The sequence below is a fragment of the Drosophila pseudoobscura genome, chromosome 2 (assembly GCF_009870125.1).
Source record: "Drosophila pseudoobscura strain MV-25-SWS-2005 chromosome 2, UCI_Dpse_MV25, whole genome shotgun sequence".
NCBI lineage: Eukaryota > Metazoa > Arthropoda > Insecta > Diptera > Drosophilidae > Drosophila > Drosophila pseudoobscura.
In genome coordinates, this window is record NC_046679.1 from 31,352,888 (window position 1) to 31,424,640 (window position 71,753).

The following is a 71,753-nucleotide window of genomic DNA, read 5'->3' on the forward strand; positions in this document are numbered from 1 at the left end:
TTAATTTTGGCTCAAGGCATACGAGTGGGTGCGGTATACGATATATCTCTGTTCTGCTCTAATAAAATTAATTTAATTCTTGGGAGAAATGTGGAATTATAATTTATTTATATTTTACTTCGGGTTTCAATCTTTATTATACCATATTCCGTCAATTTTACCATAGTTATATGATCTTAAAATCTATTCCATTTTGTACTTTATGAATTTATCAAGTTTCTATACTTTGATTCCCTTTTTTAAGTTCCTTTCTCTGTAATTCTCATACATTTCCTTCCCCTTACAAAGTTCATTCCCCTTTCATCCCCCTTTTTTTTTTCTTATGACACTTTGATCCTTTGATTTTTCTACACTTTTTCATTGACACTTCTTGATGCCTTTCGACACAACACAGCACACAGCGCACCTACCTATCCACCCCAATATTAATCCTTGTCTTCAACTGTTCCCCAAGCAATCCATATCACTTGGAATCCCCCCCATATCATACCGAAACACCCCCCATTTTGTCATCTTTCAGACATCTGCTGGGAATTATGTAATTATACAATTATATTTACATTAAAAATCTGTTGCATTTTGGTAATTTGTAACACAAAAACACAGCCCAAGAAGAATCCAAAGAAACACATGTTTTTATAGAACGGAACTTGTGGCATACCAGAAAAATGAACTCTCGAAACGACGACCTCTAGAACAATTTTTATTCTGTAATTTCGTTTGTTTTGTTGAAATTTTTCCCTGCCACAAGTTGACAAAGAAACGGTTTTTTTTTTGGACAAAACAAACATTAGTTTCAAATGAATTGAGTGAACATAGAAAGACCTGAACGGAACTCAGAATCGAGAATAGATCGGCCTGGTCTCACCAGGTCTCTCTGTGGAGTGGAGAGTGGCATTTGTTATGTCAATTCTTTGCGACAGCCATCAATCGCTGGACTGACGGGCCTGTCAACGCTGCTCCTCGAGAGACAGAGAGCCCTCGATGACTGCCTGGGGACCTCCCTGAAAAGATTCCACCTTTTCCCACATGGACATCCATATATCTTAAGTGCTGTTTCCCTGGAAAACAGCGCTGAAAATTGATTTCTGCGGTTGCAAAAATGCATTAGTTCCATGTGGCATGCCTAATTGTATGTGTGCCCCGTTCTAACAAGACTAACTGTACTAGCTTATTGCCACTGCCACTGCCACCGCCACTGCTGGCCACTGCAACTGCGGGGCATAACTGTTGAGCGATTCACTCAATCATCTATCAAACCGTAGCATCGCACAGTTCTGCCAAAACGCCGCAGGTGGAAGGAACAACGACTGGCACAGCTACCTGCCGTGCGTCTGGGGCACTTGCCACTCAATCAGCAACAGACTGGAAAATTTGTGTTTGTGGATTTTCTGGCTACATTTTCGCGCTCTGCCAAATGCCTTTTGTTGTTCTTCTGGCTTTCCCCGGGATATAAAAATATTTTTCTTATTTTAATTTGAAAAAAAAACGAAAATTTTCATTCGTTTTTCTTACGTTTTTTCGAACAACTGTTGTCCTTTCGTGATCCCTATCCTGCCCCCATATTGATCCTTCTTTCAACACATGTTGTCCATTTAGTTTTTTTGTTTTATTTTGTTTTCCATTTCCCGATGACAATTTTTGTTCTAGTTTTTCCTTTTTCTTTCGCTCAGATTGTTATCATAATGACTCTATAGACCTTCTGTTGTTTGGGGATACAAAAAAAATACAATATTTCATTTAATTTCGGAATACTTTCGTATTCGTATTTCAACAACTGTTCCTTTTGTTTGCGAGTATTTTCCACTTGGCAACGGAAAAACTCAAGTGTTTCAGTTTTTCCTTGGGTTTTCTTTGGGCTTGGGATTATCTTGAAGGTTTAATACAATAATTTGTTTCTAATTTGTGGTTTTTAACGGAACCGGCACACACAGGTACTGGAAATTCTTCGAGTGGTTTCTGCTAGACATATGGTAGGGATCGAAATGGTATTATGTCTTTATTCAGATGGAACTAAGTTTTGAGGGGCGAAATTTTAGCAGGTTAATACTGGAAATCCTGGCAGACCAAGCCTAAAAGGATGTACATTTCGAATGAGGGATAATGGCATGATCTCTAGGAGAAAATTTGACAGTTTAATCCTGTAAGATCATACCTGTTAAGGCCCTTACTCCATTAAAAGTAAAGAAAATACTTTTAGGGAAATTTCCTGTTTCGAAATGTCTTCTTTTTTTTATCTTTTGGCGGCGCCTTCCATCCTGTTGGCAGCAATTAAACCTGACACTGAAATACATTTTTATATGGGGCCAGAAAGCTTCCATTGTTTAGACAGTGTGGGCCCACACACATGGAACCCCATGTACCCGTGCCCCACCAAAAACCAAGGTGTCCACCAGTGGCGTCATCCATTGACACAGGGAGCGGCAGTCGCCACCCAAGGGAAACGCTCCCTCAGACGTTGCCCCAAAAGGTGGGAGGGGGGGGGTGGGTCTTGCTACCTTCCCTCTCTTTCACTCCTTTACGCATTCATTCATTGCATTTCATTTAGGTTTTTGTTACTGTTTTCATTTGGCTTTCAAAAACTTTTGCCGTCCCCCGCCCACCCATTCGAATGCTGTCGGTCGCACTCCCAGTTCCCATTCCAATGGATGTCCCTCTGGAACGCCAACAACTCGACGCACTTTTCCAGTGCGTTTTGACAAACGACTGACATTCATCAGTGTCAGAGCGGCTCTTCCCCTTTGGAACACACACACACACTCTATCTCTCTCTGACTCTCTTCCAATTCCAGGGGCTCCAACAAATCAAAGGCGCATTCCGAACGAACGACAAATGCCGCTCTCTGACGAGTGCGAGAGAGTGTCTGTCGGCTGTGTCGGTTCTGTCTGTCTGTCAGAGCATCTGGAGCGCATTAATCGACACATATTGTACGAGTTGATCAGGCGGCGGAGGGACCACAAGAGAAAGGGAGCCCCGCACAGGCGAAGGGGGAGCCCCGCACAGGAGAAGAGGGAGCCCCGCACAGGCAAAGAGGGAGGCATATACCAAAAAAGAGAGGAAGCGCACATAGGAGAGTGAGAGACTGAGGGGAGGCACTGCAAGTACTAAAAAAACCAACGCACATCCTGTACAAAACGCTTTGAAGCCGCCTCCATACCAAAAAAAAACACCCAAAACAAAAAATTATAAAACATAGGCCGCATGCTGCCACACAAGCAACTTTTATTATAAACAAACGGGGGCAGTCCCCCTCCTTCCCCCACCGCCTCTCTGTCGCACCGCCCATGTCTTGGAGCGGCAGTAAATTTTTGCATGACAAATTGCCGATAAGATCAGCCGGCAAGCAGCCAGCGACAACGGAGCATCACTTCCAAAAGAGCAAAAAAGCACAAGCAAAAAAAAAAGAAGAGAAGACAGGAAAGCTCCAAGCAAGGGGTCGAGCTTTTGATACCCTGGCAGATGCTGAAAAGAAACGACACAAGACGAGACGGTTAGAGGTTCGGTATGGCTGTCGGCAATCGGAAACCCTCCACCTTCACTGCCTGGCAAACACCTGAGAAAAGCGAGACACCTCACCTTTTAAAGGTATTAAAACTCTCAGCGAGTGTGACGAACGATAAGTGCAAGAGCTGCTCCCTTCACTTGCTCTCTCTTTGCGCCTCTCTCTCTCTCGCAGTATTTCCGTCTTTGCTTCGTGACGTCGTGTGCTGTGTGGGGGCTTTTGATGCCGCTGCAGTTGTTGTTTTTGTTCAATGCAAACAATTCCGCACAGTGGGCATCAGAAGATCAAAAAATAAATATAAAACAAGTTTCAAAATGCGGAAAAGCCTTTATCGCACCTTTATCCCACTGTACTGTGTGCCTGCACCTATGTTTATCTGATGCTGCAGCGCTACGTAACCGTTTATGCCTTTGGGCAGGCCCATGCAAAGAAGGGAACGAAACCCAGAGACAAGTCAAGACAAGTCAGGCCAAGCCAAGCGAGTCGCGAATCGCAATTCCTTTTAACGATCGCTCATTTAACGCGTTTTGTTGGGGCATCGTCGTGGCTTTTGATGAAGACATTTTCCGCAACCCCCCGCCCTCACCAACACTCCTTCCTCCTTGCTCGTGGTGCACTTGCCCTGCCCGGGCTATCACTATACTACGGGCAAATTGAGACATTAAGTTTTGATCGCTTCATCCCGCACTTCAGCTTCGTGTGTTAAATTTTGCTACTCCGCTCTCGGTCTTGTGCTTCGTGTGAGTGTGCCTGGCTGTTGGCCTTCGTGAGTGTGTGCGAAGCTTTGCCTGGCTGCTGCGCTTCGTGTGATTCGTTTTGATCGCTTCATCCTCGGTGTTTTCTCTCACTCTTTCGTTTGCGTATCGTTTGTTGGGTTTTGATCGCCGTTTCTCACTTCTTCCTTTGGGTTTCGTCTGATTAAGCTTGACTCGTGATGATCTTCGTGTGGTCAGAAAATTTCATGCCATCAAAAGGGAAGATCAAGAGGAGGAGGAGGAGGAGTGAATAAAGCAGAGATGGTGCAGGGCAGGAAGCCGTCTTTGAGGAGTGATATTTCTAAAACTCGTACGTTTAATGCCGAGGCTTTTTTGAGAGTCGGCGAATAGTGTGAATGGCAAAAAAGAGTATAATCGATGGAAGGGCAGCCAAAGATCCTCCAAGCTTAATTGAGCGAAAAAAAAACAACCGATACGAAGGGGAATTTAATTAAGGCCGTTTGTGTGCAACTTCCAGCTGCATCTTATCAGTGGCAGTTGCATCATCATCTACTCCTCATCATCAGCAGCAGCCTCGGCTTTTGGTCATCAATATGCTATCAATGTTTACGCATACATTTAAAATGAATATTAAGTTACGTTACAGACTGCACACCCCCCCCCCCTCCTACCCAAACACTACCCGCAGATCTGTCTCTCTCTCTCTTTGGGATAGACATTAACAAATGATATTTGATTATGAGACAAATTGTGTGATGCGCCGACAGTTGCTCCCTCCCTCTCTTATCAGTCATCCTCGTGGCTCATGCTCTCAGCCTCCTCCTGGGGATCATCAGACGCTCTCTCTCTTGCTCTCCCTCTCTCTGTTCTGTTTGCTTTTAATTAGGCAGCGTGAAGAACAGAACGAGAGGGATGCCACGTTAACGAGAATTTATGGGAAATTATTTTTTGTTGTTAATTTTTAATATTTCTCTGATAGCAAGCGCCTCTTCCCCTGCCCCCTGCCTCCCACTCTCCCTCTATCTATTATTTGTTCCTTTTGTTTGTTATCGCATTAGGGCGTTGATGGGGGGGCGTACTGTATTGTTGGGCTTTGCAATTAAGTCAATTAACGGTTGCCTGGGTCAAATTCTACTTGCAACTTGCAACATTGTGCTGCTGCTGCTGTTGCGGTTGCAGTTCTTCATTTTGTGTGGGTTTTTGTGGCAATTGAATTGATATTAATGCCGGATTCATGGCGCGATAAATCACAAAATTAAATGTAATGCGCACTGAAACGATAATAAAAAGAGTTCAGACTGAAAAAGAGATCTGTGATCATCTTTTGGGTCATATTTTAAAAGGTTTTATAGGTGTAATGAACTTCAGAGCAGTATATTTCGTAAGGTATAGACGATGCTGAAGTTTTCTTAGAATTTCAGCAAAATTCTTCACAGAAAACTTGAGTTATGGATAGGTGGGTACAGTTTTTAAAGGTTTTTATAGGTTAAACTTTCCATATTTTAATCGATTTCATTAGAAAATACTTGGGATGAAAATTTTAATAAGATTTGATGATTCAAATATGAGTTATAGAAAGATTGGTAGCGAGATATCATATCATATGAGAGGAAATTGCTTACAAACAAATTTGATTCAATTTGTGGGGTATGGATACATTAGAAAATGAGTTAGGAATAGGTTTTCTAAGACCTAGAATGGCATACGATCACCTATACGTAAATATAGAGTAATTGAAATGATTTCGTTGAGGTCCTTATTTCCATGGAATTCCCTCTACTCATTCCTTCAACCTTGAATCCCCTACCAAAAGATATACGATTCAATCTGTTCCACGCATCAAAACCCCAGAGAATGGTGTGACTAACGCAAATTTTTTGGCTAACCGTTGAACCATATGGAACCCTGGCCGCTTCTACAAAGAGACTCAGACCTTGTCACCTTCTCCTGGACCAGAAGGAAGATCTAACCGAAATCGTAACCAACCAAAAAAAAAAGAAGAGAGAAATCTATCCAGCTGTCAGCAACGCCATATGATATCATACTGAAGAAACCGTCGATAATTTGTTTATGCTCGGTCATACCAGTGATGAGGAAAGAAGCCCCCGAGAACCATCCGAGAACCCAGCAGGTTCCCGACACTGCCACTACTACCATAGTGTTTGTTCAAGGTTAAGCGTTTAGCACTGCCTCAAGGTCGTAAATGTGCAATGGCCAAATACAAATTGGCAACTAACTGGGCCTCATAGAAGACCATGGGTAGAGACCCTAGGACAAGACAATCTCAAACTGTGTCTAGAGGTCGCGGATGGATTTACGATCTTTGCTACGTCATAAACCATTTTGTTGTTGCACGTCTTCGAGGCCAAGCAGCATCTAGTACAATGACAAAAGACCATAAAAATCAATTACGACACGTTTGTCTCTCAACTTTGACATGACCATAGAGACAGACCATGGTAGGTTGTGTTGGTTTCCCTTCAGCATCATTTCATTTTCATCTGCGACTCTCCGACTATCCGACTCTTCGACTCTTCTGACTCTGACACTGAGGATTTTATGACAACTCATCATAGCGTGACATGGTGTGTTGCTAGAGAAGAACCAACCAGCCTCGAGATCTCTGGGCATAAAGTCCGTCTATAATTAGCCATTAAAGCGTGCATTGTGGATAGCATGGTATGGTAGGTTCTATAGAAGATCTTGTGTGATTAGAGCGGATTGTAAATGAAGAAATCGAACTGTTTCTGTTTCTGTATCTGTGACTGCAGCGAAGTAATGAAATTTTAAAGTCATTTTCCGGAGAACATTTTCTCCATGTCATGTGCCTCAATGAGGGTAGTGTGGTGGGGATACCATGTTGCGGCCTCGTGTTGCGTGTTGAGGATTGCATTTTGAAGGAATTCTTCACGCTACCATTATCTTGGGCAAGTCTACAGCTCAATTGGTGATAGTTTTGTCCGTAGTTTTAGCCATGCTTGATTAAGTTACCAAAAACTCTGTTTGAGGCTGTGGGCTGTCCTTTTGGTCAATGTCCTGGCGAGAGGAGGGATAGCGACTCTAATATCCTGCTAATGACTCTGGTCGACCGTCGATAATGGAGTGTGAACATTTTCTCAGGTACAAGGACACATTTTCTGCATAGATATTTTCCCTTAAAATTCCCGAAAATCCCTAGTGTTTCCCGCTGTTTCGGGCCAAGTGGTTCTCTGGTTTTTGGTCGTCGCTCATTAATTCGTTGCGGTAACAAGGTCGCAACGGCCAACCCCACACCCTCCTCTCGAGAACTTTATTTCGTAAATCTTTTGCCATAAAAGATATATTTAAACATTTACGGATATCAAACTAAATCCTAGGGATTCCCTGGGTCTATAGGGAACCAAATGTTTATAGCTCTGGGGGTCGATCCGCAGGTCCTCAGCTGCTGGTCTGCCCTCCCAAAGGGGTGTAATTATGGACCATAAAAAGAGATAGAGAGAGAGGGACTGGCACTGGCATGCTTTTGGCCTCTATAGCGTCAACATTTTCAAAATATTCAGGGCACTCGGGGAACGAACAGACCATGGAGATGCTAGTGGTGCACTGGCAGAAGATTTCAAAGGTTTAAATAAATATGTAAAATAATAAATAAACACAAATATAGTAGGGACAAGCCACCTACGCACTCCCATCCCTCGTGCGACGACCCTCGGCTCACTCACTGAGTTTGTTCGCCCCTATATTCTGGTTACTTTTCATCTATAAGTTGAGTTTTTTTGCTTGATTTTTGGTAAAAATAATGTTTTTCTGATCTCAAAATTTTCAAAAACCATGCGAATAAAAGACCTTAAAATCTTAAGTTTTTAACTAGGTTCTGATGGTCTTTCTTTTTCCTAATTGCCTTTTTATGATAATTTTGTTAGATTCTGCTAAATTTTAGCCCATAACTATCCTCTGAAACTATTGTATTTGTTGTGATTTCCTTGGAATAAAGTTCTATCCTCCCCAAGATCTCTTTTAACCTCTTCTTTTAGTCTTTAGAGCTCTCCATAGTCATCTATGAGTATTTCTGCCAATTTTTCGCTTCTTACATTCAATTTCCATTTCCTTTGCCCCACCGTTTCTCCCAGTGTATTTTGGTAGTCCTTCTAGCTATACTCCTGTGTCGCTTGTCCCTCTGTTCATGGCTGCTTTAATCAAATTATGGTGTGCTCCTGGTGTGGCGCCACTACTCTGTCCCTCCCTTGCCAGCGGCATTTTCCACACACATTTTTCGCCAGTGCGGACATCAATTTTAGTTATTTTCGTTGGCGCAGATTTTGCATTTCACACGGGCATCCCAGTTTAAGGTTGCGGTTTTCCCAGAAGTCTACGCGAAAATCTCCCCCAGCCAGACTCTGATTTTTGGAACCGCCAGAGAGATCTAAGATTCCGCCGGCCGACGGTCGAGATAGTTTCATGTAACAATCGTTTATTTGTTTCGCAGTCAAGCATAAACATTTGTGCGACAAACAAACAATCAAACAATCGGACCGACCACGGAATCGGCAACAATTTTCAAAGTTTTTGGCCTTTGAAGTTGGTCCCGAAAAACCCGGGGACCCTGAGGTATTTCTGGCGAAAATCTTAACCTCAAGGGAAGCCGCTTGGATCATCGTTTTAATTGTGCCAATTGCACAATGAAGTTATCTGTCCTGTTTTGTCCCCTTTGTGCATTGGCCTGTGAAAAGTGTCCTTTGAGGTTTAGTTCTTTTTTTTGGGTGCTATACCTGTTTCCACACCTTTTTTGTGTCCCTGCTGTTTGGTCTCTGATAAACGCCGCTTTCTGTGGCTCAATCGAAGACGTTGTCGTTGTCATCGTTGGCTGTCGGTGCCTGTGTGTTTGACCCTAGAAACTGAGACGTAGACACTGGACTGGCGGTAGGTTAAAGGATTACCTATGGCCCCTCCCCTGCCTCCAAGTCAGCAGTTTTTTTTCTGTATCATTTGTCAGGGGCCCTAAGCAGACGTTCGGCCCTGTGGTGACACCATAATTTCTCGGCTAACTCTGAATTGTGGCCTTAATTGTTTGGTCTGAATGACTGACTGAAAGACCTGACTCGTGGAAATAGTAAAGGTTGTAGCACCAAATCAATGCGAGTCGCTTGCGACGATTGTTTATTGACCTTTTGAGCCAAGCCGACGACAGACAGCAAAGCCGATCAAGAGACGTTCGAAAACTGCCGTTTAATGGGGCAGTCCACAAAGGATTAGAAGCGGCGGAAAAGCAGGAGTAGAAGGAGCGGAGCCCCTAGTCACAGTCAAAAGATAAGATGTGGCCTAATGAGTAGCATTTGTTAATGGAAACTTCTTTATTATGCGACAGACCGACTGACACGAAGAAAATGTGATAATCAGTTGGGATTCCGGGTTTCACAAACAATTAGTCGAATGATTTCAGGTGGCAAATCAATCGCATATAATTTAGGGATTAGTTTAAGGAACAGAACTCCAAGAAACAGATGGCTGAAAGGTGATTCATTGGCAGAGTCGGATTATTTTCGTTGAATTAAAGGAATGGAATGGAACTGGCATTCACACTTTGAGGGGTGCTCAAAAAGGAATATTAGACAATGTAAAAAAATAGTAATAATAATAAAGTAATACGCCAAAAAAATAATAAATAAGTAAATAAAACTTAATTATAAAATAAAATATAAAAAATAATTATAGTAACCATAAAATTAAATTAAATTGAAAAAAAAAGTAAATAAATAAAACTAAACTAAAGAAACTAAAGCTAAACTAAAATATAAAATAAAATACAAATAAATAAAACTTAATTATAACATAAAATATGAAAAATAATTATAAAAACTGAAAAACAAAAAAAATTAATTTAATAAACTAAAATATAAAATAATATTCATGAATTCCTTGAAAACAATTTATCGGGTAAAAAAACTGAATCGCTTATAAAGTAGTAATGCAAATCCGTTGAAATATTAACAGATCGGTTAGGAAATAAATATGAATCGGCTAAAAAAGAATTTTAAATAGTATAACTATTTTTAAATAAAATAATTATAATGTGAAAATGGGTAGAGTCCCATTTTCCGATGGAATCGGTAGAATTTTGATATGTTTTTGACTAACAGTAAGGACTAAAAAAATAATAAAATCCGGAATCGGTGGCAAATCATATTTAAAATGGCTATAAATGATATAAACATCAACATATATTTCAAGGATATATCAAAGATATTTATTTACTTATTTATTTATTTATTTTCATGTTGTATCCTATATCATCTATGGATATACTTCCCCCCAAGAACATTTGAAACCAATTAACCCTCCCATTACGTAAATGCGATTCCTTTGTGCATTCAAAGGAAGACTTTCTCTTTCATATTTCTTTGAGTCCCAGTCCCCTCCACCCGAGTTAAGTGGCAACACTTTCTGCGATACTTTCTCAATTTGACACTTTGCAACTTTATTTGCAACACACCCCAACCACCCACCCCCTCTCTACTAGCCTTCCCCTCTGTGCAGACTGTAATGTAAAGTGCCGGTTGGGGGGGGTGGGGGGAAATGTTCGAAATTTAATTAAACTACGCTACTTGAAGTGTGTTTGCTCTTGCCACGCTGCTGTCAACCGTTGCCCTCTCCCCCCACCCCCCGCGCTAGCCTGCCACGACCAGCAGCAGCTGTCAGCCCCGCCATGAGGCAGAGCCAGAGCCAGAGCCGAAGCCACCTTCTGCAGCAGCATTGCCAATTTTTGCATGCGTCACTCAAAGAGCAGCGGCAGGCAGCAGGCAGGCAGGCAGCAGCAACCAACAACTCAACTCTTTTTCGGTGCGCCTGTGCCACGCCTCCGCCACACTGCTCTATGCGTCGGCTTTCCTTTCGGCTGTCAGTCCGCCCGGCAGCCAATTTGCCGCGCTTTTGTTGTCCAATGCGACAGAAGTGGCAATTTCTAATTAAATTATTCCATTTTTTCCCCATTTTTATTTGTCTATTTGCGAAAGAAAGACATTTAAGAGGGGGGAAGTGGGGTGGGGGCAAGTGGCATGACGCTACGGGTGGTCCATGTCCATGGGGCATTTCCACTTGCATTTTTCGGCAGACAGTCCGCCCCTTCATTTGTTTACCAATTTTCTTACTTTTTCTTTGGGGTTTTTCTGTGTTTGTGTTGCTTGAAATTTTGATGAAATTTCATTGGAAATTATTTATGCAGGAAAATGCATTTTTTGTGGATTTTTCAATTGAAGGCAATATTTTAAATATTTTTTAAGAAAAAAAATAGAAAACAAAACATTGAGCCTTGATTTTGGTTTTAATATTTTTTTTTTAGTTTAAGTTAAATTATAATTTAATACAAAAATAAAACGTATAAATTATTTAACATTTTTTGCTAAAATGTATTAATTTATTTAAAAATGTATTATATTAATTCATATTAAATTAAATTGTAATTTAATACAAAATAAAACATAAATTATTAAGAAATATTTGGCTTTATTTAAAAATGTATTATTATTTTTGTTTAATTTATTAATTTGCTTAAAACAAACAGAAATAAATATACTTTTAAAACATTTTAAACAAAAAATATTGGGCCTTGCTTTGGGATTCATTTTTGGTTTTTAAAATATAAATTAAATTTAAATGTCATTTAATAATAAATAAAACATATTTGTTATCGAGAACTTGTTGGCTAAAAACTCATATTTTATTTAAAAATGTATTAATTTATTCAAAAAAAATATATATATATTTTTAAAGCATTTTAAAGAAAATATATAGAAAACAAAGCCTTGAGACTTGTTTTTGGTTAAATTTTTAGTTTTTTTATTTAAAATTAAATTAAATTAAAATGACATTTTACAATAATAATAATAATTACAACTTGATAAAAAAAATAAGTATAATATTTTATTTAAATATGTATATCTAAATAAACATTTTTATATCATTCCCAATGAAACCTTCAACAAATACTCCATAATCCCTTTAAAACCCAAACAAATAAAAGTAAAACCAAGCAAAGAAGCGATCAGAAGACACCATACAAAAAACTCAAAAAAGCCGTGTAAAAACCGCAACAAAAATCAAAGAAAAAATGCCATTTGAAGCATAGAGTACAATGCCAGAACTCTATCATTATATCCTAATTAGATTGAAATATCTAACAATTTCCAAACCGCAAGAAACCTTTCTTATCGCATTTTTCCAATGCCAAAAGCACACAAAAGGGGAATAAAAGTGCAGCAAAAAAAGTGAGGAAAATTAAATTGAGAAAACGGGGGAGAAAAAAATTCTATAAGGCAGGACGCAGGGGGCTTGGCAGCAGCAAAATAAAATTGCAGACGCAGTTGGAAATTGAACAACAAAAATGCATTTAGAAAATATGAAAAGAAACGAGAGAGAGAGGGAAAACCCAAACAGAAATGGCAGATAGACAGAGGGAAAACTCTGCAACAGAGGGGGGAGCAACAGAGAGTGAGTACTGAAAGGGGGGTGTGGAGGGTGGGGAGTTGTCAGGGCGAAAGGCCCAAAAAGTATCTTTTTCTGTACTCTCTTCCTGCTCTGCTGTGTTGCTGGTTGGCTGTTGTCTCGCCTTGGTGCGAATATTTCCGCTTCCGGATTTGCCAAATATGTTTGCCTCGGTCCCTGCCACACTCCCTGCCCCGTCCCCACTCCCCTCTGGTACGGTACTCCAGCAAACACTCGCACTTTCCAAAAACTTCCTTCAGCTGCAAAACTTTTGCCATGGCACTGGCCATGCATTGCACATAAATGAAAGGTTTTTTCTGTTGTATGTCCTGGGTTCTGGGTTCTGGGTCCTGGGTCCTGGGTCCTGGGTCCTTGTAAAATGTGTTGCCAAAGTGTCTTGCAAAATGGTCAGGTCCAGCAGGGGTAGAGGCGGGGGCAGGAGAGATACAGATACATTTGGTAGTGAGTGAAATCAAAGCTTTTGGCAGGCATTCTTTTTTGGTAGAGAGAGAAGGCAAACGAAGGAAGGCTCTCAAATGGGAGTTTATGAAAGTGAGAACATCTAAACGGAGATTGGGTTTTTTGGGGTGTAAGGGTTTTTTTCTAATGAGGAGTGGGGTTTGAGGAGCAGTTGTGCTTTTCTTTGTTATGGAATCAGTCTAAGTTAAAGAATTTAAAACAAAATAAAAGCCAAAGGGAATGCAAGGAAATATACCTTGTAGAGGGCTAAAAATATGCTTTAAGGGACTAAAATCATTTCTAAATCAGGCCTAAAAGTCCTTCCTTTCGTATATAGTATAAAAAATGGTATAAAAACGGTGGAAAATTACCTAAAGGGAGTCCCCAAATATCAAAGAAATCTCCTCTTCATCTAATCCAGAGGCGCCACAAATTGCTCTCTAAATCAAACAAGTGACTCCGGGCCGTAGTCCTGCATCTCCCGGCGGAAAAGTGCACCAACCAATTGATGGACAAAGTTTTTCCTGCTGATGTCATCACATATTTCTTTTGTGTCCTTTAATAAACAGCAACAATACTTCAGAATGACACCTTTCTACGGCCTCGCCTGTACTCTCTTTTACTCCTTCCATATCGGCTCATCCCATCGATATATCTTCTTTCACCCTGCCTGTCTTTAGGGCTTTCTCCCTGCCTCTCTTTATGGCTTTCGCCCTGCCTCTCTTTTTCCGAGTGCACTTCAATTACCAGAGCCTGCTCCACCTTATAAATCTTTTCCTGACGTTCAAAGTCAAGTTCTGACACTCCACTACTCCCCAGAAGTGCCCCCCTACTTGTGGGGGACTGGTATCTCCCGCCCATTGGAGGCTTAATCGTTTAATTGCCTGGCATAATTACGAAATGCAGCTCATCATCAGATTTCAGCTCGATTTCTTCGGCCACCTTTCCATAGCAGACAGGCCGCCTTTCCTCCTCTTTGTACTTCCTTTTTCTTCGTACTTCCCTTTTCTTATTTTTCTCCCCTTTTTTGTTAAGCTCCAAAGTTGCTCGGGTTGCAAATTGACCCCCCCAATTGACCTGCCACCCCCCGCAAAAAAAGAGCGAAGGAAAAGAACGAGAAAAGCCATTGAGCTAAATTGTCCTGCCGCCTCGGGGCTGTATCAAAAAGAAGGCTACTGTTCATAACTCACAGAGGTCCTGGGTGGTTACTGATGGGGCAGATGGGGCAGATGGGTAGCTTATCTAACTGCAGCAACTATAATTTGCTTTCAATTGATTTTGTTGCCATTTTTTCTCCTTTTTCTCCATTGATTTTCTTTCGTTTTTCCTTTGGACATATTCATAAATCGTTTTCCTTGGCAGGGGGGGTGGGGTTGGGGTGGTGTCACCCTCTGACACTTGTTACAGCCAAAAAGAACCCTTCGATGTTCCGATGTCCGAGGACAAATGTGCATTAACGCCTTTGACCTGCATTTTTGGGGGAGGTTTTTCTCTCTGGCGGGGGAGTGATTGAATTTTTGGTAGTTTTTGCGGCCTTAGACTTGTGTATCCGTAGTGCCTTGTAATGCACAGCTGACAGCTGCTTTTTCTTCATTAGCCAAGTCCACCCTCCTTCGGACAGGATCTGGAACTGCCTCTGGATTCTGGTGTTCCTGGGGTTCCGGGGTTCTGTTTGGGGGCGCCTTTTGTTATTTTTGTTGGTGGGTGATTTTGAGGCGACCTTTTAAATTAGTTTACATGGCTGCTTGTAATGGGTTTTCCACTCTGTTCCATTCATCCGTCCATCCATCGATGGGTGGCAACGCTGTTGCTTTCTGAAATTTCATATGTTGCAGCCACAGGCGGTCTCTGGTGGCAGCGTCGGCAGTGGGTGATTGAGGGCCAATGAACTGTAACTAGTTTTGTGGGCAAAGTGGACAACAGGGGCAGAGAGGAGGGGAGAATGTTTTGGCCGTTCAATAATTTGGCCTAGGCCTCCGTATACATTTCATGGCCCTGCAGCTACAGATATTCATGGAAGCGAGAGCTCAACTTCCATCGAAAGTTTCGTTTTGTGCAAAATGAAACAATAGATCTCGGTGTTTATACAAGACTAATTGGAGGGTCTCTGGGGAGGTTAAAGTTCTAACATTGAAGATGTTCTCAAGGCTAAAGGTGTTTTAGTTCAGAAATTAAAGGTTTATCTCAAGGATTAGTCATTGTAGTTGTATATCAATATTTAAGATTGAATTAAATACATCCTGGCTCCCACTGCAATGAGATTCTAGATTTATTCTTAAATTATTTTTGATTTCTTCTAGGTTTTTTAGACGTTTTTATAATTATTTCAGATTTTTTGAGCAAGAAGCACAAGCGTAAAGTGAAAAAGAGAATGACCGAGAGTGCAAGAGCAAAATACAGGCATGTCTGTGAACGGGACTTGGACCCAAATACACCCATATTTAAATTAAATATATTTTTTTGTAAACAAATCTAATTAGAGATTGGATAGGTGTCACTTTGGTAATTCTTTTAAGAGTACAGCCAATATTTAATCTACAAAAATAATACTTTAAAACAAATATTAAATTTTTAGATATACATATATTTAGTTGAAATATGAAAAATATATAATAAATAAATATAAAAATATTTAATTTAAATATGCAACATATTCATTTTGTATTATTTTTTTATATATATTAATATTTTATAACAAAAAACTTTATTGGAAAAAATCGAAAATGAGGACGAAATATATTTATTTTTAAAAGGGAATATTATAGAAAAAAATACAATCGAAAAATAATATAGGAAATAAAAAGAAAAAAAATCCACAGATTATATTTTTGTTTGTTTTAGTCCCCTATTTTTCATCCCCGACCAAAGCGTAATACATCTCCAAATAGATCACTTTTAAACACAAAAACACTTTCTGGATTTCTTTTGCAGGCCATAAATACCAACTACTTACAGGACATAAAATACAGGATCCTGACCCCCAGGAACAATTTATGGGCTGCAACGATAGCAGGCACTCAAAGGGGGGCCATGGGGTTGGGGTTGGAGTTGGGATAGGGGGTGGGAGCATGTAATTATCAGCGGCATTAACACCTTTAATTACGGGACGAACGCCAAAACCAACTGCAGCGTGGAATGTGGGCCAAAATGCGAGGCCCCAGCGGGAGAGACAGAGAGAGATACAGAGATGTGTCCAAGAGCAGGCCGAGTGGGGGCGGCTCTGAATGTGGGGCAAGCAGAATATGCAAATGAGACCCTGGAACACACACTGTGGCAGCCATTAAGGTCGCAGATCAGAGCAAACAATAAGAACGGGAGAGCAGGGGTGGCAGGGTGAGGAAAGGTGTAGTCCCTGTGGGGTATGGATATTAGAATAATGCAACAAAAGGCATACGATATCAAGGATATGCGCATGCAAATGAAAATTCACAAGAAAAACCTTCAGCAGCAGCAGCAGCGGAAAAGTAGCTTCGGAAAAGTCATTGGCAAATATGCTGGAGAGACAGAGATAGAGAGAGATTTTTTGGTCAGGAAGTGCGCCTTCTCCTGCAGGACTGCAGGACACATAGAAATGTCAGCTGGTTGGGGGTGCTGATTTATGAGCCACATCCCATATATATATATGCATCTGTATCTATGTGTAACTACATTTATATAGGTGAGATCCTGGCCATATCCTGTGTGTGTGCTGGCTGTTTGTGATACCTCCGGTATGCGTACAGTGCCTGTGCAGAGGTATGCTCTTATGTGGCAGGGGTATGCGGCGATATGGGGCACATTTTTCGATTCTAGGCACAGCAGTGCAGACATTTCCATCGGAGAATATCTGTATCTTAAAGTTTGTGGGCGATGACAAGCTACTCTTACTCTTACTAGGGTACATTTAGACACATAACAATCTCCTTTGCTGAGTACCTCTCGGTCGTTATACACCACTCGGCAATCATCTTAGTTGTTTTTCTCTCCCTCTCACTCTCTTTGGCTTTTGTGTGACTTTGCATATTCCACTTTGGCTTGTAAAATTTATTAGAAATGGTTTGAAAAACTGTAAAGTCATGTGCCGAAGGATATGCAGGACACACTTGCACACCTAAATCTCGCCCTCCCCTTCAACCCCAGCCCCTACTATCTGTAACTCTGGCTCGCTTTCGCTCTGCTCTGTTCTGTTCTGTTCTGTTCTACTCATGCATATGCAAATTGCAATGGTTGGTGGCTGGCCCCCGATGTGTGACCCAGTTTGATTGTGGGCGTGTGTCCATCCACACCCCGTGTGTCTAAGCCGCCCCCTCCTAAAGCCCTTTCCTTGCCACACAATTCCTGCCGCCTGCCGCCTGCCGCCTGCGTTTTGTTCCTCTCTCTCTCTCTGTGTGTGTGTGTATTTTTCCCCATTTTGTAGCTGGAGCTCTGTTGTTGCCACTTGCCCCATTGTCGATTGTTTTTGCTTGTTGATGCTTTTGCATGACAAACAAAAATTATAATTGCACTTGAAATTGGCACAGGGGGATGGAGGGGGGTTTTGGGGGTGTGCTATACGTACGTATTTGTTGTGTCAAGTGTTATCTCACACGAGAATTGTGCGAAATCATTGAGATTATTTAAGAGCCTACATGCCGTCCCTGCAAACAGAACATTGAAGAACCTTGAACTATATAGATTAGGGATACTACTTTAACAAGGTCAGAAAGTCAGATAAGATATAAAGATACAGATGGGAGAAACTTGTACGAGAAACGATGACGATAAGATACAGTTTCCCACTTATATAGATACATAGCATAAGCACAGAGGAATATTTGTGGGTGAGTAATGAAGAAATCGTTTTTGGTGACCCCGACAAAAACCTTTCTCAGGGTCCACAATTTGAAGGCTCTTAGCTCTTGGATTTTTTTTCTGTGTATAAAAATAGCATCTTTCAGATACATTTTAAAGCTTAAATAAACTTATTATTATATGTTTAGAATTTCAGATTAAATTGACAGCCAAAAGGTTTATCCAAGAGATTTTATCTATGGATGAAAATAGTATCTTTCATGTATATTTGAAAGCTTATATATACCAAGTATTATATTTTAGAGATTTTAGATTATATTGAGAGCCAAAAGGTCTATCCATGAGATTTGATCTATGGATAAAAATAGTATCTTTTGAAGCTAAAATAAACCAAGTATTATTTGTTAAAGCTTGGTATTTTTCCAGGATTCCAGCAGCTTATTAATAGAGGAATTTAGAAAGTGCTCAAGTTTATTTTTCGTTTATTAAAGGAACTCTAAAAGAGGACTTAAAATATTTAAATAAAATATAAAATAATTAAATAAAATGTACATAAGTTCAGAGCTATTTTTTGCAACATTTTCCCCATCTTTCTCTTTAAAAAAAATGGGGGAATATTTAAAGAGATTGTGGAGACATCCTCCCTCTATAACATACACAGTTCTTAAGACCTGCTACTTCTCAAAGAAAAAACCATTCAACTTCTCTATAGTTCCAGCATATTTTTCCTGTATTTTTCAAGCTAAAAATCGAGTACAAAATATTCTAGAATATTTTTTCAGAAACGCAAACCAACCCATAACAAATTTCCATTGAAATTGGTTTCATTTAGAAGTATTTTTCACAAAATTTGATAGAAAAAATAATATTTTTCTTAGCACTAATGAAGTTTTATACATGAAATGTCAAATAAATTGAGGCAGAACCTTCCACCCCGCCCTCGTCGAACAGCTGATAAATAAGCCAAAAATATGTGCAGATACAGATACGGATACAAAACGTGTGCCCGAGTCAGATAGATGTATTGTCCAGCCTCCCCCGATTGCAATTTTCTGTGCAATCATCGTTCGATGCCAAAGAATTCACCTCGAACCAGGAATCTATAAGTATTTATGCAGATGGTTTCAGGGCAACATATCTTTGGCTTACACGCTCATACACACAAATGGGAATATTTAAATCTTTGTATCTGCAAGCGTGTGCGTACGTGTTTTTGTATTTCGGGTTTTTGTGTCAAACATATTTTCTCCTCTCTCTCTCTCTCTCTCTCTGGACCGTATCACTTTGACAAACATGCGGATTATCCTCGGAATTATTAATTATTATATCTGCAAACACGAGCTTGGTCAGCTGTCCCCCGAGCTATGAGTGTGTGCGAGTGTGTGTCTGTATCTGTGTGGGGGGTGCTAAGCAAAAAAGGCACTTTGTTGAGGGACCTGAAAACTGGAGGGATGACTAATTGGTAAGCCAAGTGAGAGATTTGTTAACTGAAATGTTTTTCGTGTGCGAATTTCCAGTAGGATTTCCAGTAGGATTGTTGGCTGGAAAAGATACTTACATACTTTTTATACCCGATACTCAAAATGAGTATTGGGGTATATTAGATTTGTGGTAAAAGTGGATGTGTGTAACGTCCAGAAGGAATCGTTTCCGACCCCATAAAGTATATATATTCTTGATCAGCATCAATAGCCGAGTCGAATGAGCCATGTCTGTCTGTCCGTCTGTCCGTCCGTCCGTCTGTCCGTCTGTCCGTCTGTCCGTCCCCTTCAGCGCCTAATGCTCAAAGACTATAAGAGCTAGAGCAACGATGTTTTGGATCCAGACTTCTGTGATATGTCACTGCTCCAAAAATATTTCAAAACTTTGCCCCGCCCACTTCCGCCCCCACAAAGGGCGAAAATCTGTGGCATCCACAATTTCGACGATACGAGAAAACTAAAAACGCAGAATCGTAGAAGATGACTATATCTTCTAGAGTGCAAAATCTGAACCAGATCGTATAATTATTACAGCCAGAATCACGAAAACAATATCACTCTTTCTCGCTCTGTCTCACTCTAACACACAGGTTTCATGGTCGGTTTTGCCAATTGCAAAATATGAGTTCAAGGATCTCAGAACCTATAAAAGCCAGAGCAACCAAATTTGGTATCCACACTCCTGTGATATCGGACCTTGACCGTTTCCTGTCCAAATTTCGCCACACCCCCTTCCGCCCCCGCAAAGGACGAAAATCTGAGGCAACCACAAATCTCAGAGACTATTAAGGCTAGAGTAACCAAATTTGGTACACACACTCCTTTAAGATGTCACTATAAAACGTATATCTCAAAATTTCGTCCCACCCCCTTCCGCCCCCACAAAGGACGAAAATCTGTTGCATCCACAATATTGCAAATTTGAGAAAACTAAGAGCGCAGAATCATAGATAATGACCATATCTATCAGATTGGTGAATCTGGATCAGATCAGATCATTTTTATAGCCAAAAGGAACAAATCAATTTGCAGTGGCTACGCAGCGCCCGACGTCACGCTCAGACTGATTTTCTGTCTCTCTCGCACGCACTCTTTGTCGTGTCGCTTAATATTAGCGGCGTCTGCCGAAGGAGAGCCATACTGACTTAGTATCGGGTATAACCGTAGAGTTGCGGTGTCCGCAGCAACTCACAACGTTCCCCCTCGTTGTATCTGGTGTATGATTTTGAATGTGAAGCGTAACTCAATCTATCTATCTTTTGAAGGGGTTATATCTGTGAAAGTATCTCTGAAGTACGCTCTACCTACTTTTGTATCTTTTTATAGAAATATTCCAAAAGTAATTACTTCAACTACTCTAATAATTGTACCTTTTGTTTGCCTGCTACGTTCAGATACGTTTGTATCTTTTGCACCCAAAAGCTACTATTTTAAGCCACGGATATGCAGAGTCGGCATCTTAAATCCTTACTTTTGAGCTTAGAATACTTTTGTATCTCATAAACTCATAATTCTTGGAAGTTTTCAATCCCAAAGATTGTGCTTAAGCTTCAGATTCTTTTGTATCCTCCTGCTCTAACTTTTAAGAGTTCTGCAGCCTTAAGATACTTTTTAGTTTTGTATCTTTCTGCGGCTTTTACTCAAAGAAAACTTCTTTGAGTTTTTGGGAGCATAGAACGAGTATGTGGTCGCCATTTGTCGTACGGCAGCCCATGCCCCCTGACCGCTAACCTCTACCACTGATTGTTAGCCCCTCCATACCACTCCTCTCTTTGATAGAGCCCCCCTCTCCTAATGCTTCTTTAATTTGCGCCTCTCTCTTGCCCCATGTGGCATGTGGAATGAGCTGCTAATGTGTTTTGGTGAATCCATTCCCTACCCTCTTCGGAAAAAGGCCCAACAACATATCACTTGACGCGCCTAATGAGTGTACGAGGGGGGGTGGTTGGGGGGTGCGCGTTGAAGGGTCAACCACAGGGTGGGGTAGGGTATTACCCTCCCTTGTACTTTGACTAAGTTGCGGCCTACAGGAACATTTGTTACCAACAATTTATTAAGAATATTTCTTCGACTTTTTGTATATCAAACGTGGAAGAGGGCCTCCACTCTAGAGATGCCCCCCCTGACACAGCTCTCCTTCGGCCCTCCCCGCCACCTTTCAACGGCTGTTCCACAAGAATTGCATTCAAAACAAACACAAGAAAAATCCCAGACAAAAGGCGTGGTATTGGTGGCAGGGGCAAAAATGTTTATAAACAAAACACAGAAAGAATGCAGGGGGTGGGGTCGGGCCAGGGGGTGGGTGTTTGGTGGGGGAGTGCAACAAATAGGTAGAAAGTAGAACTGTAAACAAAAATAAGAAGAGGTGCGAAAAAAATGCGTAAACAGAAAAAATTGCACCAACAGCAACAACAAAATGTAGACAGCAACATGCAAACGCGTACAGCAACATACGAACATTTATAAATACGCAGCAGCATGTTGCTAAGGTATTTAAGCAACATCAACAAAGCAGAAAAACGAGCGCAAACGAGAGAGCCAAATGAACAGCCGAGAGAGAGAGTGAGAGTTCATTTTCGAACTCGAAATACGGGTGAGAGAGCACACGGTTTGTGTGCTTGTGTTTGTGTGTGTGCAATATGAAAAATAACATTGCATTTTCATTCGAAAGCCGGCTGCTGTTGTTGTTGCATTGTGAGAGAGAAAAAACAGCAGCAGCAGAGGCAAGGGCAGAGCCAGCAGCAGCATTGGGGAAAAAACTGTAAGCCCTGGAAAGCACTAAACTCCCGCTGCCACCCCGCCCAGGCCGCCACTCAGACATTGACCTTGATCATATTATGCCCTTGCTTTGGTAGAGAGGGGTATTACGACTTCTGCCAGATGTTGGGAATGGATAACGGAAGGGATACTGTACTACAGGGGGACTTAGTCTATCATTTAAAGGCATCTAAAGGATACATATCTAAACATTCGGTTTCCTTAAAACCCAGACTTTCTGCTTTTTTCACGATGAAACCTGATTTTCTTGGTCTGAAAAACATCAAATTTTCACTTGAAAATTGATACCTAGAAATTGTTACAGTTGATTTGTGATTGAAAAACACAAAACATTTGTGCCAAGTGTTTTGGAAACCAGAGAAATTTATGAGTATTCCTGGGAGTCATTGCTCTCCGCAGACAGAAAACTATTTATGGTTTTATTATTGCCCCAATTACTGCCATGTTAACAAAATTTTAACCATTTTATTGCCTTGTTAACAATAATTTAGACATTTTTTTGGTAGTCCAAAAAATCTGCTGGGCTTTGGGTAATATGATCAGGAGTTCGATAAGCAAAAATTTCCAATGGTTTTATTTAAGCAACATTCATGAAAACCCCCAAATCGAGTCCCAAATCAAACAATTTAGAATCTCTTTGAACTTGCAACAAGAGCGAGCAGTTTCGGTTGCTCTCTTGCATCATCTGGCTCCCTCTCAGTTCATTTTCAACGCCGAAACACGATTGAGCACGATGCGACAGACGTGCACGAGCATGTCTGCCTGCCTGGCTTGCCTGCCTGCCGAGCAACATGTTCGCAGGCAGCGCCAGCAACATTTGCAGGCGGGCGGTTTTTGAAAACACGGCCTTGCCGCCCGAATGAATGTATCTCACAAGCCGGCAACCAGTTACCGTTCAGTTTTTCCATCAACGTCACCGACATCGGACGTGGTGCGTCTCGCGTTATTTTCCATCTCAACGATCTGAGTTTTTGTCCAACGGAATACGAAACATTTAACAACACAAGACTGAGTGAAGTGGAATTTATGAGGAAAAAAATAAAATAAAAAAATACAACTAAAGATCAACGCGCGTCGTGCAAAACTCAAACAAGAAAAGTTTTGAAAAAGGAAAAAAATACCAGAAAAATTATATTGTGTTTAGTGTTTTGAAAAATTCAAAAGAAATCAAAGAAAATACGAAATAGAACATAGTAAAAAAAAAGCCCCAACCATTTTGGAGTATTATAGGAAATAGCGGGTAAGTGGAAAAAAGTGGATACAAAAGAAAACGAACCGAACCGAACCGAACGGATTACAGATCATAAGGTTGAGCTTCTGGTAGGCGATCGGTAAGCCGATTTTGGCTTTAGAAAAAGTGTTTTCTAATCTTCAAAGTGCGGTGACTAATTGAAACGAAATCCCGAGGAAGTAGGGCCCATAAAAAGCGAAAGATTTATGCTAGAGGAAGTAGAGCAGTGAAAATTGGAATACCATTGGATTTCAGTGTTTATCTGTGTCTAGAATTACAAGCGATATCAGTTTTTATGGGACTTACGACATGTGATCCCCAAAGCAAGCCCACAACCAAAACCAAAACTCTTGAGGCAACCCAAGCGCATTTTCTCATAGATAGAATGTAAACAAATCATCTCTTGGTGGGGCTTTTGTTTGGGGACCTGCAATGCGGTTCTTCTTCAAAGGTCCACAAGAAACCCGACAAAAGCCAGACAGAGACAGACTTTAATTATAACCAAATACTAGTTGGGGTTCACGGGCGACACCTTTCTTTGACTTGGGCAAACATTTTTCATTCCAGTGTTCCAGTGTTCCAGTGTGTGTGTTTTTCTTATTTATTTGTAAATTTGTTTAAATTATTAGCAAACCGAGCAACAAGTGCAACAACAGACAGTTCATTATTTCCAACAATTCTCCCTGTACTTCCTTTTTCGTGTTAATCCTTTGGTAAATATCTGCCCCCCTCTCCCTCCCCCACTGTCTGCAGCGTAACTCATAAATTCACGCAAAATAAAATTTATGTTGCCGCCAAGACAGCGTGTGGCAGGGGAAGAGCGAGGTTCCAGATCGGCGATAAGATCTCTGATGCCGCATGTGTCTTTGCTTTTAAATGAGTTGTTAAACGGGAATCGTGGCCGCCAAAGATATAAATAATAACCAAGAAGAGTGACTAAAGACAAAGGGGATACCCTGTAGGATTTAAACAAGAAAAATACCAATTCTCTACAGGAAATCCCTGTTCTGTTCTGTACTACAATAATAACTCAATTTAGATTGCTCCAGGAAAAGCTCGTTCTAGAGTTTACTCTCTCTCTCCCTCTCTCTTTGCGGTCAATCGGTTGCAAGTCGGAGACCTTTTTTTGTTACCTGTTGGCAAATTGAATTTTAATTCCGAATTGAGTTTTACACATGTTAACCTTTTTTCCTACCTCTCTCTGAGAGCGAAGAGCGACGAGCCTTTATTCCACAGGATTTCCGTTGGCTGCCAACCTTTTTTCAATGAAATAATCCACCGTCCTGCCCGTCTAATTAGTATTCCAAAGTCGTCTGTTCTTTATAAACTTCATTTCTTTGTAGCTGAAACATAAATTTCCAGAAAAAAAAACGTTGTGTCTCCAACTTTAATTCTTTTTGAGAACTCAATTGGTGGCTACGTCTCTATTTGGATAGTACTTCTCCATCAGAACTCAATTGTTGAGGGGTGGGGCCTGAGCTTCTGCTTGGGGAAGCGTGGGAAGTGGCAGTACTGGGTAGTACTTTCCAATAGGCCTAAGCTACTTACAAGGTAAAGTCCTCTCTGTCTCTGTCTCTCCCGCCCCCCCTGGCCAGGCAAAACCAGAAAGTATCTTATGCAAATAGGTCTTGAGGACAAGTGGAAGATGAAAAAGGAAGAAACGGGAGTAGAGGAGGTAGAGGAGGTAGAAGGAGAAGCAGGAGCCCAGGAGGAAGCAGGAGGGTAAAAAGTAGCTGTGGCCAAGCAAAAAAGAGATTATGAGAACGAAAAAAAACGAAGCGAAGCACGAGAAAAGAAATTGTAAATACAAAACAAAATATTTGTTATACGCTTGTAAATTTTTCTCGCGTGAAGCACAAAAGTAATGCCAAAGAGGGAGTAAAAGAAGGTAAAGGCAAAGGAAGAGAAGGAAGTGTGCAAAAGAAAAGCGAAAGCATAAGGCGATGGGCGGTAGGCCAGAGGAGGCGAAGGCTGATGATTTTCATGCCTCAGCTGGCGGCTGCCCGAAGGGAATGGAGGAGAGCGAACAACAAAAAAAACTTTATCGCAGTCCAGGCAGGACGTGCCCCTCCCCGCCCCTCATCAAAGTCTCAGCAATTCACAGTTCTACAGCCGCTCTTTCACGGTCTCTTCCTCTCCCCCTCCCCCTCCGTCTCGCTCTCTCTCTGCGTTAATGCTGAGTGACATTGATGTGACATGCCGTCATCTTCTCATTTCCTTGTACCGCCCGCACCGCTCTCTTCCCGCTCAGCGCATTCTTTGCTTTATTTAAAAGTTTTCTTTTTGCGCTCTCTTTCTGTCTTAACGCCTCCAGGGGCGTGGCATAGAAGCACACACACACATCTTATATAACAATAGAGAACGGCCCCCCCCCCACCCCTTGGCCCTGGCAAAATAATAAATGATATGTAAACTAAGTCAAAAGTTGCCGTAGGTTTTTGAGGCGCCCCAGATCTGGCCATGCTGCCAGGCATTTACTATACAGATTAAAGTTTGGGCAGGGAGATGGAGAGAGATGAAAGTGGGCTTAAATATTAATCAAAATTAAGAGCAAATTTTATAAATAAAGCTTTAGCCCTAGAGATACAGATAAAGATATAATATACACTCCAAGAAATCCACCAAGGAGACAAAAATCCTTGAGACTTTCCCTCAAAAAACCCTTAACCTTCAACGCTTCGAAGATGTATCTTTTCCAAAACCAAAACTACTTACAACTACTAATCCTCTCTCTCTCTCTAGAGAACACATAGATTTTTGCAACACAATCATGGCAGTAATTTCCAAGGCATTTGTTCCACTTACCCCGGGCATCACCCGTGGTCTATAATATCTCAATAGAGAACCCAAAAAGATACTTAGATACATAGAATGGAACAAATTTTCTACCTGAGTTTCGTGTGTGCGTTTGAATTTTTGACCAAAAACTAGACGATGTCGCACCCATATCAATTTCCCTTCGAACGAGACCCAAAACGAATTAAAATTACACATCGACGGTCCGACGGAGTCGAGGGAGATCCTTTTTGGCCTGAAAGAACATTTATCATTGTAGCTAATAAATGTGTTTCCCTTACCTGACCGACGCCCCGAAGAACCCAATTCCAATTGAGTCATTTTCCATTTTTCCCCCCTCGAGAGAGATATGAGGTTTGACTTTATCTAATTTTACCTTTCGTTTCTTTTTACCAATCAAATAATTCTATTATATAAATGCATATAAATTTCGGCTGGAACAGCTGTCCAATGCCTTCTTGTACTTGAGATCCAGCAATTGTCTTTTTGTCAAGTACTGGGTAGAATTTTGTTCGGGGGTTCCTATAAATCACAAGCGAAACGAAGCAGTGAAAGTGAAAGGAAAGAGTAGCCTTTAATTGGCCTTCAAGTGCTTGAAGGAATGGGTTGAAGTTGAGAGTATCTCGGAGGGCAGCTGTACCAGCTTTAAGACAATTATCTGAGTGCTTTCTGAAGGAGGAAAGAAACGACTTCACTCGCTAATTGCCCAGAGAGGCTTTGATTTCCATTATCAGAGAGAGGGAGAGCCAGGGACCCGGCTGGCTGTCCATAACATTTCCGTTTTAACTGCCTTCTGGCCTGCCTGTGCCTTTTAGAATTGAAGGATAGACAGGACAGGACAGGACAGGACAGGAGAGGAGGTAGAGGCAGAGCCAGAGGTTTTTCAGTCTGAGTATCAGTCTCCGACTTAATCTCAAAACAAATCGATTTCGTTGACTCTGACTTCGTCGTTTCCTCTTTTAGCCTGAGAGATGGTCTACGTCTCGGTCTTCCAACACGATTTATTTCATTATACTGGAGACGCTTTTCTTTTGCTTTTGCTTTTGTCTGAGTCAAAGTTAATCACTCAATGGGTCAGACAATTCAATCGATTTTCAAGATACACAGAGTGTATCTTAGTTGCTGAAAGGGAAACAGAGCTTTAAGATTTTTAGTAGAAGTTTTTCCTTTTTGTTTTTTTTCTTTTTTTTTCGATTCGCTTTGTTATTTATTAGTTTGCCGCTGAATCCGACTGCTGGAAGTTCAATTCAATTCAATTCAATTTTCCTTTTTACAGCATTTCATCTTTGACATGTTTTGTGTGGATCCCCCCGCCCCCTCCCCCTGCCACTGTCATTGTATCCAAGCTGCCAGTCTGCTCCTCCACCTCCTCTCTTTCTTTTGCATTTTCCTCCTGGTTTGTCGTCTTCGTTTTTAATATCTTTTAATCTCCAATGTCAACAGCGGCTTACATTTGATTGCAAGACAAGACACACACACACACAGGCAGATACAAAGATACATAGCCACAGATACAAGCATTTTTTGTTGTTGTTGTGAGAGAGATCTTATCAGAGAGCAATCGTCTTCTCTCTCTCCTCTCTCTGAATCTCTGAACTGTCAAGCTAATTAAATGAAAACCAACTGTGGCAACATATGTTGTGGCAAGGCGGCATCAACCTTGGACTTGAGAGAGAAGAAAAAACCCCCCGACGATGGCAGGGAAAACCCCAACGAAAAAAAAAAACAGAACCATAGCCATAGCCATAGAACCATCCATCAATCATCGGATCCTAACTCAATCTTCAACCCAAAAAACAACGGCCGCAAAGGTCAAATTTCTCTTCTTTCCAATTATGATTTTCCTGCGGCCGAATGTGTGAAGAAAAAACACGCATAAAAGGATAAAGAGAGGGAGAGAGCGAGAGAGAGAGGGGCTAAAACAATTGCCCATGAGTCGACAGAAAATAGCCAGGGGAAGGACCAAAAATAGAAATAGGATATACAAAAAAAAAAACAAAAGCACGACGCACAAAGTAAATAAAAATAAAATGGCAAAAAACTGGCAACGCATTAAACAAAATCAATAAAAATTAACATTGGCGGAAGAGAGGGGTCGGGAAGGGTGTCTAGGTATTGTCCTAGGGGTAGGTGTTAGGGGTGGCAGCGCGTGCTGCTTGGGGCACCATTCCGTGTGTGGACTGGAATGGCCAGGATCAGGCTAATTATAGAAGATACGAAAGAGAGGAGAAATTGTTACGTGCCAGGACATCCATGTGTGAGATAATTGGCACGACAGGAAGGTCCTTCCATTGTAGTTTTCTGTCCTAATCCGCATATCCTTTCTGCTTCTCTTTGCAGCTCCTTGAGAGGCCGCCGCCGACGGCTGTCCAGCGATGACAGCAGCAGCCTTTGGGCAGAGCATTTGACCCCAACCAAAAAAGAACACAGCCGAAAAGCCAAACAGGACTCCCTACCAAGGATTCCCCGAAACGCAAAACAAAAATTTTTGTGGGCCGCACCGATACGTCACCAAATGTGGAAAATGTTGGATATCATGGATATGCCCTCCTCCGATGCGGACATCTTTATGTTCGAATGCGACGACTGTGCGGGGGGCATGTTGCCCATGCCGCTGGCACCGCCGCCACAGTTCCTTATACCGCCGCCGCCGAGGCCGCCAGCGCTGGCCGAGTACACGGTGGTGCCGCAGGACTGCAACGACGAGCAGTTGGCCCAGCAGCAATGGGACAGCGATGTCTGCCAGGCAATGCCGGTGAGTGCACAGCCAGTTAAGGCTGATTATAATTTCCAGGGCGCGCCCCGAGAGGGGTGTTTGGGCTGCGGCAACCCTTAACCCATCTGTAACTCGTAATGAGGCGCTCCCCCCACCATTTGCGGCACAGCTGTTGGGATTTTCCTAGCTGTAGGTGTCAAAAAATTATGTTTCCTTATTGAATTATGTGTTGCATGCATATTGCATGCAACAACAATGGTAGACCCTCAAGTGGTGGGCTGAATATTTTTGTAGCTGGTGGCAACACCCATAAATGTTAACAGTTGAGTGGCGAAAACACTCGAAACGCCTGCCGCATGAATTTATTGAATTGATTTATTGGCAAAGTCAACAAAATCTGTCTGGATTTTTCTTCGGTTTTTATTTTGTGGAAGGTCCATGAATTTATTTTTATTGCAAATTAGATTTTAGGGGGGCTTTGATTTGTTTTTTTTTTGCTAATTTTTAGGCGTATTTTATTTTTTTCTTAATTTAATTTTATTTTTTCTTAATTTTATTTTATTCTTCCGTAATTTTATTTTATTTTAAAATCAAATTTCATTTAAACTTTAATCAAAATGTACCCTTTTTATTTTATTTTCCTTTCAAATTTCCAAATTTTATTTTATATTTTCCGAATTGTATTTTATTTTCTTAATTTTTAATTCATTTATTTTTAATTTTATTTTATTTGTTCCTAATATAATCTATTTATTTTATTTTATTTTTATTCATTCCATTCATTTTATTCCTTTTTCTATTCTATTTTTTCCTAATTTAATTTTTTTCTGGTTTCTATATTTTATTTTTTCTTAATTGTTTTTTCTCAAATTTTATTTTATTTTGTCTAATTGTATTTTATTTATTCTTAATTATTTTTTTGATAATTATTTCTAATTTTTAAATTCAAATGTCTATTAAATTTCAATCAAAAAGTAACCTTTTTTCTCTTTGATTTCCATTTTTCCCTCAATTTAAGTCTTTTTTCCCCTATCATTTCCACATCTGCCTTCAATCTTTCTGCACTTAAAGCTCCTTCTTTAAGGACATTTAAATGTAAGTCTTTGCCAAAAAAAAGAAAGGAAAAAAGGGCCAAAAGGGATGATGAGAAATTGCCAACATGGCAACACGCCCACACACACAGACGCCCCCTTTTTTGGACCGCAAGAAAATCACTTTAAAGCAAAAGTGAAACAAATTTTCTTTAGCGTTGGCCGAGCAACACAGCAGCTGTTGCACGGCACAGCCATTTCTTGACGACTGACCCCTACCCCCTCTGGAGGGGGGCTCCAGAGATGATGATGATGACCGAGAGAGAGAGAGAGAGAGAGAGAGAGAGAGCCACAGAAATTACAATAACAATGAAAAAGTTAAGCGACAGGCAGCAAAAGGACAACAAATGTTGGGAAAAGTCCTGCCCCCTTTGGACAGACTCCTTGCCTCGTTCTGTGGCAACATATGGCCAGTGCCCGAAATCCACCCTCGACTTTAAAAGGCTGTCCTGTCAGCGCGGTTACATGTAATTTCTGTTTTCCTCCACAAAAAGATAGATAGATAGATGGAAAAGAAACTCTCGTCTAATCTGTGGGGCAAGTGTTTGTTTAGGCGCTGCCACACGCAGGAGGGGCACCGGGGCAGGGGTATGTTGTGTGTAAAACAAAGATCAAATTCCATTATTGATAAAATTTCACGTGCTGCTCCACTCGAGTGTTTTCCACTTAATTTTCAACATGAAAAAAATTTAAATAAATAACACAAAAAAAAATGTATCTATTTATGCCCCCGGGGCTGTGTGTGTGGTCTCCCCTGGTATCTCCATGAGATCTGGAGTATTTATTTCTGTGTGTGGGCAACACTTGAGGCTGTCTGTCCGTCGTGTCCGTTGATTTATGCTGACAAATCAAATGTTAACATGCAGTTTATGTCTCTCACGGTTAAGGGATTATATTAGATCAAAAAATGTTCATTTAAATCAGGCAGAAAAAACACCATTACTAAATAAATCGATGCTTAAATAAGCTTAAAATCAGAGAAAAAATCGAATTCAATTTAAGGGATTAGCAGGGGGCAATTTGAGGGGGGTAAAAGTAAGAGGGAAAACCCCTTGAAGGAAGGCAAAACCCGTTTCCCTTTAAAGGAGGCCAAAACCCACGAAGGAAGCCTCTAAAGTGAAATTAAATTTCACATGTGTCTGGCAAAATCCTTGACAAGCAGCTTCTGATTTGCTCCAATGGGCGTGGCAGCAAATAATCCTTTTTTTTTCTTTCCCCAAGAAATATTTCAAGGAAAACGAAAGACGACGACGAAGAAGATGATGGGTTTTAGGGGGGAATGGGGACGTAGGGGGGTTCGTGTGGCAAATAGCATGACATTGATATCAAATGTCGTGAGAATGCGAAATTCCTTAGCTCCTTCTCTCTCAACTATTTCTATCTCTAGTAGCTCTGGCCACAAAATTGTTGTTGTTGTCTGCTTGGGGTCCTTCGAGGGGGCTTTTGGATTGCTTTTTCTGGGGGTTTAGTGTTGATGTTGTTTACAGTTGACATGGCCAGACACAGCTGCAGACAGCAGGCGGCAGGCGGCAGGCGGCAGGGGGGGGAAATGAAAAATGTGGCAAAGGACTAAAATAAAATGTATATTTCCAAATATTTTTGGGCACCAAACGCAAGGCTTTAAGCTGTAGATAAATAATTGTTTCTTCTTATTTCCCTATTTTTTTTCAGGCCTTAAACGTTTGCCCTTTTCTCGAAGAAGTTTCTCTTCCCGTTGATGGGTTTTGGGGCTAAGCGAAGCTGTTTCCAAACAATTGCACAGTCAAGTGGCAGGGGTGTGTGGGGGGGGGGGGGGGTAGATCTCCGATATGCACGTGCAACACGAAAATCGAAGAAACTACACAGGAATAGTGTTGAAAAATGAAAAAGGGGTGCATCGCATCGCATCGCATGTTGGGAAAAACTTTTGCCATGTTATCAAAGCAGCAGCCGTGCCAAAGTTGCCTCCTGCAAGTGGCACGTGCCTGTTGCAAGGCAACATCATCAGCCTTTTGTCTATTTTGTGGGCTAAAAGTTTTGTTTTGCCGCTCTCTTTCGCCGTTTGACTTTTGCCAAAGCAAAAAAAAAAAAAAGAAAAGAAAAAGTTGTTAACTTTTAGAGTTTTTCCGGCAGGTTGGGAGACTGATTTTGATGACTGTACTGCACTTTGTTGCCGCCGCATTATGCAACACTGGCTGCCTTAATCTGCCTTTTACCCGCACTGGTTACGGGGTTTTCTTCTCGAGTGCAGGGCCTTAATTATTTCATCGGCCAAGTTGGCAGCCCTTCCAGCCCTTTCGACTCTTGCCTGTGTTTGCGTTTCCTTTATTTGCTTTTCGCCTTCCATAAATCGTTCAAGAACTGTTATCGCTATCTGGCCGTTTGTTTACCTTTTGGCCTACTCCTTTGCCTAGGCTTTGTGTTTTTTTTCTCTCTCTTTATTTAATTTAATTTATGGAATGCCTAGAGGGCCAGATGGAAGCACTTCAATCATAGCAGTGGCAGGCCTACTGTTGCACTGCTTATCTCTAGAGGGGGGAGGAGTGGGAGTGGGGGGTTGGGGGGCAACTGTACTCGCTGTTATCGATAATGCGACTCTGTTTGCTTACAACTTTTTTCTGTTTCTTTCTTACTTTCCGTGTTTTATCTTTTGGGTTAATCCGTAAGGGGCATGGCTCGCTCTCTCTGGAGGCAGCTGGAAGCGTTTCGGTGGCAGCTTCTGGCACTCCACACAATCGACACAACTGTCGCAATGTCTACAGCTCCCCGTCGCCGTCCCCTCTCCCTCTCCCTCTCTATTTGCTTGGCCCCAAAATAGGTAAACGCTGCCTTTCGGTGCACAAGTATTTTAGATTTATCGATTATCAACGCACACGCACACACCCTCACACCCTCACGCACAATGCAGTTCAAAGTTGAGTTGGGAAAAATTGTTTTCGTGTGAAATCTTTAGACAAAAGAAAATTCAATTCGTTTTTCTTTTTCAATGATGCAAGTGTGTGATTTCTTGGGCATACAATGGGGTCTGATATTTGGGGTGTGGAGGAGATGGTGTGATAGGGAGAGGAGGAGGAGGGAGAGCGGGGTCTCTAAGCTTTTGTCATTGTGCATATTTGTTAGTGGCTGGGACTTTTTAGATGATGAAATAGCAGAATAAATTAAATGATATCGATAAATAAATCGAAATGTATACAAAAAAATCGATTTTAATCAAAGAAAAACTTATCAAAAGGCGAAAAATGTAAGGCATAACTGCAAAGAAAAATAAATAATAGTTTACGATTAATTATCGATTGACTCATTTTTAATAACTGTACACAAAATGTTAAATTTTTTCTCTCACATTCTTGGGTTATTTATTTGCCGATTATTTATCGATACAAATTTAAAATTGTTTCGAATTTTCTTAGAAAAATATGGTTTTTTCTTTCCGATTTTTGAGATTTTCCTCAGAAAAATTGTGCAATCGACATCAATAACAGATTTCATAGCATTTCGAGGGCATCATTTCATTAACCGCCTCATCCCATCGATACCTTTGCCCCTCCAGCGTCCCCCCAAAGCTGATCGACTGCTCCACATTCAATAAAAAAAACCCCCCAAAGCAAAGATGGAATGAGAAGCCAAAGGAAAAGACTGGCGTCAGGTCTCATTAATCAATTCGATTACGAGCATTGGGGGGCATTGTTCCACTAAGGTGCCCCAACTTTTGGCGTTGCACTGCACCCAACACATGCCGCATTATAATTGTTTAATTTATTATTATTTGTATTTTGGTTTTGCCTTGAGACTCGATTTGTCTTTGAAAACGAATTTCAAAATATCACAAACAATTTTCTTCGTTTCGTTTCGGTTTTTTTCTTTTCTTTGTGGTTTGTGATAAGCGTCGTTACCCCCCCCCCCCCCCCCCCCCCCCCCCATGGCACTCCCCCCTTTCTGTTTAAACAAATTTCGCCATTTGGAGCAACGGCTGCTGGATGTCAATATTTTTATGGCTTATCTGTGATGGAGAGCCCTTTCTCTCTCTCTGTGTCTCTCATTGAAATATTAATAATATTTATATTTGCTGCAAGCGCTTGATTAATTATAAAACAGAATGCTTCCGCCTTTCTCTGTGTGTGTGTGTCCCACATTTTCCATATTTGTTTGAATATTTCTCGGCGTGTGTTTGTGGCTGGCAAATAAATCAAAGCCGGAGAGCGAGAGATGCATTTAATAAATTACTAAATGCACGAAAATGCATTACAAATTAAAGAGTAACCCAAATACACACACACACACACACAAATGCGGCACAAAGAGCACCAGTTGAGTAAACACACACACACAGATACTGGCGTACTCTCAGATACTCTTTCATACAATCGCCGGCGAAATTATTTGCACAGCTGTCAAAGTTTGACCTCAATTTTCTCTCTCTGTATTTGAGTACTCACTCTCCCTCTCCCTCCCTCTCTCTGTTTCTCTTTCCCCCAAATATATGGTATTTTCCATGTTTTTTGAGTGATTTATGCTGCGTTTGTCTCTGCCCCAACGACAGGTGCATTTTTTTTTTTTTTTGTAGGAGTTTTCCCTTTTTTTGGTGGGTTAAAACGCCAAACAAACAAAAACAATTTAAATAAATAAAACTACTTAATGCAAAAATATATCAAATCTAGGCTTAGAGGGGGAGGGGGACCAGTTTATCTCTTTCTTTTGACAGGCGACAGGTGAGAGGCGGCCTCTCAGCTTTTTTGATAAGCAAAAAAAAAAGTTTTTTTGTTGATTTGAAATATGAGAAAACTAGTTGGGAAAGACAGATACTATTTTACAAAAAAAAAATATATAAAAAAACAGCGGACTTTTAAAAGATTTTTGGAGGTCCGGAATTGCATTTCAGTGAATTTTGAAGACCTTCCAGTGATTTACGATTAAAAAATATTTATTTGGAAGACAGTTTCATAATAAAAACCAAATATATAAACATTTTAAAAGCTTTTTCCATGTAGTTGGGGTGTATTCTCAACCACAAAAGAAGGTTTTCAAAAGGGAAATACACCTTAAGGCTGTGACCACAAAAATCGCCACAATTTTCCAGTGATTTATGATTAAAAAATATTTATTTAGAAGACAATTTCATAAAAATTTCATACAAATTTCATTAAAACCAAATACATAACCATTTTAAGACCATTTTCCTGGGAGTTTTCGGTGTTTTCTCAACCAAGAGAAATACTCTTGATGGCTTTGGCCCTAAAATTCTTACCTTATTTGCCTTTTTATGTACTGAATATTTTGTATCACAGCGAATTTTGAAGATCTACCAGTGATTTACCATAGAAAAATATTTATTTGGAGGACAATTTCATCAAAATTTTACCAAAACCAAAATCTATAACCATCTAAAGAGCAAATTCCTTGCAGTTTTCTGTATTTTTCTGAAAGGTTTTCCAAGAGAAAAAATCTTGATGGCTATGTCCCTAAAAATCGCCACTAATTTTCGTTTTTATCAACTGGATTTCCTGCCCATCCTTGAGTTTTGTGTGGGGTTTTTTTTTGCATGCTCAGGCATAAATTCAAAAGGCAAATTGCTGTCTGGCTTGACCTTAATTTTGCTGTGAGGCCCGGGCCAAAAAGGTAAACGCCTACAGTTTGCTTTTGGCCGCCTCGAAGGAAGAGCCAAAGTAACAGAAAAAGGTTAACAGCCCAAGTCGCGTGCGCTGCGCTTTTGTTTGCATTTCGTTAGGCATATTTACCCCCCAACAAAATACATATACATATATATGTACATATATATTTTCCATTTCCCCAGTTAGCAGCGGCAGCGGCAGTGCTTTTCCTACTTGCGGCTTTCTTTCGTTTCTGGTTTTCTGGTTTTCTGTTTTCTGTTTTTGTTGTTATGCAAAATGGCTTTGTGTTTGAGTTTGAACATTGATTTACTCCAACCTCTTGCCTCCAAACTTTTACTTTTTATTAACCCCAGATGTCTCTCTCTCTCTCTCTGTCTCTCCCTCTTTCAGATCTTGGATGCCAGCCTGTACAGCAGTCAATCGTTGGCCACTTCGGCCATGATTGCGGTCTTCTCGCTGCTGTTGGTCTTGATTGTTCTCATCTCGTCGCTATTCGTTTGGAAGTAAGTAAAAGATACAATATCTAGTGCCCAGCAATGACTCAATTATGGTCTTGGGGGGCCCCCATCGCCTTGTGTGGCGGAAGCCCGCTCCTCTGCTGGGGAGGCGTTAACCATTGCCAGGCAACATGTTGCATGTTGCTCTTTTGCTTTTATGATTTATGTGCAGCAGCAAAAAAAGAAGAAAAACTTTTGCATTGCCAGATAACCGACTAGAGATACAAAAACGGTAGACTGGAGGGGTTTCAAGGGGGAGCAGCGGCAAATCTTAAGATGGGGAGGGCTTCCTCCTCAAGTGCTGCATTAAACAAAGCTTGAAGCAAACGTTTATAGCAATTTAAACAATTGTTTACATCAGTGGAGCGATAAAAGAAAACTATACTCACCAGTTTGTTCATATTTTCAATGGAAAGGAAACTTTTAGTCAGGATTTGCATCATTAGAAGCGATAAATGGTTTTTATCATTGGAGCAATAAAAGTAAACAATTTTCCATGGAAAGACAACCTTTAGCCACAACCTTTTGCCTCATTTGAAGCATTAAAAACCACTTAAACCACAGTTTCCATTTAAATCCGCAAGGATTTTCATCATTCGAACCAAAGTCTCAAAGGTTGCCCTCAAATAATCTATGAAATTTGTACTCCAAACAATTTTAAACCCTCATAAAAGCTGTCACTCATACCACAAGGAAATAAGCTAGCCATAAGCTTTTCATCAATTGATTAAAACAACCATTAATGCCTTTACAAACGTTTTGGACCAACCAAAAAGGGAAATAAAATTGTAATTAAATCTGAGAGAGCTCCAGCTCAAAGCATTATGCACTTATAACCCCCGCCCCAGAGGGGAGAGAGAGGATAAATGTGTTGAGCCACATAAATGTTCGCGCCATGTAAAAAATGTGCATAAACTTTATGCAATTTTGATCAAAAATGTATGTAAAACTTGCGGAAAAAAATCAGTGAAAAATGTACTAAAGAAATGAAAATCCATTTGTAAAAGTTATCCCCAGCGATAGAAAGAGAGAGGCAAAGAGAGTGAGAGAGGGATAGAGGGAGAGCCAAACGAGAATTAATGTAGTCTACTTTTGAGCGGAGCCACACAGTGACCTCAATATGGGAATGTATATGTGTCTGTGGGTGTCTGTGTGTGGGTGCACTTAAAACCCGAAACTAAATTAAATTGAAATTTTAAATAAATGTTGCAGCAGCTACAAGAAGCAACAAAAAAAAACGCACGTGAGAAATGGCTCACAAAAACAAATCAACTTTTGGTTGGCAAAAAAAAAGAACATAAAACAATTTACTTTTACGGTCTCCGGGAATAAAAAACCACACACACACACACACCAGGAGATTGCCAACGAAATGAAAATCTGCTGCAGAAATAAACCACAAAAAGGAGAGAGCAAAAAAAAAGGGAGAAAGAGAAAGAGGGAGAGGGAGAGGGAGAGAGGGAGACTCTGGACATTGTTTGCATGTAATGCAGTGTGGAGGAAAATCTGCAAAAGATTTTTGCACGCACAGCACAAGGAGGGAGGGAGAGAGGGGGCTAGATAACAGTTATTTGTAGGCAAAGGCAAGAGGCAAGGCAAGGCAAGGGGGAGACAAGACCAAGGCCAAAGCTTAGGCTCAACACGGAGAGAGGCTTTAATGGGTTAAGGCTTGAATAAGGGATGCTTTTTGAAGGAGAAGAGCGAAAAACTTAAGTGGAAAAAAACATAGGAGATTGTGGAGCTTCAATTATTTGAGTTTAGAGAGGCCTAAAATGATTTGGCAACTCTTTGAAATGCAGGTCTTTGCTGGGTTAACGCTTGAATAAGGGACGCTTTTAGAAGAAGAGGGAAGAAATTAATTGGAAAAAAGATATAGATTTTTTCGAACTTTAATTATTACAGTTTTTTCTAAATAATTTATAATTCCTATAATATCTTGAATTATTAGAGCTTATAGATATATAGATATTAAACTGCAGGGCTTTTAAAGGGAAATAATATTGGATTGGTAAATGCCAAAAATGTATTATATATAGAATATTTTTAGATATATTCCATACATGTGACTGTAGTTGCAATGTCGGATATATGGGAAATAGTCAGTCTTGGCTCGAAGTTGTTTAAAACAACACATAAATCCTGTAGAAAATAAGGTCTGTCTGTATAGTAAAAATACTCTCTGTTTTCATATTCTCAAACCAGAAAATACGTACTGTATACACATAACAATATATAGAAGATTTTTAGCTATATTCCCGTATTTTTTCATTCATTAACAACGAAAGCCAGGTGTTCAAACAGCCAAAAAAGGAAGTTCCCTTTTTCCGAAATTTTATTGGGGTTCTTAAGGGGGATTTTCCTACAAGTGAGTAAAAATGAGCTCAAGAAAATCCGTAGCTTCGTATTGTGCAATCTAGTACAATAATTATTATTCCCTGTTTTAAGTAGATTCCAGTCAAGTTTTTCCATATCTTATAACAACCGTCTTCTTCCGCCTCCAAAGTCAATAACAATAGATCTTCTTGGCCTTCTCTGGACCACACAAAATCGATAGAACGACTATAATCATATAAATCATATAATATAAATCTTTAAAAAGAAAAACCAGTATAAAATACCAGTAATACCCTCTATTATTACAAAGCAAACAAACCTTTTAATGGTTTTTCTGTGGCTGGTCTAAGGGGTCCTATTCCCCACAGCAAAACCCAGAAAGAGCTTCTGCTTCTTCTTTTCTAGCCATCATTAACATCAACAAGTGTTGAAGTAACATGTTTCCCTCTGTTTCCTCTCTAGTTTCCCTCTGTCTCCTGAAAATCGATTTTTCCTTTGGCAAACAACAACAGAACCGAAAAACTCTTGGGCGCAAAAATATTCATGGGACTCTTGTCCATCAGCAGAAAACCCGAGAGGGGGAGGGTGGGGGGTCCTGAGCATCAGTTGTGCTACAAGCGATTTTCATACATATTCATTAAAGTTCTGCTGACCGCACAGGCACGCACCAAAGAGGGAGATAGAGAGAGGAAGAGAGGGAGAGAGGCAATGGGGGGGAATGTTGTTCTTGTGCTTCATCATTTTTGAGGCAAACAAAAGGCAAACAGCAAGAACCCACACAAACGGGCATCTTTATTACACAGTTATCTATGCATATATGTATGTGTGTATCTGTGTATCTGTATATCTGTGTGTGTGTTGGGGCAGAAAGCAAAAGCTTCAAGTGTCTGGACCCTCCCACAATCCCACAATCCCCCACTCTCTCGCTCTCCCCCTCTTTTCCTCTATGTGTGTGGCATTTATGATGTGGCACATTATTTGTGCTTTTATGTGTTGCGTGTCCTGGCCCCCCACACCCTCCCCCCAAGAACAAGGAAAAAGAAGAAAGGAGCCTAAATAAAATAGCAACTAATTTTATTTATATTTTTGTTCAAGGCCTCATACAAATCAAATAAAAGTTGGGCGCAAAAAGTCGAGGAAAACGAGGGTCGCCATCCTAGGATACTCGCAAACCAGGTGTTCAAACAGCTAGAAATACTCTTTATTTATGGCTTTTAAATTCTTGATAAATATTTAATTAAAATGCAACCCCCCATGATGGCTTTTGCCAACCAAAAAACGATTATCATATAAAATTCAAACCATAAATTGCATTTATTATGATGCACCGCACACCGCATCCCCCTCTCCCTCTGTGTCTACAATCTCTGGGACTCTCGTAATTACCTTAATTATTTTAATAAACCCCCAGCGACACACACGCACACATTGAAACTTTATTAATTACACGAAAAATGTTGCCATGTGCAACATGTGGTTAAAAAAAAAATCTGCAGAGCTTGTCATTAAAATTGTTAACATTGTCGCCAGTTAATAATATTCAATATGCTTAAATAAATACAAAAAGTCAAGTCGGTGGAGGAGGTGCCATTTTGTGTGCTAAATGTTTCATTTATATTAAATGAGGCAAGAAAAATAAGGAGCTGTATTCTGTGTTGAATAAATAAAATCACTTTCACCTGAAAGGCAGCTCTCTTTCCTCTCCCTCTCTGTCTTTCGACTGCCATATGCTTACCGCCCTGAAGTATGCCATAAAAATCACAATTTCCGCTTATTAAAAGAGGGCTTTCCGCCCCCCTTTGCCCCTCTTTTGTTGCCCTGACAATTCCACTTTCGTTTGTTCTCTCTTCTGGCCATATTTTTAATCAAATGCTGCCCCATTCCTGCGTTGCCAAGTGACTCACTCATTGGCTGTCAACAGCTGTTTTCTCGTTCTGTCTTCTACTTCCCTCCTTTGCCCCTCTCTTACTGGTAATTCGATGCCTTTTCCAAGTCGTCGAAGTCTTTCATTTGCGGTCAATGTTTTGTTTGCCTGCTGGCTGGCTGCTGGTCAACTGCAACGTTGTGCAATGGTCAAAACTTGGGCAGGGGGGGGCACCAAAGTGGCTGTGGCGGTGGCGGCTTGTCGGTTTGTCTGTTTTGTGGGTCTTTCCTTAAAGACAAGAAACTAACAGAGTTATGGGGCCTAGGAAATGATTTTTATAAAGTATTTGGAGTAAAAAAAATATTTAAAAAGTGTGAAATAAAGAAAAAAAATTCTTAGAGTTTTTCCTTTTTTTAATTATCGTAATTTTGCCTGTGACATTGTTTTTTCTGACAACATTATATCAGTGCTATTATTTATTAATCAAAAAATTAAAAAATGAATTGAAAAAAAATATATAGAATTAATTGAAAAATTCTCTGATTTAATTCGAAAATTCTCTGAACTAATTGGAAAATTCTGGGAATTAATTTAAAAATTCTCGGAATTCATTTTAAAAAATCCCCAAAACTCTCTAAAAATATTTAAATACTTCCCTAAAAAAAAACCACAACAAATTTTAATTCTTTTTACCCAAAAAACAAATCCAAAAAAATGTTTTTCAGTCTCTTTAGAAATCAATTTTCCTGCTCCGCCTGTCATTTGCATTTTGCCTGCAATTTCCATATCAAAGTCTTAACACGAGTACTCCCCCACTCCTGCCACTCCTGCCACTCCTTCTGCCACTTTGGTCCTGGGGAATACCTATTTTTCTGCCAGTGTTTTCGATTCCTGTATGCTTTGTAGTTTTTACTCTTTTACGTGCAGCAACCCCCAAAAGAGTTTCCCGGACTTCAAGGAGTTCATAAATAAAAGATTCGCCTGCTTTTGGGCAAAGCCGTAACTTTTTTAGCCCTTCAGTGGAACACAACAATGTTGCCCCTTTCTTTTATTGTAAATTGCTTGTGTGTGTGTGCCCCAAAGGTAGCTTAAGCTGCTGCCACACACACACTTCCATCCCTTAAGCATCCCGCCCTGCCCCCTTTTGCATACAAATGGTTTACTTTCTTGCCAAAATTGTACGACACTCTGGGGGGATGCCCACCAGCCAGGACCATTCGGCCATAACGCTTAGAAATCAAACAGGACCCCCGCTCTCCCTCTCCCACACCCCTTCAAAGGGTTAAGCAAACACATGACCCCCCACCCCCACGTTGATTTGGTTTTTACGCCTCGTAAGTGAAATGAAATGAAATGAGGCACACACACAGAAGTCAAGAGACTCGACTCGGCTGCTTGTGCGGCATGCCACATTATTTAATTTACTTTTAAGAATATTTTACAAGGCAGACAAGCTCCTTCCAACCTCCTTGTCTACCGTCTTGGCCTGCTCCTGCTTCCAGTCTTAGTCTCAAGTCAACAAGCAGCTCTCTCCTCTCTCTCCTTCAGCTATGAGGAGGCCAACATGTCATGTGAGAGGTCCTCACTGGCACCATGTGTGGGGGTTTGTGTGTGTGCCTTACTGTCATTTATATCCTTCAGGGAATCAGGGCATAACACAATATCTGATAGGGTTTGTTGAAGGCCATTAAGGAAAAGATTCCAACCAAAGATATCTGGCGGATCTGTACCCCTAAAAATCCCCCAAAAAACTACCACCAAAAGAGTTTTATTTAACAAAAATTCCTATATGTCCCCCCCTTTATGCCTGTCCCGCTTCTCTCTCCCAAAGGGTACACCCCCATTCGTCTATCTTTTTGCCGGCTTGTGCCCCTAAAAGTAGGCAAGCATTTTTAATGTCCTTCCACAATCAACAGCCACTCTGTCTCGCTGACTCTCTCTGCTTGAGGAGTCTTTTTTACGAGCGACTTCCGTTTTGACATCGCAACATGTTTACCTTACAAGACATTACAAGGATGTTAGCTCATCTCGTCCTGGGGGGGAAGCCCCAGCACCGGCATGGCGTCAATTTAATTTCACATTTTTCATTATGCTTATGCCTGCCACATGAGGATGTTTCCTGGTTACTTGAAGGCGGCATCTCTTCAAGGCCTGTCTGTTTTGTTGTCTTTTTGCCATGGGCAACACTTAATTATGTTCATTATATTCATGGCACGCGGTGTTGTTGTTGGGAGAAGGAGTCTCCTCTGCTTTTGGGGCTTCTACGGGTGACGGTTGCTTCTGGGGAGAGTCGTCCTGCCGCTTGCTGTCTCTTCTTCCTTCAGAGAATCCTCCTCCTGCCGCCTCTCCTTCCTTCGAAGACACCTCCTCCTCCTGCTGCTTGCCGACTCTCCTCTCCATCTGACACTCCTCCTCCTGCCTCCTGTCGCCTCCTGCCGCCCCTCTTCCCCCTCTGAGACTTTGCCCATCATCATTTTGACATGCTTGACGCTTTGTGCTCATTTAAATTGAATTTTCTTGTGGTGTGTGGCGGCAAGAGGGCGGCATTCTTTATTAATCAAATTGTTTTTGGGCAATTTTCCGGGGAAAGCACAGCACCAGGGAAGGGAGGGGAAAAGGAAAAGCGTGGCTGGTGTTTACCTGACATTTATCAGGGCTTCCATTCGCCTTGTTTTGGTCATTACAAATCGATTTATCTTTTTTTTTTTTGCTTGGACCAAAGGAACTTATGGCTCTATTAGGCAGTCCTCCAAGAAGGACATCATTTATGTCTTTCTTGCGCTCTCTTTGGACTTTTAATGTCCTACTTTCTCCCTCTTTGGACTCTTAATATCCTCGTATCTTCCTCCTTGGACTCTCAATGTCCTGCTTTCTTCCTTCTTGGACTCCCAATATCCTTGTCTCCTTCCTTGTTTGTTAATCAATATCCTTGTCTCTCTCCCTCCTTGGACTCCTTATTAATCAATATCCTTCTCTCTCTCTCTTGCAGAAACAAACGTAAAGTCCAGAATCTCCTGCCCTGCAAGACACCCACCCGCGGTGGACCCCTCACCGGGGCCATGCCTTTGGGCGGCGGCGGAACCCTGGGCTCGGCGCACCATCATCACCATCATCATGGCCTGTACGAGGATCCCGATGCACATTTGGGCCATCATCGGCCACTGGTGATGCATCGGCATCATCATCATCATCAGCATCACCAGCAGTTGCCCCATCATCATCATCATCATTATCAGCAGCATCATTCAGAGGTTAGTATCTCATAGCCATGCCCATGCCCATGCCCATGCCCTTATCCCCTGCCCCTCTTTGGACAAATATTACGACAAATGCTGTCAAAACATTGCACAGTCATTGTTCAGTGTCCTGTCCTGTTGTTGTTGATCCTGTCACATGCAATTCGATTGTAAGATGAGACCACATTTCCTTTTCGTCTGGATATCCCTTTCGGTCCTTATGCCCATTGATGGGCTGTCTTTATATGCCCATTGTACGCCTCAATTTACACTTGAACTTGACACAAAGGACATCAAGGGGACATACATATTCATATAGAAATATATCCTCTGTATATATAGGGCATATCCTCCCGCGCCCATCGCCCCTCTCTCCCTCCTTTGTGAGGCTTAATTTCAGGTCCTTTTGTGTGCCTAAATATTTTACGACTCTGACGCCTGGAGGGCATTTTTTTTCCTGCCTCTAGAAACGTGTTTTCTTTATGGTCTTTCGTCTGTATTTTTATTTCATTTTTTCATATTTTATGTGCCTGTTTTTTGCGGGCCAGAGAGGGAGTATCCTTGTGGAAGTGTGTGTTTATTTTATTGTCTGATAAACAGGTCCTTTTGGGGAGCTTCTGCAAGGACTACAGGGTGTATAGGGTGTATATGTTGTCTAGGCTTTTCAATAGTTTTTTGGTGAGGGCTTTTCGGCCTACTGCCAGGACCTTTCCTCCTTCCTTTCGACCTCTTTTGTGCCACCCCTTAATAACCGCCTTTCTCCCCCTTTCTTTGTCTTTTTACAGCTGCTTCAAGGCAAAAGCATTCACTATCCCAGCGGCTATCCCATGACACGGTCGCCCCCCTTCCTCGTGAGCTCCTCGCCCGGACCCGATCCGTATCGCTCCAATGACAATGTGTACGAGGAGCTGGGGCCGGGACGCGTCGATTCCGATGGCGAATCAGAGCCACCGCTACATTCCGATGATGATTTCGCCGAGGACGAGTTGTCGCTGCCAGGCGAATGCAGTTTCCAGAAGGAGTCGCCAGCAGCAGGGGCAGGGGCAGGGCCCGTCGCAGCGGCCAACAACACAGCGGCTCCTGGGACCACGCCCTATCATGAACGTGCTGGGGGCAGTGGGACACAGGGACTGCTGCAGCAGGCGCCCCAAGAGCGTCACAGTGTCCTGAGCAGTGGATCGTCGACGGGCCAGGATGCCTCCACGGCCACAGCCTCTTCGGGCTCCGGCTCGGGCAACAACAACAACAACAACGAGCTGCTGCTGGTGCGACGCACTCCCCGCACCCGACAGCCGCGCAGCAATCCGGCAGCCCAGGATCAGGATCTGAATAACAGCAGTTCGACGGCCGAAATCGCCGACCTGGCACCCCTGTACGACAACCGCAGCAACCTGATGTCCCTGGGCTACATGGCCCGCTCGACGGCGCCCCAGTTCTACAACACGCTGGAGCACGAGGTGGAGCGCCGGAACCGCATCAATGCGCAGCTGAGCAAGGCCCCCGTGCCGCCGCTGTCGACCATCTACAGGGAACGCATACGGTATCCGGCGGCCAACCAGCAGTATCCCTCGAACAGTGCCAGTGGCCTGATGGCGGCCACAATGCGGGCGCGCACCCAGCCCCGGATAGTGGATCGCCGCTTGGCGGCGCATCAGCACCAGCACCATCGCATCCATGCGGCGCCGTTGCACCAGGAGCCCGCCTATGGCTATGCCGAGCCGATGTACAATGCCAACTATTACTACGAGAGTGCGGCCAATCAGCAGGCCAGGGCCGTGCCCTATGCCACCTCCACCGGGGACTATCGGCATCCGTATGGCGACTCGAGTTTTGGCTCCGATTCGGGGTACAGTCACCACACGCCCGCCAGCTCCATCGGCAGGCAGGACTACGATCTGGCCGAGCCGCAGCTGCAGCAGCTCCAGCAGCTCCAGCAGCCCAAGCAGCCCAGCAAACTGAGCTCCGCCTTGAGCTTTGGCTGGAACAGGGGCAGGGGCAAGGCCACGCCCATGACGGTTGTGGCGGCCACAGCGACGGCCTCCAGCAACAGCAGTGCCGAGGCCACGAGCCCCAACAACAACAGCAGCGCCTGCTCCACGGTCACATCCCAGCTGGAAAATAATAATCCCGCTGCAGCCAGTCTGTCGCCGGCGTAGATCCTTTCAGTGTAAATACAGGAATACGTAGGGTATTCCCCTGTACAGTTAGTCATAGGCTTCCTATATCCCCCCACCCCCTGATCTGCCCTGCGTGTACATCGTCAAAGCAATAGATAATAAATTAAACAAAAGAAGAGAGCCCAAAGTTTCTTGATAGGTTTATTATTATACGGATACGGATACGGAATGGACGGATTGTACGGCCATAAAACAAGTTGTCGCTCTGTTTCAAAAGCAAAACTTATCGTCTCGAAAGCAAAGAACTTATAGATCCTAAGTGTTTTTCCAATGTGATTGCCAAATTCTACAATATATATATTTAAAAAAACAAAAACAACAACAGAACAAAACTAAAAACTACAACTAAAAATTAATTTATAATGACTATCAAATATCCCTTAACTCATACAGTATTTTTAAGTTATTTTTTAATTTTGTTTGTTATTTTAGTTTTTAAGCGAGAAGAAGATGGTGGAAAAAAACAATGGAAAAAAATGCATAAAAAAACAAACAAAGAAAATCGTTGAAGCGAAGTTCAACAGAAAATATACCAAAATATCAGAAAAACAAAAACACAATACAAAAAAACAAATTGGCTTTTTTAATTTTTTAAATAAAAGCTTCTTTAAATATTGGAAACTTTTAGGAAGAAGCAGGTATAGATAGATCTCATAATTTAGGCGCAGAAAATGGTACTTTTCTTTATTAATAGTTTCAGGGCAAAATTTAATTGAAATGGGTTTAATTTTAGAGTTTTTACAGACAAAAATTCCATGGGATTATAAAATATTCCTCTTTTATTGCTCAGTGGCTCCCCTTGCTGGCCAATGTGTTCATGTTTGGTACTAAAGCTCTGGCGCTGTAAAGACTCTAATTTAATAGCATACTTTTGAGCGGATACAGCAGCACTAGCCGTTTCAGAGCATACTTTTGGGAGACGCATATTATATATCTATTAGTGTGGCATACTTTTGGGGAGCGCTGCAAAAACTTTTTTATTTTCCACAGCCAATTCTTATACTTAACAGAACACTGTCACTTTTAACAGGAACTTACCACTCTAACATTTTTCTTTTGGGCGGAACCTATGAAATATCAAAGAATGTGGCATACTTTTGTGGTGTCGCTGCACAACTTCTCTTTTATTTTCCCCAGCCAATTCTTATACTTAACAGAACACTGCCACTTTGAACAGAAACTTAACATTACAGAAAGACTTTCTATTTTTAATATAATTTTTATTTCCAGCAAACTTAAATGCATTTAACCCAAAGCCTTGACACACACACACTTAGAGGCTCGAACAAGACTGTTTAAATATATATTATATGAATAATAACTAAAACATATTTTACTTATTGCCGAAACAATAACAATAATAAACTGTATAAACGGAAATCTAGCGGTTAAGGCTTGTGTAAAAACGAAAAGAAAAACTAAAAACACCCATTAGGTATATCGAGTGAACCATTTTTAGGCGGGCAGCAACCCTTGCATTCCCCGAAAAGCACTTGCTAGGTTGTAACCCTGTACATAGCGGGAGGTGAGGACCGCCAGGACCTACTCCTGCACAGCCATCGAAATGTATAGCCCATAGCCATAAACCCTCTAGCGTCATGAAGCGAAAAATGTTAAATTTTCTTAAATGAGCACAATGCAATGTATCCTATAAAACGTAGTCTATACATATACATATACATACCATACCATATAGCTTAGAATCGAAAGCCTACCTACCCCGCCCCCTCTAAATCGGATAGCACCCCCCCTAGCTTAGAATAAGCTTCTTTCAGCCATCTCTGCCATCAAATACGATATGCAATAATTGCTTTAGATCAAGTTCAAGTCGTTGTGATTTTCGGAAATCCCTAAAACATATATATAAAGCGTATAGAACCCCAGTAAACAAAACAAAAAAAAAAACAACTATGTAAATGCAGTAGCACAATCATCCAAAGCGAGTGACAAGCAAAAAAACACAAAAAAAAGCTTAAACAGGTCTTAAAAACACACACATACATTCGAGTAGGCGATACTTATACCTTTCTTCAAAAAATCAGATGGAAAATCGAGTTTCAATAGCTTAAATATGGCTATGGTTTTTTTGATTTTTGATTGATTTTCTGTTTTTCAGTTGAATTTTACATATCAAAGATCGTATTTATGTAATATAGCACACCTGGTTTCTAATACTATCAATATCAGTACAAACAAATAGATACAACCTTTTAGCCATCAGAAGCGAAAGTTTTTTCTCCATCAAAAGCCTGTACATACGGATAAGACACACACATTTTGCCGTAGCTCTTCCAAAATAAAAACCAAAAAATATTAAGCTAAAAATGTTACAAAATAAAAATTATAACTAGAATTTTTAAGTTAGGAAATCAATTGAATGAAATTTAATTGTACATAAATTGTTTTCCTGTTTTATTTCCCACAAACAAAAAGAAACCCTTTGGACAGCATATCAAAGCCCATGACTCTACCATAAGGATTTAAATAATTTTCTACCGCTTAGACTTTATATGAAAGGAGGATCTCTTTTCAATTTCGTATGCAAAAGAGTGGTAAAAAAAAAGTAAAAACGATTTAATCGAATTTATAATGTTTAATGGCAGTTAATCGAAGTAAAAACAGCAAACATCTACATATAAATATCAATTAAATTAACTAAAATGATTAGCAATTAATTAAATGCCCCCGAAAAATAGTTAGTTTATAAATTTTTTATGTACAACCAATTTAACAATTAGTTTCACCTTTTTCTATAAGCCAATATGGATAAATAATTAAAAGAAATGACCGAAACAAAAAAAAAACTGAATCAAATTATGGAAATACCAAAAAAAATGAGTGTGGTTTTTTTTTCCTTTGGCTGGAGGCACCCTGTGTGTGTGCGTGGCGGAAATTAATTGCGGCTGCCGCAAAGTAGGCAACAGAAAAGCGTAGAAATGCAAGAACCAATTAGCATACTCTCCGGCGCTGCTGCCGACAGAGGCGGGGCTGTGGCTGTGATATGTGACGCATTGCCTACATTGAGCAGGAATTAACAAGCAGCAGCAGGCGTATCATAGAGAGGAGCTGCAGAAAAGAAAAACGAAAGCAGCAGGCACCAGGCAGCATCTTAAGTACTGGCTAAACGAGGAAGAAGCTGGAGTACTGCTTCCTAGGCTGGGTTCGCCAAAAGCCACTTTTACAACATTTCCAAGTGGCTAGAATTCCAAGGGGCCTAGAATAGTCATAGATATTCTAGATATGGAATCTGATAGATATTAATCAGGGATCTCCAGCATTTTGGCACAGAAAACACTCCTTAAAGCAGAGGATTGCTCTCTACAGTGTTCAATTCTTTCACTTTCGTTCAGCATCTTTCCAAAACGGGCAAAAGCCACCACTCATTGGATGCACCTGAGCTCCTTCCCCGTTTAGCCAGTACTCAAAGTAGCAGTACCCCTACAGAGAGGCAGAGCGAGACGGTGAGAGTGAAAGGCAGCTCAGAGGCGAAGGCGTAAATCTGCAGCAAATTAAATATGCGCGCGTGTGTGTCGGAACGGAGAAGGGGATGGGGGACGGGGGTGGAGCCGCAGCGGCAGGAGGGGGGGACTAGTGCGGGGTGCTACTGCGTTTGTTTTGGCGCTTGTGCATGCAGTTAATGTGCTTATTTTAAAATTTAAATTGGCTTGCGCAGTGCGCCCTTGAGTAGGAGCCCTTCACAGTAGAAGGGAGGCGGCGGTGGTGGGGGGAGGGGAGAAAGCAGTCATCATTTACATATGTGTGGCGGGGTAGGGGGTGTGTGTGTGTTTGCGTTGAGGCTCCAACCAAGATTCACTTAAATAGAAAGTTTGCATTGCGCTTTTTCGTCGTCCTTTTTTGCAGCTACAAAGTATATTATATGGCAAGGTAAGGGCGGTACGGCGCTTAACGTAGATTAGTTTATATTTGTGACTCGCTTTTTCCCCTCTTTCATTCTTTTTTGCTGTTATAATGCAACTGAAACCGTTTATGGCTGCCAGTCTGCTTGTCAGTGCTTGGCACTGCTTTACCTACACTTTAATGTACCTTGTTCTGCTCCTACGTCTTGGACTTGTTCCGCTCTTGCTTCTCCTCCTTCTTGCACTTGCTCTACTCTCGCTTCTCCGCCTTCCTGCTTTTATTTCGCTCCCGCTACACCTCCTTCTTGCACTGATTCCGCCCTGCCTTCTGCTTCTTCTTGCACTGATTCCGCTCTCGCTTCTCCTCCTTCTTGGCATTATTCCGCTCTTCCTCCTCCTCCTTCTAGCACTTTGTCCGCTCTCGCTTCTCCGCCTTCTTGCCTTTACTCCCCTCTCACTCCTCCTCCTTCTGGCAAGCTGCTTCCTCTCTCGCTCTTACGTTTTTCTTTAGTTTTGCATAAGGCTCTAGCTGTAATTAACAGTTACTTGCAGTGAGACCATAGCTTGCGGCAGTCAGAGAGAGAGAGAGCGAGAGCGTGCAAAGCTAGTGTTCGAGTTTGTGTATGTGTGAGTGTGTGGGAGTGTGCCACGGATATGTTTGCATTAAGATAAACAACTTAATTATTTTCGCAGTGTGAATGTGGCTGCACTTTTGCTGCGGTTAAAAAAGGGAGTAAAAGACAGCGGCGGAGAGAGCTTGCAAGCGGCAGAGTGGTGGAAAGAGCTTGCCAGCGGGAGAGCTGCGGAGTGCGAGCGGAGAGAGCGCCGCTCAAGCATGTTTGCTGTTAATGAAAGAAGATTCAAAGCTCTCCTCGAGCTAATTAAATAAAATGAAGATAGTGCGTGCCGCGTGTAAGGAGACTTGTAATAAATGCGATCAATTAGAGCTTCAACAGAGTGAAGGCCAAAGGAATAGCGAAAGTGAAGCTGAAGTACAGTAAAAGCTCTATTAAAAGAACCCAAGGGAAAAATCTGGGTCCATATAGCAAGAAAACATTAATCACTAAGGAATAAATTACCAGACAACAGAAATTTCCACAATCTTTTCTATAAATAAAAAGATTATAGAGTGCCAGACAAGAATGATATCACTGAAAAATATACCGCACAAGTCGCAGCTCTTGCTTGCCCCACACAAAGGCCACGCAATTGATTTAAATTCCTTTCAATTTGTTCCACAAACATTACCCACAATCATACAAATTTCTGATACAAATAAAAAGTTTTCCATTTTCTAAAAATAAATTAAGAGAATTCAGCGAAGCATAAAATAAAACTTATAATTTCCAAGAAAACTGACCTCGACAAGACGCTGGAAAACAAGCAGAACCAAGGTTGACTTTGAAAATCCACTTAAAGACACTCAAGGCGCTCATTATTTATTTATTATTTTAAACGAGAAATTAATTGCAAACAAATTAAGTCAAGGAAATGCATTTAAAGCGAGATTTAAATAATAAATAAATAGATAATAAATTATCTAGATAGATAATATTTTCGTGAAAATATACAATTTTACGGCAAAATAATGATCTAAAATGTTTTATTATTATATATAATATAATGTAATATAATATAATATAATATTTATTTATTTTATATATTAATATGTATAATATATTCCGCCATGGCATACGCAGAATTGCTTATAGAGGCGGCCACTTAATTGATATTGTTTTCAAAACATATTCTAAATATATCATAAAGAGCCAAACCAAATAAAAATACCTCACTTATGGAAATCGGTAATCGGTGTAAAATCTCAACCAGATCGTATAATTATTATAGCCAGAATGAAGAAAACAATTTCATTCTTTCTCGCTCTGTCTCTCTCTGACACACAGGTTTCATGGTCGGTTTTGCCAATTGCAAAATATGAGTTCAAGGATCTCAGAACCCATACTCTTTGTCGTGTCGTTTAATATTAGCGGCGTCTGCCGGAGGAGAGCCATACTGACTAAGTATCGGGTATAAATGTAGAGTTGCGGTCTCCGCAGCAACTCACAACGTTCCCCCTCGTTTTAGTTAAATAGATGGCGCACCCTGTATATACATATAATATTATATTTTATTATTTATCCACAACTAGTTCTGTTTTTACACAGTATTTTTTTACACGGGTTTTTAGGAACCAGTCTACAAATAAAAATCTAAAAAAAGGATTCGGTGTAGTAATATTTTATATATATTATTATATTATTATAAATTCTAAGGGGAACACCCAATTATATTCTATTCCTTGTCAATTTGTCGCATAAATCTACCGTGTAAAAACACAATTAGGTGCAATATTATATTATATATATAATTATTTTATTATAAATTACAAATGGAACACCCAATTATTTTCTATTCCTTGTCAATCTGTCGCATTAAAGAAAACCTAAACTCTTTACTGCCATAGAGACACGAAGCTAATTAGTTGTTGAGCTGTGCACAGTTCTGGCACCATTTTGTGTTAATCAAAAGTTTACGGGGTCACACTCTCCACCTGCAGAAAACCCCCTGCTGCAAAAACATTCTACTGCACCGAAAACAATTCGAAAAGTTGTGCTTGGCAGAGGAGCGTTTTGTCATTCATTACAAAATTTTCACACATGCCCCAATTAAATTATTTAGACACACACACACACCTGCACCTACACCTACACATATCGCTACACGACAGAGAGAACTCGAAATAGTTTTAATTAAATAATAGATACACCCTTGTAGTAGCAAAAACTCTTCTTTTTTGGCAAAAGTTTGGCGAGCAAGGGAAACGAAACGAAACGACTCCCAAGACAAAAGCCTATGGCCGAATAACGGTAAATGTGTGTCAACTGTACCTGGAAAAGTGTCAGCAAAAGTTCTCGCTCTCTCTCTCTCTCTCTGCACGAAAGAGCTTGTAAGACATTTAAAATTAATGCGATATAGAGGTGTTTGAGAGCTTACAAGACACGAGCCTGAAGACAAGTCGAAGACATGAAGACGTTAACATAATCGTCTCCCCTGAGAGGTGCTTTTCAACACTGTTTAAAGAAGTTTCAACTTTAAAGTTTTAGTACAGAAGGCTCCCGAAAGTGGGTCATTGAAAACTACTGCACTACGCGTGGTTTAGACCAAGATTTGAGGTCCAATCTGTGTTGCAAAAGTACCCCTAATGAGACATGGCGAGACCTATGCTCTTGAATTGTTTGCCAATCACTCGAGGGGTCTTATCACAAAAAAAAGAAAGATATCGCAGTCACAAGTTACACAATTATCAGATCAGTGGGCAGGCTAATTGCGGGCCACACTTTCCACACTGATGGACTCAACGGACAATCACATGTCACTCATACAAAGTGCCATAATTCCAAGAAATAACAAGACAGAACGATTAAGCTAATGCTAGCAAATATTTAGAGAGCAGGTTAAGAGAAGAGCTACTATTCTAAATGATCTTTGCAGTCTGGACATTATCCAACACAGGTGACTCATGGTTTATCATCGTTGAACTGGAGAGCTTTAAGATATCACGGTTTGATTGATTACCGACTGACGTCGTGCGCATGACAATCCTCGTTGGGTTTATGACTGGTCGCCACCTCAGTCGCTGATCTGAGGCCGAGTTACAAACAACATATACGCATAATGTTGCCCAAAAGTCAAGTTTTGGGTGTGGTCTGCCTTCTGCTGGTCGTACTGCTGGGGGATCACACCGCAGTAGCTCAAAATGATGTTGTAAAGGCCTGTAATTTGAGCACAAGTATTGCCTTGGATTTGGATAAGGTGAGGGAGAGATGGTGCCGCAGGATCCATACATACTCGTATAACACCCAAGACAATCCCGAATATCCTTCTGTAGTTTGCTGGCATTTGGTGGGAGGTTGCCCGTCTGCCATCCACCACTTATTTCTGCACTGAAGTGAATATTACCGTCTTGGATAAGCCCAAAGATAATGTTTTAATCGCCACGACCTATGGCGTATCGCCGGACTATCCGTGGGTCAATCAAACGATGAACGCCACCCTGACAGTGGCGAACTTTACAGAGGAACAAGATGGCTACAATTTTACGTACTGGAATCCACCCAACTACTCGCCGTACACCTTGTTCAAGGTGCTGAATACCGATTACACGGACTTTGCCTTCATCTGCGGCTACACCAATGCCACGGATAATGGGACATCGTTTGGTTTGGTCCTCACCCGAGATCGTACACCCAGCACCGATACATTGAACCAACTCGAGGGCAATGCGTCAGCCAATTTTCCCTTCAACTTCCTAAACGGCAGCATGTCCGCGATCACTCAGGGCGCAACGTATGTATTCGGATCGATCCATTATATCTTATGGTCATAGTTTTGTTTTTTCCAGTTGCTATGCCCCCAGCAGTGCCAATCCCCTGACGATGATCTCCGTTTTCCTGTTGGCTGTGACTGGACTTTTGTGTCTACTGGAGGCTCGTCATTAAATCTTATTTGAATTGTGGGTTTGTTCAAGTGAAAAGCTAGTAGATTATAAGTGATTGAAGCGTTGTTCAACACTTTTCGGGCAATAAAGAACAGCAGAGGGAGTGTGTGATTTCGAATTTTATGTTTTTTTTTCAATTAAACCCAAACCTTTTTTTACTCACATTTCATTAGTTTTATTGGCCTTAACCAACACTTTTCAAAAAGTTAAGAGCATTACTCAACACTGGAGAATATTGATCAACTCTGATTCACACTAAGAACTGATCGAAATGAATGCTAACAGCGCTACTCAACACTGAAAAACATTAATCAACACTTAAGAGAATTAATCAACACTGAACCACAATTAAATCTGTTAAAGGCACCTTCAAAGAGCGCTACTTAACATTGATCAAAACTTATCAGAACTGTAGAGCATTACTCAAAACTGATCGAAGATACAGCTTATATAGCACTAGTCGACACTGATCAAAACTGATCAAAACTGATCAACACTGAAGAGCATTAATCAACTCTGATTCACACTTAAAATTGATTGAAAAGGCTTCTAAAAACGCTACTCAACACTGAAACACATTAATCAACACTGAAAAGAATCAACACTAATCCAAAATTAAAACTGATCAAAGCGACTGCAAAGAGCCTTACCTAACATAGATCAAAACTACCCTTTCGGAGGGTACTCGCATTATCAACTATCGAAGCGTCCTTGAGCTGTTTTAGCATCCACACTCAGGGGAATATAGTCATATCTACTGTCTAGCTCTTTAGTTTCGATACAATTTATGTGTACTACTTATTTAAGTACCATATCCGCTTCGATCAATCGCTGAGGGTATCAAAGGCTTCGTCGCGCAGTAGCTTCCTTTCTTTCCCGTCTTGTTTTCTGTACTTTCTGCACACTCTGATTGCCATTTATCAGAGGCAACAACAGAATAGTGTCATTATCTGCTACGGGGTTTTTGCGTTTCCGATTTCTTGTTTTATTTTTTATTTTTAATGTCGCCAAATCTGAGTCATGGTCTGAGACAATCACATGTGCGATGCTCTTGGGAGAGACACCAAGGGATGGGCTCGTAGATCGTCAAAAGATTTAGATACAACGTGTGCGACTGCAATTAAATACAGGTCGGGGTTTTATGTCAGGCTATCTATTGATAAGAAATATTTATACACTTTTTATGAAGGATGAGTAATGGCAAAAGTCATAGAAAGAACAGGGGAAAAAACTATGAATTTTTAAAAGAATTGAAGGTAAATTTTTACAAAGTTTCTTCAGGTTTTAAAAGAAAATAAGCCAGTAATCTTAGGTAATTTGTAATATGTGGAATCCTGCGGGAAAAAAAACCTGTAGGCTCTACTTTTTTTTAGATATAAAATAATATGCCTTACAGTCATGAAAAATATAGTGAAATAAATATATATCTTTATTGTATAATCGTATATTTCATGCCGTTTTTCCTGGCATATATGAAGGCCTGATTTGCAAATGTAAACAACAATAATAGATAGAAAGAAAAAAGAAACCGTAAAGATAGTCGCTGTTTATAATGGGAAAGTTAACGGGTTCAGTGCGGGCAAACGAATTTGTTGAATCAATTAGGCAATGGATCTATTTCGGTACAAGTTCATAATTTCCTGGAAAATCGTGTGGCCATGTCAATGAGCTTTACGTCTAGGGAATTTTTCAACAGGTAGCGCCCCCGAAAAGAACATGGAAAATCAGTAACAAACACAAAACTGATAGCTCCCTAAGCCTTAAGAGATTACTCATGCCTCGGTCTGGGCCATGATAACGGACATCAGATGTACGTAAATCGGTGACTGAATACACCCTGTATATCTGTATCTGTAACTGTATCGGTATCTGTGTGTTTCTAGGTGCAGACGTTCGATAATGGGACAAAAGATACACATGGCTATAAAAGCAAGTTCTGTGCGGAATCCGAGCTCAGTTGAACGACGCACTTGCAGCGAAAACGAACGGAGTAGAACCGGGAAAGAAGTACGAGATACCAGTGAAAGTAGTGAGAAAGAGAGAAAGATCATGTGCAAAAGTGTTATGATTTGTATGGCCGTCGTGGCGGCGGTCCTTGTGTCGTCGTCTGTGGTGCAGGGACAGACTGTTCCAGCCTCTCCCGCCTCGTGCAGCAGTATTGCCAGCAGTTTGAGTTTCAACGACTCGGCTGTAAGTGAAAAGACACTCCTCGCCCCCTTGCCCACCCAAAGCTAATGCCTGTTCCTTTTCCATCATTAGTTGGCGGGTCAGTGGTTCGAGGTTGCCCGCAATCCTGCGGCCGATGTGTCCTGCATCCAAGTAAATGTGGACTTGTGGGAAAACAAAAATGTTCTGGTCAATGTCAGCCACTCGAGCAGCCAGCCCTCGCTCTACATGGATGTGAGCGAGAAGGCCAACATTACGCTGGTGGCCAGCGCTGAAGGTGTCCCCTCGACGGCCGGCTACAATGTGACCTTCCAGAAGAACGGCGTGAACGAGGCGGGCGTCTACATCAAGCTGTTGTCCTTCAACTACACCTATCTAGTGGGTTGCGGCTATACCGATGCCAGCAATGTCAGCACTAGCTATGGCTTTATCCTGGCGCGCAGCAATTACACGGCGGCAGACATCGCGACGGCCAATAACAATGCCTCTCTGTATTACAGCAACTTCCAGAATGGCACCTATGGCAATGTCACGCAAGTTGGGTGAGTCCGCCCCCCCCTACCCTGCCCCAAGATCCTGCCAAAGATCAGTTCTAATCCTTCTTTTTCCCCCCTTAGATGCTATGCCAGTTCTGCCAGTCAGACGCTGCCCATGATTGCTGGCTTTGTGGCTTTGGCCATGGCTCTGATCTTCAAGGCCTAAACAGCTCCAAATCAAATGTAGATTTCACAGAAAAATAACACACAAAAAAGAAAGCCCTTGCCTAAGTTATGACGTCAGCTGTTTTATTTAGTTTTTAGTTTAATTTAAAAACTTCCTTCAATAAAAGACCGAACCGAAGAGCGCTCCACCCAACCCAACACACGCACACCCGCACACACACACAATCTGTAGCTCGATAAAGAATGATGAGAAGCTCCCTCCAATCAGTGCTAAAAACTTGTAGCTCCACAAAATACCCGATAAGATATGGCCCAAAAGACACACAAAAAAAATAGATAACAAAAATTTATGATGACTCTTCGGAGGTACACATTCCACAGATACATTGTCGTATCGTATCTTCCTTTTTATGTGTTGCCAATTTTGTGTACAAGCCAGGTCGCATATCAATCATCGTCTAGCAAAGGTTTCCTGCCAACTGCCAACTGCCAACTGCCAGCTGATTAGCCATTGCGATTCGATTTCTGTTTCGTTTAATTACTGCCTCGCTGGCTTATCTATAGCTATACTTTTTACACCCTAATTAGGGCCATTATGTGATTAGGAAACCAGTTCAAGTGGTTTACAAGCCTCGGTAGCCGCACTTTTAGGGAAAGAAACTTGATTGAATTTGCGGTAGGACAGAGTAGAAAATTCTATGATTAAAAACTTATAGCTGATTAGATTAGAAGCAGTAGGAGACTGGACAGAGGAGACTGGCCTTGGCCTCTGCTTAGAAAAATCTACTCCAACTATTCCTAAAATCTCCTGTCACCTGCCTGATCTACCAGTCACTTAATTGTCATGACTGGAGTTGTTTTTTTTGGGGTGGGGGGGGGGGGGGGGGGGGTGGGTTGACAACTCACTCAACATACTCGGACTGCTTTCTGTGATTTGTTTAGTCCTCTCCCCCACTCGCCTCAAGACTCTCCTCAAATCAGATACAAAATCCCTCTGCCACTCTGCTTATACACTTATCGGGGCTTTCAGCTTGGGAGCTGTTGGTGATTTCATGTTTATTTATTCTGCCTTCAACCCAATCAACCCACACATTCGCCCGTAGATATACAATATACAATAAACCGATGCAAACAAAACCCACACTTATGCAAACAGAAGGCCACTAAATCACTGAACGCTCTGGCATTTACACCCAAGGAAGGAGCTCTGTTTTTGTTCCTCTCACCCGATGGATTCTTTTGTTGCTGCTTGACCCGCGGCTTCTTCTGTCGTCCTCCTCCAACCTCCGCCTCCTTCCGGCTGGTAGCTTCTCCACCCTCTACTGTCTTCGGTTTATTTGTTGGCACAATTTGGTTACATTGTTTGCTTACAATCTTCTTCATTGTTTGCCCGAGTGTTGGTTGCTCGGTGTTGGATGCTCCGTCCTGCTGTTGTTGTTCTTGAAATCAAGTTTACATCGATTAAGTAGCTGTAAAATCTGTTGCCCAAGAATAACACAAAAGAACGCCCCCTTCCACTACTTGACACAAAAGTATCTGATGGATACACAAGGTAAGCCCCCCCACAAGAAGATGTTGTCATAACTTAGGGGAAAATCAACTAAAAGATGCAAAAGTTTGTAGAGAGTGAAAGTTATCTTTGGATCGATAGCATATCGATATTGAACTGATACAACATCGATCGACAATCTATAAAATAGTACATTTTTTAGCGATATCATATATAGATAATGAATCGATATTAAATCTATAATATATTGATAAGTTATCTTTGCTTCACTTTAATATAAATAAATGTATTGATTACAAATCGATTCCTAATTTAAACTAAATCGATAAAAAAATCTATAAAATAGTGAATTTGAAGCGGTACCATATATAAATAATAAATCGATAGTAAATCTATAATTAGCCGATAACGTGGCGATTATTTATGGATAACATTTAGTTTATTTTCTATGTAATTTCGATGATGTATCAATTATATTTCGATTATTTTTCGATTTAATTTCCATTATTAATCGATCGACTATTTTATCGATAACAATTCCATAATATGTCGATCTTTTAACGATAATATTTCAATAATATGTCGATCATTTATATAGAAAATATCGATAGCTTATCTAAAATATAACGATTAATCCAAATGAAAATCGTTAAGACATACACACAATTTTTTAATCGATCCTTTATCGATAATATGTCTACTATTTATATACAAAATATGGCTAGCTTATCGATAATATATTGATTAATAAACAACACAATCGTTAAGAACTATATAGATTGACAAATAATAGGTAATCCGGTATATCTTAATCATTGAGGACAATAACATATTTATAGACCTATTTTATAGATAATTTATCGATTTTAAATTAAACAAACTTCGGTATTGCTTGTCTACAGCTTTTACACATATAATCGATTGAAAAACGATAATCTATAAACTTTTATTCAAGGAAGTATTGGCATATAAAGTCGCACAACTTTGAATATTTTCTGCAAAAGATAAGAAAATGTTTTTTAAATCTTTTTTTTTTTTTTTTGCTAAGGAGGGAGTTTATCTCTTGGAGTGGTTTCCCTGTTGATAGATTTTTCTTCAAAATCGAAAATCTCTCCCGCAGATATTCTCCTAGCGCCTCCCAAGAAAATTCTCTAACCCTAAACCTCTACCTCTACTTTTAAACCGGATTTCAATGTACTTTCATCTATTATAATTGCCTCCTTGAATTGTCCCACACATAAATCCTCTAATAACCATAAAAATTTGGGATAAATTCCACCCAAAAGACTACCCATCAGGTACTATGAATATCTTACACCACTCGATCTCCGGTGGAGGACATGCCTGTAATGCCACAAGCAGAAACCCATCCACACACACAGCCAATAATTATACACTCACAAGTAGCTAATCATCAAACGAGCCATCCATCGGAGAAGGGCCAGAGGAATCAGAAGCAAAACCCAAACCCAAGGAACCAAAACTCCGACCGCAACAAAGTCCAAGAGGCCAGAGATAGAGCGGGAGAGAGAGAGTTGGGGATTTTGGTCAAATGCCAGACAAACAAAGGACGCCTCCAATCAATGCTAATAGCAATCGTCCTACAGAATCCTCCTCTACAATGTGGGGTACTCAAAGTGCTTAGAAAACCAAAAGCCACAGATATAGATAGATGGAGGAAGCAGAGTTACAGGGATAGGGAAAGAGACAGAGACAGAGACAGGAGAAGAGAGAGAGAGAGAGAGAGAAACAGGACTGAAGGTGGGAGACAAAACTATTAATTAATTTGCCAGTCACTGCAGGGCAGCCAATCGACACGACACACCGCATGCCGTTGACATTTCAGTCAAAAGCAAAACCAATACAATTCCCCACCACCCCCCACCGAACCTCCTCCGCCCCCTGGAGGAGACTAGGGAGTGGCTAATGAATTGCCAAATGGATTGAGAGTGAGAGACAAGTTTTTATACCGTGAAAATTTGCTTAGACATTCATTTCATTTCAACTTCACTTCAAAAATGGTAGATTTGTTATAGTTTGGGGGGTGGAGAGAGGAAGAGAGGGGGTAGAACGAGTGGGGTGTGTGGGGATTATAGGGTGGAGGGCCCTCAGATGTTATCATATAAATTGAAATCTTAGACAAGTTCCTCTGGCACTCCATGGCACTCGACAAGTCAAGTGCCAGGGCTCGAGAGCTACTCATTTACACTGAGAGAAAGCCCTCTTTATACCCCGATAAGTCTATGCTTTTGATTGAAACCGTCTTCCCTTAGTGTCTCTAATTTATGCTGATGCTCTGGCCCTAAGAAAATTGCATGACCCTCGAAGCATTTGCATAGATTTCCCCAACACTTGGCGCAGGAAAAACATGATTTGATTTTCCTCACCCACACAAAGGTAACAGATAATACTATACAGCATATATATCGAGATCTTTTGGGCTTTTGGGCTGCCACAGGTTGTGTTTTGGGGGGAGGTAATTGAATGGGCGGTCCTTAGTCATTTACATTCAATTAACAGTTGTACGGCCGGCCATCTATGAGATACTTGAGTCCTCTCTCTCTCTCTCTCTCTCTCTCGGGGGGCTCTGGTTATTAGCTTCTGCTTTGCCCATAAATATTCATGGACAATAGGCAGGGGCTTACCCCCAGCAGGAGGTATGAAACCCCCTTCTGACGCCGCCTATGGTCCCATAATTTATGCCTCCATGAACTTGGTGTCTTGTGCGTAATGGAACTGTGTTTTTGTCTTTAGTTTTGGACTTTGGCCTAATGCATAAGATATAATAATTACGGTTACAGTTTCAAGCGAAAGTGTATCAAGTATCAAGGGCTAAGGATTAGAGGGCATTTCTGAGGTAATTTTGGGACCTGTAAGACATGTAAGAGATCTCCTGGGAAGAGAGTTGAGGGTAGGGCGGAAAAAGTGTGCCAGATGATATGCTTGCTAAGAAAAATAAGTATAATTTTCGTTAGATGATGCTAAAACAAACATAGAATTTATTTTTCAAATATTTTCAATGCTTGTACTTCAATGTATTTTCAAATATGCTTTAACCGAAAAAAAATCTTAAAAACACAAAATATTGAAAGACAATTTTGAAAGTATCTTTAAGTATCGTGCGAAATCTAATGAAAAGTAATGTTTGTTAAGAGTCTCACTGGGAGAGAGCTAACGCTAGAGAGCGGGAAAGAGAAGAGGTGTTACATGGCAGAAATTAAAATTCACCCTTAAATAAAATACTAAGCCACACTGGAAGAAAGGAGAAAAGAGAATAAGAGAGAGAGCGAGGAACAGGCACAGGAGTAAAAAAAACTATACAAAAATAACCTTAAAATATGATCGAAAACACTATATAATAGACAATAAAGAAATTTAGAAATTTTATACAATTTTTGTGGAAAAGTACCCTCACAAATATCATCAAAAATAAAATAAAATAGTAATTAAAATATAATTAAAAATAGGCTCAAATGGAATAAAAACCGCAAAATACCTTGAAAAATTTACTTCAAAATATCACAAAAATACCCTAAAATATATTTTTAAAAAGCTCAACAAAAAACGCCTGGGAAAATATTATAAAATACATTAAAAAGTATAACTTAAAACATCATTAGAGATAGGTTCAAATATATCATAAAACGTCATATAATTGTATAAAATACCTTGAAAAGTGCACTTCAAAATATCACAAAAAATACCCTAAAATATATCATAAAAAAAAACTCTTAAAAAAATATTGTACAAGAATTTTAAAAGTATAACTTAAAATATCATTAAAAATAGGCTCAAATATATCATACAAAATCGTATAAAAATTTTATAAAATACCTTGAAAAGTAGACTTTAAAACTATCACAAAAAATACCCAAGACAATATAAAATAAATTAAAAAATAAAGCTTGAAATATTATTAAAAATAAGATTAAAAAAACATTATCCAAATTGAATAAAATATAACACCTTGAAATATAACAAAAAATACCCCAAAATATATAAAAAAACCGTGCAAGAAATACTATAAAATACCTTGAACAGTAGCCTCCAAAATACCTTTAAAATGTTTCCCCTAGAGAAAATTCTTCGCCTGGTAATACAATACTTCTTATGCCTCCTTAAAACACTATGATTCCTATACCCATTTCTTTTTTCCCTTACATCCCCTCCTCCTCCTCCTGTCTATCCTTGCTTTCTCCAAGAGTCACACCTGCAAAACGTGTGAATCCCCTTTTGACAGCCCATCACATTCACAATTAAAACAATTAATTAAGTTCGAGCGACCGTAAACCACAGAACGGGATGAGAGCCTGTAAAAGAAGGAAGCGATAGCTTTCGAAAGGACGAGGTGATACTACGTCCTACTATATCGTACATCCTCTAGCAATCCCAGCCATTATTTTAAATGCCAATTACAGTTTGAGAAAGGAGAAAGCGACACAGAGTCATAGAGAGAACGAGAGCATTAAGTGGAATGTGTGACTGCGTGGGTGGAGAGGGGGGGTAAAAATGGCGCAAATTGCTGTAAATCCATTTCGGAAGGCTTTTCCACTGTTTGCTGTCGATTTTCGCTTCCCCTCCTCCCCCCGCTATCTATCCGTGGGTGGGTGTGGGTGTGTGTTTGTGTGTGTGCTCCACGGCATTATTCGTAACGAGCGACATGATCATAAAAATAAACGCAAATATAACACAAAATGCAAACACAATAATGGGCCTGGCCTGGGAGTGCCTTAGTTTTTATTTTTACACCTGTTTTTTCACAAGCAAACAAGCCGAAACGAAGCGAAGGACGAAATTTGACTGCGCCAGCACGCACACAATTAAATTTCCGGTACAACACCTACATGGGTGTCCCTCGCTCCATCCCTCCATCCACCCATCCTTTCCGGATGCCATTCCACCAAATACACTTTGATTTCCGTGCCTTAACTTTCCCTATAGCCCGGCAATAATCGAAGCATCAGAAAGGGTATATTCGGCTTGGGGAGGGGTATGTTTGTAACGGGTGGAAGGCAGGTCTAGTCCTAGTCCTTTAAATGTACATAGATAAGCGAATGATCTTAGAGCCTTAAGAAAACTATATTTTAGAAATTTCTATGGCATCCAGAATTTTTTAGATATTTAACTTTTCCCATATTTTTTTCTACTTATTTTATTTTTCTACATAAATACCGAAAAATACCAAAATCTTTAATTTCAAAATAAGAACAATATAAATTATATACAGAATGGGCCTACCCCTGGCTCACTCGTTCCCGCCGATATGAGTAAATTATCTGGCGACGACGATGACGGAAAACCTTTTTACATGATAAAGAGATATAAGAGATGGCTTAGGAAATACATATTTCTATCGGTACAAGGAGATTTACATGTGTCCTATGGCTATGAAATTTCGACTAATGGAGGATCTGCCGTCGCAATTTCATAGCCATAGGGCACATGGAAATCTCCTCTTACCGATTGAAATATATATTCCCTGAGAAATAGTATCGCAGTATTTTATTATAATCCCTAACCAAAACCCCTTTCTTTTTGAAGTTCTAGCCCCTCTTAAAGGTGTCGATCTCTTGGAGTTCCAGCAACCATTGAAGTACCCTTTCTGACAAGAAAGATTATCCATCATGCTCCGAAAATCTATTTTGGCTTGAATATATCAGTAGTTACGAGTTTTATCCAACGTTTCCACAAATCTTTTCTTATAATACCACAAATCCTTTAGTCAAAATTAAGCAAAGAACATCCAAAGATCTCTTTAAAGTATCCATTCGCCTAGTCCTTTAATTGTACCAATACTGTTTCCAACCTCTTCAGTCTTTATACAAAGACCACACAGACCCTTTCGACTGCTGGGTATCTTCATAGTCGTAGCAATCCAACTATCTTCATTCAACTTTTTCTGTCTGTGCGTGAGTGTTTGTGTTTCTATCTGTGTGTTTGCATCGTGTTTGAGCCATTAAAATTACGCCTAACGGAGTCACACACACACACAAACAACCTCTGGCAAATAGGAGGACGTTAAAATGTGCGATGGCTCACGCGGCGTATGAGTATTTTACTTTTACAGGAACACTGCCGCTCTCTAACTGCTGCCACTGCCCCTGCACTCACACACGTTTCATTTGGAATCCATGGCACGTTTGGCCACCAACAGCCGGAGCAATTTTCAATCGAAACTCCCAGCAGACAAGGGCCGTGGCGATGTGTAGGCGTGGCAGGTGGCGGAAATAATGCGGCTGGCAGTAAGGATGTCAAAATTGGCAAAAATCGACGAGACTGCCGTCGATGCCTAACTAAAAATCAAAGCCGCCTTTTTGCCTACTTCTTCGAGCTCTTCGCTGGAGGTCTCTGGGGCCGCCTACGTGGCACACACACGACTTATACGTATACGTAATATTTGCAGAAGATTATTATAGGCATGGGGAAGGGGGGGATTTGAAGCCACTTGAGACGCGTACGCACAGGCGGCGGTGCCACACGCCTTCAATAAAAATATATGTGTGTGCCGGGCCGTGCCGTGCCTCTCTCCGTGTGTGTGTGCACTTAATAATAAAATTTCGTTTAATTCCGAGTTTTTGAATTTCATTTTTTATGATTTTCCCCCAGCATTTTATTCGCTTTTCTTTATTTTTTAGGCGCCAGGTGTGTGTTTGCTTTGGCGTGTGATAAAATTTTAATTATATTTGTTGCTGGCGTTGGAAAATTGTTGGCGGTGGGGGGAAAGTTATTATATTTCCTTGGTGCTCGTAATTTTTGTGTGCTAATCGGAAAGAAGCCGGGAATTCTGATGGTGTTTGTCGATCCATGGGATGTCATTTCTATGAATTTTGTTTTGAATTTCTTAAATTTTTATTAGCATTAAATCTATTGCTGAACTAAAGGCTAACCATAAGGCCTTGACTACTGTCTAAAAATTAAAAACAATTACTTTTCTAAGAAAAAAAGTCTTATGATTTGATAAGATACAGTTCCGTTTAAGGCAATCACTAAAACGGATTTAATCAGACAAAAACAATAATTTTATTCGCATTTATCAGCAAAATAAAATACAATTATTATACAATTATTTTATTATATTTCTTTAAGTCGAAATTATCTGAAATATCACTGAAATCCATATAGAAATCATTACAATTCATTAAAATCTGTTTTAAAATTTTTAAAGATTTATATTTTAAAATTTAAGTAATTGAATATATTAATGATAATGATATAATAATTATATATAATGAATATAATAATAAATAAATAATAAACGAGGGGGAACGTCGTGAGTTGCTGCGGACACCGCAACTCTACAGTTATACCCGATACTAAGTCAGTATGGCTCTCCTCCGGCAGACGCCGCTAATATTAAGCGACACGACAAAGAGTGCGTGCGAGAGAGACAGAAAATCAGTCTGAGCGTGACGTCACGCGCTGCGTAGCCACTGCAAATTGATTTGTTCCTTTTGGCTATAAAAATGATCTGATCTGATCCAAATTCAGCAATCTGATAGATATGGTCATTCTCTATGATTCTGCGTTATTAGTTTTCTCGAATCTGCAATATTGTGGATGCAACAGATTTTCGTTTTTTTTGGGGGCGGAAGGGGGTGGGGCGAAATTTTGAGATATACGTTTTCTAGTGAGATCTAACAGGAGTGCGGATACTAAATTTGGTTACTCTAGCTTTAATAGTCTCTGAGATTTGTGAATATCCCCAGATTTGCATCCTTTGCGGGGGCGGAAGGGGGTGTGGCGAAATTTTGAAACAAACTCGTCTCGGTCCGATATATTAGGAGTGTGGATACCAAATTTGGTTGCTCTAGCTTTTATAGTCTCTGAGATCTAGGCGCTAATGTTTTACTCTAAGCAAAGCCGCCTATGCTACGTGTGTGTTAGAGAGAGACAGGGCGAGAAAAAATGAAATTGTTTTCTTGATGCTGGCAATAATAATAATACGATCCAATTTAGATTCTGCAAGAGATATGGTCATTCTCTACGATTCTGCGTTTTTGGTTTTATCGTATCTTTAAAAATGTGGATGCCCCAGATTTTCGTCCTTTGTGGGGGCGGAAGTGGGCGGGGCAAAGTTTTGAAGTAGTTTTGTAGCAGTGACATATCTCAGAAGTCTAGATATAAAACATCGTTGCTCTAGCTCTTATAGTCTTTGAGCACTAGGCGCTGAAGGGGACGGACAGACGGACGGACGGACAGACGGACAGACAGACATGGCTTAATCGACTCGGCTATTAATGCTGATTAAGAATATATATACTTTATGGGGTCGGAAACGATTCCTTCTGGACGTTACACACATCCACTTTTACCACAAATCTAATATACCCCAATACTCATTTTGAGTATCGGGTATATAAATAATTTCCTATAGGCTCTAGATGAAAATCTATATAAGAAATGTATGCGGCATCCAAAATTTTTCCTACAAGATTTTCAACATATTTTATTTTTCTACATAAAAACCAAAAAAATACTAAAAATAGCACAAAAATACCACAAAAAATACCAATTATCTTCAGCAATTGTTAAAACAACTCAAAAAACATACGATTTTACCTTGAAATCTATCTCTAATGATATGACTCTTACCATTTCTTACGATTTTCTACCTGAAAATTGATTGGGCCTCTATTTCGCACCACATCTCAGCCATGAAGGCAGTAATCAGTTGGGCAACTACATCCGATAATAAGTGTGTTTAAATGCTGGCCGTGAGTCACAGCCTCAATAGTTGATTGCCAGCGGTAGAAAGTGATTTGGCAAAAAAAACGTTGATTAAAAACCTCTTCACAACGTATTTAATTAGTATTATCTGTGAGAGTGGGTGTGTGGGTGGATTGTACTATAAATAAATAATAGAAATAATCATAAAATGTGCAAATGCATTTTGTCTGCTTACAAATTTCATTAAACGAAAAGCGTCAACATTTTGACATTGATGTTGAGGGCTGAATAGCCACTCAGAGCTGGTGGCCCAGACGAATGTCTGTTGGACTTGGCCTAGGTCCTACGACTCGGACTGTCGTGTGTCTGTTTTTCTCGGTCTAAGTCCTGCGTCTCGGACTGTCTTCTGTGTGTCTGTCTGTCTCTCTATCCATTCGTGTTCTCAATTCCATTTTCGTCAGAGATTTGTCAGATAATGTATCGTTTAGGAAGTGATTTAAAAATGCTATAAATTCGATTAAAATTCTCCTTAAATATTAAACAAAAGTGAAATTGAGAACCACACTCTCTCTACCCCTCCCTTTCTCTCTTTCTCTGCTTTCCTTATGCTGCTTTTTGGCCTTGTCTAATGGACGCCTGCCAACAGTTGGCTCAAAATCTACTGGCTCCTTGGGTGGCACCCATCCCTCGCCTTTCTCCTGTTGGCCTTCCGTTCTAGAAGCAAGAAACATTGTATTCGAGTCAGGTGCGTTGTGAATTTTGCTGCAACAGTCATTATAATAATGCCACAACGAAGTGTGCTCGGAAATAATAATCAACTTGAGGGTAAAAGAGAGAGAGAGAACGAAGCACAGCTGCTGTTGGGGGCACTTTGATGGGGCTTGGCCTCGTGTGCAGCACAAGTCAGGCACTTAAAATTTCATTTAAATATGGACTACTCCTCCACTCGTTGAAAGTGCAATCGTGCATTTGTTGCAGTTGCCACAGCAATAATCGCCTCAAATAATAACTTTAAGTGCATAATATTATAAAGTTCTAGCAGATCCATTTATAGTTTTTTCGTAGTTGTTCTTAATCTTTTGTAAGGTTATGAAAGCACGTGAGAACATTTAAAAGGGGGTTTGAAAAGAGGAGAAATCAATGGAAATGCCCCGTCGATTGCCGACTAATTTTTCTACAGCTTTGATTCCGAGTGAAATTCTGCCTAAATTCCATTAAAAGTACAATACTTTTGCCATCGTTTTGGGCCTGAAAGCACACTCTCCAAAGTCATTCATGAATTACCGACATTTTCCACATTGTTTGATGGACACTCTAGTATATGGGAATGGCTATAGATTAACCCTTGGTCCTGCCCCATGGCTCCCCCACCTACCTGTCTGTCTGTTGCCATAACATTCGATTATCCCTTCGGCTAGCCATCGATTTCAAATCCTATTTCTGTTACTGATTTTCTGGCGGATGTTTTGCATTTCGGTTTAATTGATTTTGTGCAAATTTCGTACAAATTTACGAACTTTTCAACTCCCTGTTGTTGTTGGGCAAATCCATTTATCGCTAATTGTTTGCATATATACGGGTAGTATCGTGTTTTTTTTTATCCGATATCCTCCTGTACGCGTTTACATAACGAATTGCCCAAAAGCGATAAAGTGAGTGACTGGGTGGACGATGGCAGGACTACGAAAATTTATTTATATATTTTTGACACGCACTGTGCACAAATGGCGGCGGCTGCTGGTGATTAAAAGCAGATTTTGTTCCGATTGGGTGTCCGCATAAACAATTCTAAAATTTTGCAGACTGTTGAAGTCGCGACTTTGAATTGCAAATTAGTCGATTACCAAATGGGAAATTTTTGAAAAAGTTTTGGTTTGTGGATCAGGGGGTATAATTTTGCATGTGTTGCATTAATTAAAAACATTTTTAGAGATAATTATTACTACAGAAAGTTGGAAATGTTTGGTTCTAACTTGTATCGATGCATATTTTCACGAATACAGTAGAATCCGGTTATAACGACTATGCTTATTGCGTCCGTGCCGAAACAAATTCTGCGAAATAATGCCAACAACGGTCCCAGGAGCTCATTGTCAAGTGATATTGAAAAAGAAGGGCAAGAGCTCTAAAAAAACAGCTACCGATTTCAAAGGAAGAACTGGTTGAATATGTTCATATAGACAATAGTGTGGCGATCTTTGGGGAACCTTCCAAAGACAACATTGTTAAAAATATAATAGATGATGGACAGGAATTTCTTTGAAAAACCTTGTTATTTTAATTCAATAATTTATTTATATTTTAATTTAATTTATAATTATAATTTAATTAAATAATTTATTAAATTTTTTGTATTGATTAAAAATTAATTTGTTTTATTTTAAAACCTATTACGAACATGGCAATGGTAAAATCGTCGGTCCCTTGAGTGTCGCTATAGCCGGACTCTACTGTGTACATATTTATTTTACAATGCTATAATTATTTTAGCACATTTTAGACACATCTAGAGGTACCTAATAAAAGTTATCACTTATTCATGACGTTAGAATGTATGAGATTTGTCTGATATTTGGCATATTCCAATTGAAAGAGAGAGAGGGAGCGCTTTCTGTGGACCTTTGCCAGCCACTCCCCGTCCTAGATGAAATAAGAAAGAAGCGGACCTCTACCGCTCATCATGTTCATCAAACATGTCGTCAAAGCGCTCTCAGAATTACAGACCATCCCTCACTCAGTAGCAGAAAAAAGCAACAACAATTATTCGACAGACGCAAAGCAAAGTGCAAAAACAACAACACCTTTGATTTTGTTTTTGCTCCGAAGATAAGCAAATGCAAAGCGCAAGCAATGACCCTTTTTTCGTCTTTCGTCTCCTTTTTCGGTCGATCGCAGGCTGCCGAAGCCTGGCATGCTCGTGCTTGCTCAGGAGAGATAAGCTTTGCCTCTTTCTCTCCCCCGCACTGCTTTTTGTGTTTGTGTTCTGTTAATTGAGAGCACGTCACTCCACTTATAAAGCAGACTCAGATCCATCTGGGACTCTCCCGCTTGTGGAAAAGTCAATCGAAACTTTTTAATTTTAATTTACATTAAAAATTATGTTGACATTTTATTAGCTTTTTGGCGTGTCGTCACGCCCTCGCGCTTTTGATAAAAAATATACAATTTGCATATAAAATTTCCACACATTTGTGAAAAGTTTGTTTCTTGTTTTTGTTGTTGTTGTAATATTTGCATAACTCAAAATCCAGACAAACAAGAGGAGAGGAGAGGAGAGGAGAGGAGACGAGGGCAGAGAACATTAAAAGGAAAAGGCACGAAAAGCAAATATGAATCATATGCCATGCCACATGTGTGGCAAATGTTCGTGCGAATGAAAAAAATAATCTAGAAATATAATTACATTAAATGGAACCACAGAGAACGGGAGAGATAAAGGTTAATGACTTTTTTTGGGGCGGTGAAAGATGGTGAAATTTTTGGGGAATACGGAATACGGGAAAAGTTATCTTGAAAATGTATATAAAAATCATTCCAGAGAGAATATTTCTTATAGGAAGAGAAAGATTATTGCTGAGATAATGATATACATAGTACTTCAAACATTTCCTTATGATGAAATACCTCAGTTCTTATAAGAAATATTCATTGATTGATATCAATACCAATATTGCCTACCAGGATATTAATCAATTAACAAATCAAATTAATAAACCAACGATAATTTAGATAGCCTCTGTTGTGGTTTAGATATAATATATGATTATTGCCCGAGATCCGGGCAGCCCAGAAAGAGAGCTCCTAAAGAGAACCCGAACACCCAACGAAACGTAAGAGAGACTATGCCAATTGAGGCTCTGATATGTAAGGTAAACAGAAGAGCAAAACAAAAAAGATGATCTGGAATGACAATCTACGGTTACGGATTTACGGATCATTATCATCTAGTAGATGAGCAAGGCCTGCCCCGGTATCATTCGACAGTCGCGTTCCGAGGCTGATAGACGTGTTGTGCGACATGTATCCCCAATTGGAGACGGATGCTGAGGCCCAGGAGAAGGCCACGGCTCAGGCCCTCTTATCCTCCAGGCAGACCCAAACCGAGGCTGAGAAACCCGAACCAATACCCAAATGGAAACGTCGCCTGCATCGTCATATGCCGGTGACCCAATGGCTACCACTGTACTCCACCGAATGGGGCATCGATGACTTTATAGCGGGCATTACCTTGGGCCTAACCATCATACCGGAGAGCATGGCCTGTGCTCTGCTCGCCGGCCTGCCGGCACGCTATGGCCTGTGTTCGGCCTTTATTGGACCTTTGATCTATATGGTGTTTGGCTCCATCGATAAGGTGATCATTGGACCCACTAGTCTGGTGGCATTGGTCAGTGTACAATTTACGGTGGGGCGACCCATAGAGTTTGCTTTTCTTCTTACTTTTCTCAGCGGCATTGTGCAGATCATTATGGGTGCCCTTAGATTAGGTGAGTGTATCTATCTATCTATCTATCTATCTGTCTGTCCGTCTGTCAGTCTATCTGTGTGCTTTGTGGTGTGATCTCATTGCTAAATTGATTCAAGTGTTTCCCCCCTGAACTTGAGACAGAACCGTAACGAAACCAATTGAGTTGTACGTCAGGTCTCTCACTTTGTGGGGCATCTAATTTATTAAGTTATATGATAATTCATTCATCTG

At 40.6% G+C, this 71,753-nt stretch overlaps 4 protein-coding genes across 4 annotated transcripts in view; all 4 read left to right on the plus strand.

Annotated features, from left to right (window-relative positions):
- Positions 1-22,932: 22,932 nt before the first annotated feature.
- Positions 22,933-46,264, plus strand: pxb (putative Hedgehog signaling attenuator pxb). Its single transcript, XM_001360038.5, has 5 exons — positions 22,933-23,404; positions 28,532-28,946; positions 35,977-36,089; positions 43,271-43,532; positions 44,303-46,264. Exons 2-5 carry the CDS (start codon positions 28,707-28,709, stop codon positions 45,671-45,673), a joined length of 1,986 nt encoding a protein of 661 aa, XP_001360075.4. The 5' UTR covers positions 22,933-23,404; positions 28,532-28,706; the 3' UTR covers positions 45,674-46,264.
- Positions 46,265-53,174: 6,910 nt separating this feature from the next.
- On the plus strand, positions 53,175-54,165 carry LOC4803312 (uncharacterized). Its single transcript, XM_001360039.4, has 3 exons — positions 53,175-53,364; positions 53,441-53,898; positions 53,954-54,165. Exons 1-3 carry the CDS (start codon positions 53,227-53,229, stop codon positions 54,048-54,050), a joined length of 693 nt encoding a protein of 230 aa, XP_001360076.2. The 5' UTR covers positions 53,175-53,226; the 3' UTR covers positions 54,051-54,165.
- A 1,832-nt stretch (positions 54,166-55,997) lies between these two features.
- LOC4803313 (uncharacterized) lies at positions 55,998-57,077 on the plus strand. The gene is made up of 3 exons (XM_033385959.1): positions 55,998-56,239; positions 56,309-56,757; positions 56,833-57,077. The coding sequence occupies exons 1-3, from the start codon at positions 56,099-56,101 to the stop codon at positions 56,915-56,917; spliced, it is 675 nt and encodes a 224-aa protein (XP_033241850.1). The 5' UTR covers positions 55,998-56,098; the 3' UTR covers positions 56,918-57,077.
- A 13,995-nt stretch (positions 57,078-71,072) lies between these two features.
- The window catches only part of LOC4803314 (sodium-independent sulfate anion transporter), a 3,491-nt gene continuing 2,810 nt past the window's right edge, over positions 71,073-71,753 (plus strand). Inside the window, exon 1 of the mRNA XM_001360041.4 lies at positions 71,073-71,541. Within this exon, the coding sequence (XP_001360078.2) occupies positions 71,073-71,541 (469 nt within the window). The remainder of the gene's footprint in view (positions 71,542-71,753) is intronic.

What these genes read in the sequence shown, in the direction of transcription:
- pxb (XM_001360038.5), top strand. Translation starts at nt 28,707, where the DNA reads ATGTGGAAAATGTTGGATATCATGGATATGCCCTCCTCCGATGCGGAC. An exon ending in ATGTCTGCCAGGCAATGCCG is followed by an intron (nt 28,947 to 35,976) that starts GTGAGTGCACAG and finishes TCCCTCTTTCAG; the next exon opens with ATCTTGGATGCCAGCCTGTA. An exon ending in ATCAGCAGCATCATTCAGAG is followed by an intron (nt 43,533 to 44,302) that starts GTTAGTATCTCA and finishes GTCTTTTTACAG; the next exon opens with CTGCTTCAAGGCAAAAGCAT.
- LOC4803312 (XM_001360039.4), top strand. Translation starts at nt 53,227, where the DNA reads ATGTTGCCCAAAAGTCAAGTTTTGGGTGTGGTCTGCCTTCTGCTGGTC. An exon ending in TTGCCTTGGATTTGGATAAG is followed by an intron (nt 53,365 to 53,440) that starts GTGAGGGAGAGA and finishes ATCCTTCTGTAG; the next exon opens with TTTGCTGGCATTTGGTGGGA. An exon ending in GCGATCACTCAGGGCGCAAC is followed by an intron (nt 53,899 to 53,953) that starts GTATGTATTCGG and finishes TGTTTTTTCCAG; the next exon opens with TTGCTATGCCCCCAGCAGTG.
- LOC4803313 (XM_033385959.1), top strand. Translation starts at nt 56,099, where the DNA reads ATGTGCAAAAGTGTTATGATTTGTATGGCCGTCGTGGCGGCGGTCCTT. An exon ending in TGAGTTTCAACGACTCGGCT is followed by an intron (nt 56,240 to 56,308) that starts GTAAGTGAAAAG and finishes TTCCATCATTAG; the next exon opens with TTGGCGGGTCAGTGGTTCGA. An exon ending in GGCAATGTCACGCAAGTTGG is followed by an intron (nt 56,758 to 56,832) that starts GTGAGTCCGCCC and finishes TTCCCCCCTTAG; the next exon opens with ATGCTATGCCAGTTCTGCCA.